This window comes from Oncorhynchus gorbuscha, linkage group LG14 (assembly GCF_021184085.1).
Source record: "Oncorhynchus gorbuscha isolate QuinsamMale2020 ecotype Even-year linkage group LG14, OgorEven_v1.0, whole genome shotgun sequence".
NCBI lineage: Eukaryota > Metazoa > Chordata > Actinopteri > Salmoniformes > Salmonidae > Oncorhynchus > Oncorhynchus gorbuscha.
Window position 1 is genome coordinate 27,807,568 of NC_060186.1, and position 72,089 is coordinate 27,879,656.

A 72,089-nucleotide genomic window follows, 5' to 3' on the forward strand; every position below is an offset into this window, starting at 1 on the left:
GGTATAGGCTTAAAATAAAAGTATCGAAACTACTCTGTTATCGCTGGATTCGAATTTGCAACATTTATAATCAAAGGCAGGTGCAACCTTTGGAATCAGAGCCCCATCCACCTTGCCCACCCACAACGCCCTGGGAAAACTAAAACCAACTTGAAGGTAACAACACTCACTCTTGCCCCTGGTGGCCAGTTATTAAGATCTGCTCATTTCATGAATAAAGTCCTATGAATACATAAGAAGTTACAGGTCTGTGAGAGCCAGAAATCTTGCTTGTTTGTATGTGACCAAATACTTATTTTCCACCATAGTTTGCAAATAAATTCATTAGAAATCCTACAATGTGATTTTCTGGATTTTTTGTTCTCATTTTGTCTGTCATAGTTGAAGTGTACCTATGATGAAAATTACAGGCCTCACTGATCTTGTTAAGTGGGAGAACTCGCACAATTGGTGGCTGACTAAATACTTTTTTGCCCCACTGTATATATTTATATTTACTCCGGACTCCGACATTGCTCGTCCTAATATTTCTTAATTCCATTACTTTACATATACAGTTGAAGTCGGAAGATTACATACACTTAGGTTGGAATCATTAACTCTCCCAAAATTTCTTGTTAACAAACTATAGTTTTTGGCAAGTCGGTTAGTACATTTACATTTTGCATGACACAAGTAATTTTTCCAACAATTGTTTACAGACAGATTATTTCACTTATAATTTATAATTCACTGTATCATAATTTCAGTTGGTCTGAAGTTTACATACACTCAATTGGTATTTGGTAGCATTGCCTTTAAATTGATTAACTTGGGTCAAACGTTTCAGTGGCCTTCCACAAGCTTCCCACAATAAGTTGGGTGAATTTCGGACCATTCCTCCTGACAAAGCTGGTGTAACTTAATCAAGTTTGTAGGCCTCCTTGTTCACACATGATTTTTCAGTTCTGCCCACAACTTTTCTATAGGATTGAGTTCAGGGCTTTGTGATGATCACTCCAATACCTTGATTTTGTTGTCCTTAAGCCATTTTGCCACAACTTTGGTAGTATGCATGGGGCCATTGTCCATTTGCGACCAAGCTTTAACTTTCTGACTGATGTCGTGAGATGTTGCTTCAATAATTTTCCTTTCTCATGATGCCATCTATTTTGTGAAGTGCACCAGTCCCTCCTGCAGCAAAGCACCCCCACAACATGATGCTGCCACCCCTGTGCTTCACGATTGGGAGAGTGTTCTTCGGATTGCAATCCTCACCCTTTATCCTCCAAACATAATGATGGTGGTTACGGCCAAAGCTGAGCTGTAGTCAATGAGGTATTCCTCTTGTCCAGGTGGGATGGGGCAGTTTGCAGTGTGGATCTATTGGGGTGGTATGTGAATTACAGTGGGTCTAATGTATCGGAGAAGATGGAGGTGATATGATAATTAACTAGCCACTGAAAGCACTTCATGATGACAAAAGTGAGTAGTACTGGGCGATAGTCATTTAGTTCAGCTACCTTCACTTTCTTGGGCACAGGAACAATGGTGGGGGCAGCAGACTGAGATAGGTAAAGATTGAATATGTCTGTTAACACTCCAGCCAGCTGGACTCGGCTAGGGATGCTGTCTGAGCCGGCAGCCTTGTGAGGGTTAACACAGTTAAATGTCTTACTCACGTCGGCTATGGAGAATGAGAGCTCACGGTCCTCGGGAGTGACCCGTGTTAGCAGGAATGTGTTATGCTCAAAGCGGGTGAAGAAGGTGTTTAGCTTGTCCGGGAGCAAGTGGCTGTTTTTTACTTTATTATCTGTGATTGTCTGGGATTCTTGCCATATACGTCTCATGTCTGAGCCATTGCATTGTGACTCCACTTTGTCTCTGTACTGACATTTTGCCTGTTTGTAGCCATACAGAGGGAATAACTGGACTGTTTGTATTCAATCAAATTTCCAGTCACCTTGTCATTTCAATGCAATGGTTTACGCTTTCAATTTTGTGCTAATGCCACCATCTATTCATGTATTTTGGTTTGGTTAGGTTTTAATTGTCACAGTGGGAACAACATCCCTATACACTTCCTGATGAAGTCAGTCACTGTGTCAGCATACGGTATACGTCAATGTTATTCTCAGAGGCAACTCAGAACATGTCCCAGTCCTCATGATTTAAACAGTCTTGAATCATGTATTCCTACTGGTCAGACTAGCATTGAATAGACCTTAGCACAAGTACTTCCCATCTGAGTTTCTGCCTATAAGAAGGGAGGAGCAAAAAAGAGTCATGTTTGTCCCCAGCACAAGGTGTACTTGTGTAATGATCGTGCTGTTTAGTCAGCTTCTTGATATGACACACCTGTCAGGTGGATGGATTGTCTTGGCAAAGGAAAAATGCTCACTAACAGGGATGTAAACAAATTTGGGCACAATATTTGAGAGAGGTAAGGTTTTTGTGCATATGGAACATTTCTGGGATATTTTATTTCATGAAACATGGGACCAACACTTTACATGTTACGTTTATATTTTTGTTCAGTGTAAAAAAAGATGTGCTATTACCATCAAGTATCATCAGTATTCTTACGGCCTGCTAGAGGATTGTGAACTGCCATAGTGCAGTGGTGTGAGCAGTGTGTTTTGGCTCTGAGCATCAGGAGTTCACTCCCAGTAGTGGAATTTTGCTTTAATATTTGGGGGTGAGTGCTGAGGAAGCCATACAGTATATTAATGTTCTCAGGACCTTTTCAAACTTCCAAAATCACAGTGTGTTTCTAGTCATCAGTGTGGGTAATTGCTGTTTTTTTATACATTTCTTTAAGCCGATAAATCAAATTGTTGCTGGCCAAATTGACCGGGAAAAAAACTATCCCATTGCAAATGAATGCTTTTTAGTAATTTATGGGAATATCAGTCAATGTAAATAAATTGGGTAGTCATGCGTATTGGTCAATGGGTTAATTTGCTCAATTTGGTGGAATTACATTTGGGTGTGTGTATTATATTTATTACATGTGGTCCTTCTGTAGCTCAGTTGGTAGAGCATGGCGCTAGTAACGCCAGGGTAGTGGGTTTGATTCCCGGGACCACCCATACGTAGAATGTATGCACACATGACTGTTAGTCGCTTTGGATAAAAGCGTCCGCTAAATGGCATATATTATTTTTTATTATTACATGCGCACAACATACATGCATACTATGTTGAGCGGAATATCACTTGTCTGAAAGGCTAGAGCTCTGATGCAGCTCCTCAGCTTGTTGCTTCTGGAGTGAAACGTGCTACTTTGCAACCTAGTCATTGCGCAACACTTCTAAATGCAATCGCGTGTAAAACAAATAGTATATTGGATGGCCGCGATTAAAAGGAGCTATAATTTTTATTTCTCAACTAATAATTGAAGCACGCCTCCCATTTGTCATTCAAATGCATAGGCAATGGTAAGCAGGCTATCAGCGTGTCACCAACTAGTTTGCGACGTGAGCTGGAGGCAGTATGCATTTTGAAAACGTATACTTTTCGTGATGGAAATTGCTTGAAACCTGAATGTTTTTCTTCATATTATGAGGCATGTCGTATCTTGCTTCAAAGTAGCCTAGGCAGAATCCGACCATAGAAACGTGGAGGCAATTATTTTATAAAGACTTCCTAATATGCTATTAAAATCAGCATTTCTCTACAGTTTTATTGGTTTTCATATCAACTTTCTTTCATTTTCCAGAAGCCAAAGGCACAATCCTAGACATAATAGCAACCCATCCTACTTGTTGCATCTTTAGATTCCTCTTCTTTCTCAGTTTCTAACTGAGATTTTCATCTCTGGCACATACAGTACCGCTCGCATCAGGTTTGCTTAGAATAGTCATTTAGAATAGTGGTTTCCCACTAATTGAATTTTGGCAAATGTGTGAAAATGAAGTTTTATTGGGTCCTTCAAAAATCTTCCCGGTCATGTTGTCCTGAGTCAACTTTTCCCAAAGGAAACCCTTTGTGTGTGTGTGTGTGTGTGCGTGCGAGTGTGTGCGTGCGTGCGAGTGTGTGTGTGTGAGTGAGAGCTCATTTTCACCTTCATCCAAAATGTGCACGGGTTACCATATATGTTTTACCCACCGAAGCCAAGCTTGTTCCAACCTCCCATCTTTCCAACCTTCCTGCTGTTACACATAACTGATCGCTCACATTCTCCCAGTTGCTTGGGGGATCTGTTGATTTATCCATTTTAGATACTTAATTAAAAACCCATTGTTTCTGGTTTCTACATATAACCACAGTCTGTTGGTACAAAACGGAGCTAAGCACATGCGACACTCACATGCACTTCTCTATATGTTCAATTGAGACTGATTGAATACCCTACAGGTACTGTTCTGTACAGGTGATATTAGAGCACTGCCAATATTCACATTTTCTCATTTGCACGTGAATATCTTACAGGTAATGACTGTTGTTACTTTGTGCATTTGAACTAATTTGTGGCTGACTGAGTACCTGTTTCACAGACTAGAGTTTGTTTTGATTTATTTTGACATTTTCGCAAGTTAGCACAAATAAATACAAATATAAATATAGGTCAAGACATGCACAGAGTGTATACCAAGGCAGGCCCAGTTCACATAATGCCAGCTTGGTTCATGGTGTTCTGCCCAGAGTTAGAGCTGTAGCAGCCAGTAGTCATCTCTGTAGCACCATGTGTTCCTCCTGTTCTGTTACTGCCCTGGGGTGCACACTACACTGTCACTCATTCATTAATGTGTGTCAGGGGACTCACCTTTGAAGCTACACCCCCCCCCCCCCGCACCCCCTCATGCACCCCACTCTATCTGTAAATCTCACATAGTTTAATATCAGGTGTCTTTTATTTGGCACACTGGTCCCCTAATGTTATTTTTCTCTCTCGCCCCCCCCCCCCTCTCCCCTGATCCCTCACTCCTCGTAAATGAAGACGCATATGTTTCCTCTAATCCTCAGCCGGATCCGTTAGGTCAGATTGTCGAAAGCTGGCTTCAAGAGGCTGTTCCCTGCCAGGAGCTTTTGTAAGACACCTTGGAGTAATGAGAGATACTTGTTCTGTGGTTTCACATGTGAACTCACCAGTGAGAAAGCAGCTCGTCTTTTAGCTTTGTTAGGTTGAATTTGTAAGCTGTGCACCTACCGCTACTGAACAGAACAATATCCTCATTTAGAAAAGATCAACCCCTGTTAAACTTTACAGAGAGGAAGTTGCTAAAAGTTATCTTGTTAGAAGTGTTGCTCTCTCTGGAAAAAGGCTGAGGCCTTATCAGCGATTTTGTTATCGAAACAGCCCAACCCCTGCTCAGGTAATTCTTCCTATTCCCTCTATTTTTGACCAACCGTCTCAATTCGGACTTTTGTAGCAAAATTTGAAATGTTGTTTTTTACGTTGGATAAAAGTAGAGACTCAGAGCTAGAAAATGGTATATCATACACTACAGTAATGGATGTCAAAAGTAGTGCACTATATAGGGGAAAGGGTTCCGTTTGGGATGCAGCCTACCTCTCTCTAAGGGAGAAGCCAGAAGCGTCTAGTTAAGCTCATTGAATCTATCTGCCATACTACTCCTACCTCTCTTAATGATGCATTCCCAGACTACACCCCAAATGGCACCCTATTCCCTACAAAGTGCGCTACTTCTGACCAGAGGTCAAATGTAGTGTACTATATCCGAGATAAGGGGGCGATTTGAAACACATTGTCATAGGCCAACACAATTTAAACTCTACAAACATGCCTTCCCAATTATCTAACTCATTCATTGACTTTAATCAGAAACAGTTAAGATAATCCATAAACAATTTAGATTTATTGCATGTAAGGAATGTCTTCATATCTCCTAAAGATGTTTGGTTTGTAAAGGTTAGCCCTGGACAATTGTCTTGAATAATATACCATGCATTGTTCATACTGTTGAATGATTAAATTAAATGCTTGACTTGAAACAAAATGTGAAAAATAATCATACGAGGCAAACATCTGTCACTTTACGTTTAATCTGAAGTATCTTGGTTGGGCTATCTCTGAAGTATAGTATCTTTAGGCTCTGTGTGAAAGTTTACTTTATGCATACAGTATGCTATAAATAACCTTGAGTTTCACTGTTTTCCTTAAAGCTTCTTGGTTTTAGCTAACGAGTCTATTTGGCTTTACTTATTTTCAAAAGAGTTCAGTCAGCCATGCTTCATGTCTGTAGTTTAAAGGAAAACTCCACCCCAAAACGATGTTTCAGTATTTGTTTCAATAGTCTATTGTTGATAAAGTCCCAAAAAGTCCTCAAATTGCATGTCAGCAATCAAGTTTTCAAGATATGTATCTTTCAAAATACAAAATATCTGGCTCGTATGATGCATTTTGCATCAGATGATGCATATGATCATCTGGGCTACCAAAAGTAAGAACTGGGTTCTCGATCCGTTCCGTGCTTAGTGGACACCCTGTTCACCCACATCTGCGTGGCCACGCACGACTCCAACACCATCATTAAGTGTGCTGATGACACAGTGGTTGGCCTGATCAGTAACAATGATGAGACTATAGGGAGGAGGACCTGGCAGTGTGGTGCTAGGACAACAACCTCTCCCTAAATGTCAGCAAGACAAAGGAGGTGATCATGGCCTACAGAAAACGAAAGGCTGAGCATGCCCCCATCCACATCGACGGGGCTGTAGTGGAGCCGGTCGAGAGCTTCAAGTTCCTAGGTGTCCATATCATTAAGGAACCATATTCCTCATGGTCCACACAATTATGAAGAAGACACGTCAATGCCTCTTCCCCCTCAGGAGACTGAAAAGATTTGGCATGGAGCCCACAGATTCTTAAATAGTTATACAACTGTATCATTGAGAGTATCTTGACTTGACTGACTTGGTATGGAAGCCACTTAGTATGGCAACGACTTGACATGCGACTGCGACTGCAAGGCGCTACAGAGGGAAGCTGGTACGGCTCAGTACATCACTGGGGCCGAGCTCCCTGCCATCCAGGATCTCTATGCCAGGTGGTGTCAGAGAAAGTCCCTAAAAATTGTCAAAGAGTCAAAGGGCTCTATTTTCTGCTTTATGGCGGCGCTAGTGTCAAACGCACGTTAGTTTGCAATTTCGTCATGTAAAGACTGATGTCACTGGCATTTTCCAGCCCTAACGCCAGGTTCGGCAATATACCTCTCTTATGTCAGCTTGCTTGTGGTCAGATGGGCAGGTGGTAAATATTTGAGGTGTGTCCTAAAAATATATATGATCCACAGTGCTAATTTCAGGCAGCGCTGATGGGGATATTTATGACCAACCAAAAGCTGGTTATAGCACAGTTGGTTATGTCATTAATTTTGACAGCAGAAATGTAGCCCATCCAGCCGTGAAGCACACGATGTGCTTTTGCTGCCTGTAGACTTCGTATTTAGAAACATAAAAAACAAAAGTTTTTCCCCAATTTATTTAATTTGATTTAAAACCAAGCACAGCCTCCTCTCTTCTCAATTATAAGGCTTTTTTTAATCTGTCCAATGCAATCGTGAAGTAGTCAAGGCTGTCGATGAAGGGTTTGGCTACTGAGACCAAATAATTGTGTTAATTATTTTATGGCTAATTAATCCTATTAGTTGAATTGAATAAATGCACTGCACGTTTTACAGAGCAATTCTTTGATTGACGATACGTTCACAATTGAGTAGGTATATTGGTAAATGTTATTCACACTACACATAGGAAGCATATGCTTGGGTTCCATCCTGACATCCCTGGTCTACTTAACTCAAGAAATGAATGCTAGAACATTGGTCACCAGGATTAGCTATTTGTATCTAGCCTCCTAATAATTGCATAATGCTGCAAGATAGGCACATGTTCATTATAGTCATACTGAGAGGTGATGCAAGGCTCACTACCTTGACCTAGATCCTCCAGAGGCGCACAGTGCCTGTTGCATTTACTCACATAATAATGGAGTCAGATTGATGAATGTAGTTTATTTTTATATTCAACATAATTCTCATTTAACTACACCATAAAACTGCTAAATAGTTATTCCGGGTAGATATTGGTTAACTATCTGCATTGACCTTTTTTGCACTAACTGTTTTGACTCATCACATACTCTGCTGATACTGTTTATTATCTATCATGTTGCCTAGTCACTTTATCCTTACCTATACGTAAATATCTACTTCAATTACCTCGGACCCCTGCACATCAACTCGGTACTAGTATGTCGTGTACAGTTGAAGTCGGAAGTTTACATGCACCTTATCCGAATACATTTAAACTCAAGTTTTTCACAATTCCTGACATTTAATCAGAGTAAAAATTCCCTGACTTAGGTCAGTTAGAATCACCACTTTATTTTAAGAATGTGAAATGTCAGAATAATAGTAGAGAGAATTATTTATTTCAGCTTTTGATTCTTTCATCACATCCCCAGTGATTCAGAAGTTTACATGCACTCAATGTAACGATTGTCGTCGGGAGAAGAAGAAGGACCAAAGTGCAGCGTGGTACGTATTCATAATTTTAATAAAGAAGAATACTGAACAAAAACAACAAACCGAGAAACGAACAGTTCCGTAAGGTGCAACAAAAACACTGAACAGAAAATAACTACCCACAATACCCATGTGGGCAAGAGCTAGCTAAGTATGGTTCTCAATCAGAGACAACGACAGACAGCTATCCCTGATTGAGAACCATACCCTGCCAAAAACAAAGAAATACAAAAACATAGAAAAAAGAACATAGAACGCCCACCCGAGTCACACCCTGGCCTAACCAAAATAGAGAATAAAAAGTCTCTCAATGACCAGGGCGTGACACTCAATTAGTATTTGATAGCATTGCCTTGAAATGGTTAAACTTGGGTCGAACGTTTTGGGTAGCCTTTCCCACAATAAGTTGGGTGAATTTTGACCCATTTCTCTTGACATAGCTGATGTAACTGAGTCAGGTTTGTAGGCCTCCATTCTTGCACATGCTTTTTCAGTTGTGCCCACACATTTTCTATAGGATTGAGGTCAGGGCTTTGTGATGGCCACTCCAATACCTTGACTTTGTTGTCCTTAAACCATTTTGCCACAACTTTGGAAGTATGCTTAGCGTCATTGTCCATTTGGAAGACCCATTTGGAACCAAGCTTTAATTTCCTGACCGATGACTTGAGATGTTGCTTCAATAAATCCACATAATTGTCCACCCTCACGATGCCATCTATTTTGTGAAGTGCACCAGTCACTCCTGCAGCAAAGCACCCCCATAACATGATGCTGCCACCCCTGTGCTTCACGGTTGGGATGGTGATCTTCAGCTTGCAAGCGTCCCCCTTTTTCCTCCAAACATAACCATGGCCATTATGGCCAAACAGTTCTATTTTTGTTTCATCAGACCAGAGGACTGCAGTTCCAACCCGTAGTCTGGCTTTTTTATTGTGGTTTTGAAGCAGTGGCTTTTTCCTTGCTGAGCGACCTTTCATGTTGTATCGATGTAAGACTCGTTTTACTGTGGATATAGATACATTTGCACCAGTTTCCTCCAGCATCTTCACAAGGTCCTTTGCCATTGTTCTGGGATTGATTTTCACTTTTCACACCAAAGTACGTTCATCTCTAGGAGACAGAACGTGTCTCCATCCTGAGCAATATGATGGCCGCGTGGTCTCATGGTATTTATACTTGCGTACTTGTAACGGCTGTCGTCGGAAGGATGACACCAAGGCGCAGCGTTCCTTGAGTTCCACATAATATTTATTACTGAAGTGAAACTTTAGACAAAACAAAACAATAAAGAAAACAACGACCGAACAGCTTCCTTGTGCAAACTAACTGCACAGAAACGAAGAACAAGATCCCACACAGGGAGGGAAAAAAGTAAAACCGGAAAAAAAGGCAAATAAACTAACTTTATCCACTCTTCCTATTTTCAAGCATGGTGGAGGCTGCATCATGTTATGGGTATGCTTGTCATCGGCATAGACAAAGGTGTTTTTTAAGGAGACCAAAGAAACAGAATAGAGCTTAGTTCGGGTAACATCCTAGAGGAAAACCTGGTTCAGTCTGCTTTCCAACAGACAAATTCACCTTTCAGCAGGACAATATCCAATAAAACACAACACACTGCCAAAGGTGATTCTAACATGTATTGAGTCAGGAGGTTGAATACTTACTGTATGTAATCAAGATATATTAGTGTTATGTTTCTGTATTTAAAAAATATATATTTTTACTTATGGTCAAATTTTTTATCCACTTTGACATTATGGAGTATTTCGTGTCAATCAGTGACAAACAATTACAATGAAATCAATTTTATTCCCAACAACAAAATGTGGAGAAAGTCAAGAAGTGTGAATACTCTCTTCTCTGCAAACATACATTTGGTTCGGGACAGCTTTACATTTAATTTCCACAATGTACTGATTATGCTTTAGGAAAGATGTTGGTGTCATGATGGGAGGAAATAACCAGGGGTATTCTGGGTGTACTTTATGAGGAGGGCATTGCTGTAGGAATGCTCAACCGGTGTCGCTCATTCAGCCGACAGAAACTTTCAACCGGTTTTCCCCATTAAGCAGCGAGTCGGAGTCTGAGGCCGAGCCTTCTCTGGTCTCTACTCATCCCGTTACGGGGTCTGAGATGATGAAGCTTCCCACCATTAGCTTTGACAAATTGAAAACCCTAGTCATTGGCGACTCCATTACTTGCAGTATTAGACTTAAAACGAATCATCCAGCGATCATAAACTGTTTACCAGGGGGCAGGGCTACCAACGTTAAGGCTAATCTGAAGACGGTGCTGGCTAAAGCTAAAACTGGCGAGCGTAGAGAGTATAGAGATATTGTTATCCACGTAGGCACCAACGATGTTAGGATTAAACAGTCAGAGGTCACCAAGCGCAACATAGCTTCAAATCAAATCAAATGTATTGATATAGCCCTTTGTATATCAGCTGATATCTCAAAGTGATGTACAGAAACCCAGCCTAAAACCCCAAACAGCAAGCAATGCAGGTGTTGCAGAATGTTGGCTAGGAAAATCTCCAGAGAAAGGCCAAAACCTAGGAAGAAACCTAGAATGGAACCAGCCTATGAGGGTTGGCCAGTCCTCTTCTGGCTGTGCCGGGTGGAGATTATAACAGAACATGGCCAAGATGTTCAAATGTTCATAAATGACCAGCATGGTCAAATAATACATCAGGGACAGGTAGCACGTCCGGTGAACAGGTCAGGATTCAATAGCCGCAGGCAGAACAGTTGTGTGAATCAGAATGTGAATCAGCTAGAAAGATGTGTTGGCATCGAGTAATTGTCTCTGGCCCCCTCCCAGTTAGCGGGAGTGATGAGCTCTACAGCAGTCTCACAAATCAATCGCTGGTTGAAAACTGTTTTCAGCCCCACCCAAACATAGACAGGGCTCTAACTCCTCTAGCTCCACAATGAAGTAGGGTGCAGGCCAGGCAGCAGGCTGTTAGCCAGCCAGCCAGCTTAATGGAGTCTGCCACTAGCACAGTCAGTGTAGTCAGCTCAGCTATCCCCAGTGAGACCGTGTCTGTGCCTCGACCTAGGTTGGGCAAAACTAAACATGGCGGTGTTCACCTTAGCAATCTCACTAGGATAAAGACCTCCTCCATTCCTGCCATGTAATACCTCACATCTCAAAATAGGGCTACTCAATCATCGACTCAGTGGGTTTTGTCCAACATGTCTCTGGAACTACTCACTGTTACAATTATACTCTTGACCTAGTTTTGTCCCATGGAATAAATTATGTGGTTCTTAATGTTTTTCCTCATAATCCTGGACTATCGGACTACAATTATAGAACAATGGATCGGATCCCAGCCGGCGACCCAAAACAACGATGCCGTAAAATGAGCAAACGAAGCGGTCTTCTGGTCAGGCTCCGGAGACAGGCACATCGCGCACCACTCCCTAGCATACTACTCGCCAATGACCAGTCTCTTGACAACAAGGTTGATGAAATCCGAGCAAGGGTAGCATTCCAGAGACATCAGAGACTGTAACGTTCTTTGCTTCATGGAAACATGGCTCACTATCGGAGTCGGTGCAGAGACGCTATTGGAGTCGGTGCAGCCAGCTGGTTTCTTCACGACAGAAACAAGCATCTTTCTGGTAAGAAGAGGGGCGGTGGGGGGGATGCCTTATGATTAACGAGACGTGGTGTGATCATAACAACATACAGGAAATCAAGTCCTTCTGTTCACGTGACTTAGAATTCCTCACAATCAAATGTCGTCCGCATTATCTACCAGGGGAATTATCTTCGATTATAATCACAGCCGTATATATTCCACCCCAAGCAGACACATCGATGGCCCTGAACGACCTTTATTTAACTCTATGTAAACTGGAAACTACATATCTGCAGGCTGCATTCATTGTAGCTGGGGATTTTAACAAGGCTAATCTGAAAACAAGACTCCCTAAATTCTATCAGCATATCGATTGCGCAACCAGGGCTGGTAAAACCCTGGATCATTGTTATTCTAACTTGTGCGACACATAAAAGCCCCTCCCCCGCCCTCCTTTCGGAAAAGCTGACCACGACTCCATTTTGTTGCTTCCATCCTACAGACAGAGACTAAAACAAGAAGCTCACACCCTCAGTTCTGTTCAACACTGGTCCGACCAATCTGATTCCACACTTCAAGACTGCTTCGATCACGTGGATTGGGATATGTTCCGCATTGCGTCCACTTCTGTCATCATGAAGTGCTTTGAGAGACTAGTCAAGGACCGTATCACCTCCACCCTACCTGATACCCTAGACCCACTCCAATTAGCTTATCGCCCAAATAGGTCCACAGACGACGCAATCGCAACCACATTGCACACTGCCCTAACCCATCTGGACAAGAGGAATACCGATGTGAGAATGCTGTTCATCCACTACAGCTCAGCATTTAACACCATAGTACCCTCCAAACTCGTCATCAAGCTCGAGACCCTGGGTCGACTGGACTTCCTGATGGGCCGCCCCCAGGTGGTGAGGGTAGGTAACAACATCTCCAACCTGCTGATCCTCAACACTGGGGCCCCACATGGGTGCGTTCTGAGCCCTCTCCTGTACTCCCTGTTCACCCAAGACTGTGTGGCCATGCATGCCTCCAACTCAATCATCAAGTTTGCGGTCTGTGGGTTTTTGCTGATCACCATAATGTGACTGTTGATATTCACTTGTCCAGTCCACGAAGGTCGTCACCTTATTGGTATTTTAATTTGAAGTTGTTACATGATGTCATGTTTTGTGAAAAGTTGTAGTTTTGGAAAAAACGGAGGGTTACTAAATGTAATTTTGAGTCCTAAAGACAATGGTGGGAGATTGGGAAGGCCCAAATACGAGTGTTTTGTCAACTGTATACTGATCTGTCTCGTATTGAAGTTAAAGAGACTATCAGGGCCCTTGAACAGGACATCAAATCTATTGAATTGAAGTTGCTCACTCAGAATGACCCCGGACTAGTCATGAACTTACAGGACAAGAGACATGAACTGAGGTCATTTCTACATGAAAGTGTGAAGGGTGCCTTGATTAGGTCTTACTTTGCTACCCTCAAAGTGCTCCTAGCGCTTAAAAAAAACCTAGGACAGTCGACATTGCAACGTAAACAGATGGTCTGCCTTCATCTCCCTGATGGGACGGTGACCATGGATGACAGTGAAATGCCCCAACATGCCCTGGATTTCTACTCTGCCATCTATAAGGCGGAGGATTGTAATTCTCTGTGTGCTGAACAGTTGTTACGTGTTATGTACTTCCTCAATTGGGCCCTGAGCAGAGAGCTGCTTTGGATGCTGACATTACTCTGCAGGAGCTGTCCACAGCAGTTATGCAGCTCTCATCTAGCAGGGCCCCTGCATTCGATGGTTTACCATCTGAATTCTGTACGCAATTTTGGGGGTCTATTGGAGGGGGATTTTAAGTGGTGTGTGAATCTTTTCACGAGGGTTCTCTTCCTGTATCCTGTGCTGTGCTTTCATTGTTGCCAAAAAAGTGGGATTTGGCATTGGTGATCTGTTGCATTGCTGTGTGCAGAATATAAAATTGACAGTTTGAAAGAATATCTGTGTACCTGACCGCTCTATTGTTAATAACTTGTTTGTAATAAGAGATGTTTTAGACATTTGTAAACTGTCTGATGTGAATGTGGGTTTACTTTCTTTGGATCAGGAGAAGGCTTTTTACCATGTGGACCATCAGTACTTGTTTAAAACAATGAAAGCCTTTGGGTTTGGGGATGTTTTTTTGTCTTGGATGATGGTCTTGGATGATATCCCCAGGTGGTGAGGGTGGGTAGCACCACATCTGCAAAGCTAATCCTCATCACTGGAGCTCCACAAGTGTGAGTGCTCAGTCCCCTCCTGTACTCCCTGTTAACCCACGACTGCGTGGCCAGGCACGACTCCAACACCATCATTAAGTTTGCAGACGACACTACAGTGGTATGCCTGATCACAGACAATGATGAGACAGCCTATAGGGAGCAGGTCAGAGACCTGAGGCCAGAATAACAACCTATCCCTCAGCTTAGCCAAGACTAAGGAGATGATTGTGGACTACAGGAAAAGGAGGACCAAGCACACCCCCATTCTCATCGACGGGGCTGTAAACATTATCATATATGCATAGTCACTTTAACTATACATTCATGTACATACTACCTCAATTGGGCTGACCAACCAGTGCTCCAGCACATTGGCTAACTGGGCTATCTGCATTGTGTCCTGCCACCCGCCACCTGCCACCCGCCACCCACCACCCACCAATCCCTCTTTTACCTTACTGCTACTCTCTGTTCATCATATATGCATAGTCACTTTAACCATATCTACATGTACATACTACCTCAATCAGACTGACTAACCCGGTGTTTGTATGTAGCCTCGCTACTTTTATAGCCTCGCTACTGTATATAGCCTGTCTTTTTACTGTTGCTTTATTTCTTTACTTACCTATTGTTCACCTAACTCCTTTTTCACTATTGGTTAGAGCCTGTAAGTAAGCATTTCACTGTTCACCTGTTTGTATTCGGCGCATGTGATAAATAAACTTTGATTTGATCTGTATCACGGAGGCGCTCCGCACCGCTAAAGCTAACTCTCTCTCCTCTGCTCTCATCCTTCTAGACCTATCGGCTGCCTTCGATACTGTGAACCATCAGATCCTCCTCTCCACCCTCTCCGAGTTGGGCATCTCTGGCGTGGCCCACGCTTGGATTGCGTCCTACCTGACAGGTCGCTCCTACCAGGTGGCGTGGCGAGAATCTGTCTCCTCACCACGCGCTCTCACCACTGGTGTCCCCCAGGGCTCTGTTCTAGCACCTCTCCTATTCTCGCTATACACCCAGTCACTTGGCTCTGTCATAACCTCACATGGTCTCTCCTATCATTGCTATGCAGACGACACACAATTAATCTTCTCCTTTCCCCCTTCTGATGACCAGGTGGCGAATCGCATCTCTGCATGTCTAGCAGACATATCAGTGTGGATGACGGATCACCATCTCAAGCTGAACTTCGGCAAGACGGAGCTGCTCTTCCTCCCGGGGAAGGACTGCCCGTTCCATGATCTCGCCATCACGGTTGACAACTCCATTGTGTCCTCCTCCCAGAGCGCTAAGAACCTTGGCGTGATCCTGGACAACACCCTGTCGTTCTCAACTAACATCAAGGCGGTGGCCCGTTCCTGTAGGTTCATGCTCTACAACATCCGCAGAGTACGACCTTGCCTCACACAGGAAGCGGCGCAGGTCCTAATCCAGGCACTTGTCATCTCCCGTCTGGATTACTGCAACTCGCTGTTGGCTGGGCTCCCTGCCTGTGCCATTAAACCCCTACAACTCATCCAGAACGCCGCAGCCCGTCTAGTGTTCAACCTTCCCAAGTTCTCTCACGTCACCCCGCTCCTCCGCTCTCTCCACTGGCTTCCAGTTGAAGCTCGCATCCGCTACAAGACCATGGTGCTTGCCTACGGAGCTGTGCGGGGAACGGCACCTCAGTACCTCCAGGCTCTGATCAGGCCCTACACCCAAATAAGGGCACTGCGTTCATCCACCTCTGGCCTGCTCGTCTCCCTACCACTGAGGAAGTACAGTTCCCGCTCAGCCCAGTCAAAACTGTTCGCTGCTCTGGCCCCCCAATGGTGGAACAAAGTCCCTCACGACGCCAGGACAGCGGAGTCAATCACCACCTTCCGGAGACACCTGAAACCCCACCTCTTTAAGGAATACTTAGGATAGGATAAAGTAATCCTTCTCACCCCCCTCCCCCTTAAAATATTTAAATGCACTATTGTAAAGTGGCTGTTCCACTGGATGTCATAAGGTGAATGCACCAATTTGTAAGTCGCTCTGGATAAGAGCGTCTGCTAAATGACTTAAATGTAAATGTAAATTTGATCCGCCCCTTTTTTTCAATTTTCGCCTAAAACCCAAATCTAACTACCTGAAAGGAATGTAGGATAATATAACACCTTAAATCTGGTAAAAGATAATACAAAGAAAAACAAAGAAAAACTGTTCCAACTGTTCTTTTGAATTTTTTGTACCATCATCTTTGAAATGCAAGAGAAAGGCCATAATGTATTATTCCAGCCCAGATGCAATTTACATGTGCAACGTTTTAGACTGATCCAATGAACCATTGCCTTTCTGTTCAACATGTTGTATCAAGACTGCCCAAATGTGCTTAATGTGTTTATGCATAACTTTTTATGTTCAAAATTGTGCACTCTCCTCAAATAATAGCATGGTATTCTTTCACTGTAATAGCTACTATAAATTGGACAGTGCAGTTAGATTAACAAGAATTGAAGCTTTCTGACAATATCAGATATGTCTATGTCCTAGGAAATGTTTTTGTTACTTACAACCTCATGCTAATCGCATTAGCCTACGTTCGTTCAACCATCCCCGTAGACGGGACACCGATCCCAAATAAGTTTTAAGAGCGAGGCTTACTGTTTTTTCTGTACCAGGGGTAATGAAGGGTCCCACGATAGCACTGTCTGCATATGCAGATGACGTGACAGTTTTTATTACAGGAGATGAGGATGTTAAGGGTCTCTCAAACGCTTTAAAGGTGTATGATGGGGCCTCCTCAGCTAGAGTCAATTGGAAAAAGGGCAAATCGCTGTGGGCAGGTCAGCTTCAGAAGGGGTCTGCTCCACAGTTAACAGGGGGGATTCAGTGGGGCAGAGATGGGATTTCTAGTCTCCGATGTCTTTATAGGGGAAGGGTGCTGGAAGCCAATAATCTAGCTACCTCTACCCTGTGGCACACACTAATGATTTCACAGCCACCTGGGGGTCAGATACAAGAGCTTCAGAGGACCCTTGTCAATTTCTTCTGCTCTGGACAACATTGGATTAAATCTACCTTCCACTACCTTCCACTGCATGAGGGTGGGCAAGGCCTGGTGGACATTTCTTCCAGGATCATGGCTTCAAGCTTCCCAGAGACTTTTGTACAGTGACAGTTCTAGCTGGGTTGACACGGCCTATACATTGGTGAGGAGAGCAAGCTGTTTGGGCTTAGACAAGCATCTTTTCCTCTTAAAGCTAGAGGGGGTGATTTGTCTGACCTGACCTTATTTTATGAGTCTGTTATGCATGCTTGGAGAGTTTTTGTCATGTCCCGTAAGGCCGGCACGCTACCAGGGATGTGGCTTCTTGAAGAACCTCTTTTTTACACTGCCATCCAGTCCCGTGCTACGTTTTCAGCCAGCCTACGTTCATGCCTGTTTGGTGTGGGGTGTAATCATCTGATGCGGAGCAGAAGCAGATCGTTGGAGGAGCTGGGAGAAAAAGCCTACTGAGGAAGGTCGTAGCTGACGTCTGCAATTCCTTTCCAGTACTTCATCTGCAGTAGGTGACAAACGCTTCCAGTTCTGATAGGTGGACGGAGGCGCTGGATTATGTGTTCCCTGCACTGAATGTTAGTGCTGAGGCGGGGTGATACAAGGAGGATGTGGGGATGCTGCTTTCCTTCGATACCTCAGAGCTAGGACAATTCAAGTCAGTGGGATAGGAGGCCATTTTTAAAATCTCTGTAAAAGTGTCCCGTGCTTCTTCCCTGGAAGGGGTCAAGGGGTCAACCTGGAAGGTTGGACGGGATGATTGACCTGATCACTACTTGGTTCTCAGCTCTGGGAGAGGTTCTCTTCACAACAGTTTATATTTTGGCTAAAGTACAGGTTTAGTCGAAGGGGTGTAGTTCTCTTGCTTAACTTCGTGTCAGGGGCATCAAAATTAGCAATATAAGATACAAAAGAACAGTATTTGGGGACAGGGGTCTGTGGATGTGGTGAGAATGATGGAGGGGATGTTGGCAGCGAGACTGAAGGGTGAGTTTGCCTATTACAAAATGGCTAATAACATTGATCTGTTTATGAGTGTATAGGGTATTCAGAGGCTGTTGTGTTTAGTTACTGTGGAGGAAGATTTGTTGTTTTGAATTGATGTGTAACCATGGTTTAGTTCGAGTGTTGATTGTGTTATGGGTTCCCAGACCCAATAAAGGTTATTTAAATCTCTCTCTCTCTCTCTCTCTCTCTCTCTCTCTCTCTCTCTCTCTCTCTCTCTCTCTCTCTCTCTCTCTCTCTCTCTCTCTCTCTCTCTCTCTCTCTCTCTCTCTCTCTCTCTCTCTCTCTCTCTCTCTCTCTCTCTCTCTCTCTCAGACAGTGTTAATTAGTACACATAGTTAAGTGACACACAACAACACCGTATGGATGACTAAACAGACTAAATATGATTAAAAAGTAAAGGAATTCACCATAAATGCAGCCAATGAATCCACACACACATACCCAGGGACATAAGCACACACACACACACAAACACAAACACAACCACACTGCACTAGCTGTGTTAACCATAACCCTGTAATAACAGCTTAAAGTGGAACTCAACTAAACTGTCGTGGAACGCGTTTCAAATGCTTTGAAATCTTTCAAATGGGTCACAATAAATCTAATTTGAGTTTTTGAGTGAGCTATGTAAGGATATTCATTTATATAATGTCTGAGCATTGTTAATTGTTTTATAAAAGCCAATCAGTTTTCTCCAAAAATTCCAGTTGATTAAATTCCAATTTATTACTCGTATTAAAATAATTCCTGAAAAAAGGGGGACATTTGCAAGCTGAAGATCACCATCCCAACCGTGAAGCACAGGGGTGGCAGCATCATGTTGTGGGGGTGCTTTGCTGCAGGAGTGACTGGTGCACTTCACAAAATAGATGGCATCGTGAGGATGGAAAATTATGTGCAATTTGTTGATGCAACATTTCAAGACATCGTTCAGGAAGTTTAAAGCATACTTCCAAAGTTGTGGCAAAATGGCTTAAGGACAACAAAGTCAAGGTATTGGAGAGGCCATCACAAAGCCCTGACCTCAATTCCATATAAACATTGTGGGCAGATCTGAAAAAGCATGTGCAAACAAGGAGGCCTACAAACCTGACTCAGTTACACCAGCTCTGTCATGAGAAATGGGCCAAATTTCACCCAATTTATTGTGGGAAGCTTGTGGAAGGCTAAAAAACATTTGACTAAAGTTAAACAATTTCAAGGCAATGCTACCAAATACTAATTGAGTGTATGTAGACTTCTGACCCACTGGGAATGTAATGAAAGAAATAAAAGCTGAAATAAATAATTCTCTCTGCTATTATTCTGACATTTCACATTCTTAAAATAAAGTGGTGATCCCAACTAACCTAAAACAGGGTATTTTTACTAGGATTAAACGTCAGGAATTGTGAAAAAAATGAGTTTAAATGTATTTGGCTAAGGTGTATGAAAACTTCCGAATTCAACTGTATATCAACTAATGTATATAGCACATTCATTTGAATTTCTATAGCTTTGTTTTTAACTACAGTTTTGTTTATATTTGAGTGGATAAATATGTTTTGCAAAGCAGTTCCAGTTTTAAGGAGACCTCATCAGTGAGGACAATAGGCACACCAGTGAGCAATAATATATAATATAGAGAGAGTTTGGGACTATAAGGTTCCATCTGCAAAAAGAGGATTCTGAGATAATTGACTTCAAAGTTCCGAACCCTCATTGGTTTGAATGGTGTCAGCAATTTCTATCTTTTGAATTAAAGGCCTAGCTGGTATTTAGAGTACTATATAGGTTGAGAACATTGAACAGAACAATATTTTGACAATAATCCACATAGACACTTTTACGTATGTGTGACCCCGGGAATCAAAACCACAATCCTGCTGTTGCAAGCGTTACGCTCTACCAACTGAGCCATACAGTTGCAAGCCCACCCCCCCTCCCACGCATCCCATTGTCTTGTGTCTGAGTAGTTAAGACACAAAAACTTGGCCTCGATGTCCCCCTTGCTCCCGACGCCACTCATCTCTTCTTCTGATTGGCTATTGGAGAGAGAAGTGGAAAGTGACCACATTACTTCCTGCCATGTCAGCACCGGGCATGTCCAATATAGCATGTGTGTGTTAGAACTCACATAGCAGAAGCTCTCCTCAAACACGCACACGCACACACACACACACACACACACAAACACACACACACACACACACACACACACACACACACACACACACACACACACACACACACACACACACACACACACACACACACACACACACACACACACACACACACACACACACACACACACACACACACACACACACACACACACACACACACACACACACAGGAGCCAAGGGAGCAATAAGGCACAATTGAAGGAAAAGCTTGACTATTTATAGCACTGTAGAATATTTATATGGTTATTGTGTTTATTTTTACTATTCTATTATTAGTTGAGTGGATTTAGAAATTCTAGCGCTTTTTTGGTTGATTGTTGTGGGTAGAGCTATTTATGAACAGGACTAACAATTACACAAGGCCTCGTGATTAAGATCACTTTATTGGTGAATTGCACACAAGGTTCAACAGAATCGTTCATTTTACCCCAACCCCTCCGAAGTACACATTTAGAGGTTTTTTGGGAGGTGCTGTGGGCTGCCACACTGGAACCGTTGTTGAAGTGCCTTGCTCAAAGGCACAACAGGAGGCAGTGGCATCTAGGATTTGATGCCAGCAACCCTCTGTCTCACCACTCTAACCGCTAGACTACCTTTTAGAAAGAGATAAGTGGGCTGTAGGCGCTTTGCTTCTCACTTTCTACATGAGACCTACTGTTTATTTTTACCCTAGCCATACTTTTTTTATTTGCTCTCCATTATATAATGTTTAGTTATTGCATTTCAGGGAAGGTATGTTATTTTGTCTGTCTGTCTGTCTGTCTGTCTGTCTGTCTGTCTGTCTGTCTGTCTGTCTGTCTGTCTGTCTGTCTGTCTGTCTGTCTGTCTGTCTGTCTGTCTGTCTGTCTGTCTGTCTGTCTGTCTGTCTGTCTGTCTGTCTGTCTGTCTGTCTGTCTGTCTGTCTGTCTGTCTGTCTTCCCCTCTTTATCTCCCTGACAGTCTCAGTCCCTGTTTTTCTGTCGCTTTCTCTCTCTGTGTCTCCCTCTCTTTCTCTCTCTGTCTCTCTCTCTTTCTTAGATTGTCAACATTATTGTTCCACAGTGATTACATAGACCTTTATTATCTTTTTTCAGATCCCTATATTTTCTGCCCAAAATAGACGACCACACAGTCCAAATGGTGTATTTATGTGCAAATTGTCACTCTGCGTGAGCGGAGAAGTGCTTATTATGGATCTACAATGCTCATTTGAAATGATTGTATATCGCAAATGCAATGTGAATCACTGTCCCCTTGTCTCCGGGTCCATGCAATCCGGGTTCCTTTGGACATCCCCACCTCATTGAGGTTCAATTGTAAAATGGTTAAGGTAAGGGTTAAGGTTGGGGTCAAGGTTAGTTAAGGTGTATGGTTACATTTAAGGTTTGGGTTCGGGTTCGGGTAGGGGTTAACTTTTGGTTTAGGGTTTTAGGTAGGGGCGTCCCAAAGATTCCAGATAGCACTAACCCTTGTCTCCTTCTCTGGGCTCTATTTTAACAAACCTTTCACAATGCTACATCTTACCTCTGGTAGTAGGGCTATAGAGCCGGGAGTGTGTGCAAAATATTTTTGTAATTTCCACTGCGGGAATGGTGTTGCGAATGGGCTGGCTGCCCATCATTATGCACACCTGTCACCTTTGTTACACGCATCAGGGCTTCTTTGGAATAGCCTATACTCCTTCACGTTTTGATTGCCTTCCCTATACCTGTCTGTTCCTCTGTTTCATCCCCGTGTCAGCATTGATGTCATTATGTTTTTCATGTCCAGACGCTGTAAAGTCATGTTTCATGTCTGTTTATGAATTAAATGTTCACTCCCTGTACTATCTTCTCGTCTGTCCTTACATTATATGTGTGAGGAGGGCTTGTCCTTACATTATATGTGTGAGGAGGGCTTGTCGTTACATTATATGTGTGAGGAGGGCTTGTCCTTAGATTATATGTGTGAGGAGGGCTTGTCCTTACATTATATGTGTGAGGAGGGCTTGTCCTTACATTATAGGTGTGAGGAGGGCTTGTCGTTACATTATATGTGTGAGGAGGGCTTGTCGTTACATTATATGTGTGAGGAGGGCTTGTCCTTAGATTATATGTGTGAGGAGGGCTTGTCCTTACATTATATCTGTGAGGAGGGCTTGTCCTTACATTATATGTGTGAGGAGGGCTTGTCGTTACATTATATGTGTGAGGAGGGCTTGTCCTTACATTATATGTGTGAGGAGGGCTTGTCCTTACATTATATGTGTGAGGAGGGCTTGTCCTTACATTATATGTGTGAGGAGGGCTTGTCATTACATTATATGTGTGAGGAGGGCTTGTCGTTACATTATATGTGTGAGGAGGGCTTGTCCTTACATTATATGTGTGAGGAGGGCTTGTCCTTACATTATATGTGTGAGGAGGGCTTGTCCTTACATTATATGTGTGAGGAGGGCTTGTCCTTACATTATATGTGTGAGGAGGGCTTGTCGTTACATTATATGTGTGAGGAGGGCTTGTCCTTAGATTATATGTGTGAGGAGGGCTTGTCCTTACATTATATGTGTGAGGAGGGCTTGTCGTTACATTATATGTGTGAGGAGGGCTTGTCGTTACATTATATGTGTGAGGAGGGCTTGTCCTTACATTATATGTGTGAGGAGGGCTTGTCCTTACATTATATGTGTGAGGAGGGCTTGTCCTTACATTATATGTGTGAGGAGGGCTTGTCCTTACATTATATGTGTGAGGAGGGCTTGTCCTTACATTATATGTGTGAGGAGGGCTTGTCGTTACATTATATGTGTGAGGAGGGCTTGTCGTTACATTATATGTGTGAGGAGGGCTTGTCCTTACATTATATGTGTGAGGAGGGCTTGTCCTTACATTATATGTGTGAGGAGGGCTTGTCCTTACATTATATGTGTGAGGAGGGCTTGTCCTTACATTATAGGTGTGAGGAGGGCTTGGCAAGTCACTTGCCAATCAGCACGTGTCATGGCTTAATACTGCATGCCATTTTCTGAAGTTCTGTAGGTTATTGACTGTCTTTGCATTGTCATCAACTTCAGCGAGAATGCTGTTCATTGACTACAGCTCAGTGTTCAACACCATAGTGCCCACAAAGCTCATCACTAAGCTAAGGACCCTGGGACTAAACACCTCTCTCTGCAACTGGATCCTGGACTTCCTGACAGGCCGCCCCCAGGTGGTAAGGGTAGGTAACAACACAAAGAAGCTGATCGTTAAACAACAGAAAAAGGAGGGCCGAACACGCCCCCATTCACATCAACAGGGCTGTAGTGGAGCGGGTCGAGAGTTTCAAGTTTCTTGGTGTCCAACAAACCACCACGGTCCAAACACACCAAAACAGTTGTGAAGAGGGCACAACGTCACCTTTCCCCCTCGGGAGACTGAAAAGATTTGTCATGGGTCCTCAGTTTCCCAAAGAGTTAGACAGCTGCGCCATCGATAGCATTGTGACTGGTTGCGTCACCGCCTGGTATGGTAACTGCTCGGCATCTGACTGTGAGGCGCTAGAGAGGGTAGTGCGTACTGCCCAGTACATCACTGGGGCCAAGCTTCATGCCATCCAGGACCTACATTCTAGGCAGTCAGAGGAAGGCCCCAAAAAATGGTATCATACTCCAGTCCTTCAATTCATAGACTGTTCTCTCTGCTACCTTACAGCAAGCGGTACCGGGACGCCAAGTCTACGTTCAAAAGGCTCCTTAACAGCTTCTACCCCCAAGCCATAAGACTGCTGAACAATTCATCAACTGGCCACCCGGACTATTTACATTGACACCCGTCCTTTGTTTTTACACTGCTGCTACTCGCTGTTTACTATCTATGCATAGTCACTTTATCCCTACCTACATGTACAAATGACCTTGACCAACCTGTACCCCGCACATTGACTCGGTACCGGTACCCGCTTCATATAGCCTCGTTATTGTTATTTGATTGTGTTACTTAAAAAAAATATTCGATTATTTATTCAATGTTTTCTTAACTCTATTTCCTGAATGGCATTGTTGGTTAAGGGCTTGTAAGTAAGCATTTCATTGTAAGGAGCCTGCCGAGCCAACCTGTTGTATTCGGTGCATGTGACAAATGACATTTGATTTATTTGATTTGATTTGAATTGAATCCGGAATCACAGAATATTCTCTTCCTAGTCCATCTTGGATTGATACAGTTTATTAAATAGCATAGGCTACAGTAATGGGTAATAGCAAGAGTAAAAAAAAAAACATCCAGTGTTTGCTCAATATGTTTGGAGTGTTGACAGTCAACATTGTTGTAATTGGCTTCAACGAGTATAGGCCTTTACGCATCGCACTTCTCTTCAAATAAAGAAAATACTAGGTTCGTGCAAATTGTATTGTGTGTGTGAGGTTCTCAATAAGCATATAGTCTAGGCCTACTGTTGATTTGGCATAGTTCCAACAGTGCGGCAATATCTAACAAGTAATATCTAACAATTTCACAACAAATACCTAATACACACAAATCTAAGTAAAGGAATGGAATTAAGAATATATAACTATATGGACGAGCAATGTCAGAGTGGCATAGACTAAGATACAGTAGATAGTATACAATACAGTATATACATATGAGATGAGTAATGCAAGATATGTAATCATTATGAAAGTGACTAGCGATTCATTTGTTAGATTTCAAGTCTGTATGTAGGCAGCAGCCTCTCTGTGTCAGTGATGGCTATTTAACAGTCTGATGGCTTTGAGAAATAAGCTGTTTTTTCAGTCTCTCGGTCCCTGCTTTGATGCACCTGTACTGAGCTCACCTTCTAAATGATAGCGGAGTGAACAGGCAGTGGCTCGGGTGGTTGTTGTCCTTGCTGTTGAACCAGATGTTTTTATAGTAGGGTAAGAATAGCCTAGTTATAGTTTTTTAAATAAAATGAAACAGAAAGCTAGCAATTGTTACAGGAAGGAAACACATTCATAAACACCATTGTCACTGGATCATCTCATGTCTCATTCCAAGATGGGCATATATTCCACATGGAGAGGTTTTTACTCACATCCATAATAATAACAGGAGTTGGCTAAAATAATGTACAATAGCCTACATATATAAAAAGGGCATGATCCCAAACTTGATCTTTTATTAAATCTTTGGTGATTAAAATGTATTTCAAAGCAGTCTCACGAGCCAAACCCTTTATGATAGTCTCGACTACTTGACTACAAAAACTACCTTCACTGAGAGGAGATGAGGCTATGTTTGGTTTTTAATCAAATGACACAAAATTGTAAAAAACATTTGGTTTGTATGTTTTTAAGTACTAGGTTTATGGACTCAAAAACCACATATTTCTTGTTCCATGTGGCACTGTGCTTCATGACTCCATAGGCTGCACTTCGGCTGTCAAAATACATGCTATCACCAACCGCCCTCTTAGGGCTGAGTGTCTCGGGCTCTGCACACTCTTAGATTGCATCCTACCTGGCAGGTCGCTTTTCCTAGGTGACGTGGAGATGATCTGTGTTTACACCACATACTCTCATGACAGGTATCCCCCAAAGACTCGATGCTAGGCCTTCACTTGACTCCACCATATCCTCACAGGGTCTCTGCTATCATTGCTATGCGGATGACACTCAGCAACTTTTCTCCTTCCACCCTTTTGACACCCAGGTGTCGACACGCATCACTGAGTGTCTGGCAGATATCTCAGTTTGGATGTTGGCCCACCAACTCAAGCTCAACATTGACAGGATGGAGCACCTCTTCCTCACAGGGAAGGCCTGCCCGCTCAAAGACCTCTCCATCACAGTTGACAACTCCACGGTGTCCCCCTCCTAGAGTGCAAAGGACCTTGGCATGACCCTCGTTTTCTTCAAACATCAAAGCAGTGACTCGCTCCTGCAGGTTCATGCTCTGCAACATCGGAAGAGTATGACACTACCTCACACAGGAAGTGGCACAGGTCCTAATCCAGGCACTTGTCATCTCCATTCTGAACTACTGCAACTCGCTGTTGGCTGGGTTCCCCACTTGTGTCATCAAACCCCTGCAACTTATATAGAACACTGCTGCCTGCCTGGTGTTCAACCTTTCCAAGTTCTCCCATGTCACGCCGCTCCTCTGCACACTCCACTGGCTTCCAGTCGAACCTCGCATCTACTGTACTACAAGACCATGGTATTTGTCAACAGAGCAGCAAGATGAACTGCCCCTCCCTACCATCCAGCTATGCTCAAACCTGTCACTCCGTCCTACCACCTCTGGTCTCATGGCCCTCCCACTTAGCTCCCACTCAGTCTAGGCCAAGCTCCTCTCTGTTCTGGCACCCCAATGGTGGAACCAGCTTCCCCCTGAAGATAGGACAGCAGAGTCCCTGCCCATCTTCCAAAAACATCTGAAATCCTACATCTTCAAGGAGTATTTTAAATAATCCCACATAATCCCCCCCACACACACACCACTTTCTCACCTCCGACCCCCCCCTAACTGTGAGTCACTCTGGATAAGAGCGTCTGCTAAATGACAAATGCAAAATGTTTAATGTTACCGCTAAGACCAGCTTTTGATTGGTCTTAAATATCCACACCAGCACTGCCTAAAATTGGTACCTTGGCACACGTTCTTAGGACACACTTCAGATATTGTCACCCCTCCCACCTGAGCGCAAGGTAAAGGAGTGCTGGTTTTAACAGGTCGAAATTGCAAGGCGAGCGTGCATTTGACAATTGCGCTGGCTTAATGTCAGATGAAAACAGAGCCCTCTCTCTCTTTCTCTCTCTCTACTCTGAAAACTTACTACATTCTTAAAGAAAATCATTTACTTTTTACTCCATACATTTTCCCTGACACGCAACAGTTCTCGTTACATTTTGAATGCTTAGCAGGAAAGGGACATGGTCCAATTCACATACTTACTGTGTCAACACCGCTTTTTATCTCTACTGCCCCTCATCTAAACACAAACTGGTCTGGTTTGCTTAATATAAGGAATTTGAAATGATTTATTTCTAACAATTTCGTACCTTTCAGCTCATGCTGTCGGTCACGCTGGTCTAATGTAAATGTTCTTAGGAGTCCTTTACAAGCACTCACCTTGGAAGGCGGTTCAATCCCGTTGCCACAATGTCTGTGCTCACGTGGGCGTGGTTACTGACATGGTAAAACTTTAATATAAAAAAAACAATTCTCATTTAGAAGGCCAAGATCACATCTAATCTTCTCACAAATCGTTTCATATTTAATCATATAACATCCACAACATTTGGATGTAAATCTGACAACTGGGAAATATACAGAGATACAGTTATGTTGTTATACCATCCTTAATGAGACCCAAAATCAAAAACTGTTCTGACATTATTATTCTTTAAGTACCCATGGACCCTTCCAACAGTTTGGATGACATACATATTGTTTCATTATCCAACCTTGGATGTCACAGTACTACAAAATCTCTCTCTGTTGTAACAAAGAGATTTTTAACTTCCATTTATGAAGAGTGGGAGAGAGAGCGTTCCTGCAGGTATTTACGACCGTCATAAAACAGCCAACTTCACCCCTATCCAACTCTGCAGGAGAGAGAGAGAGAGAGAGAGAGAGCGCTGTAGAGCGGGACCACAGTAACCTGATCCTTCAGATCTTCACAGGAGAGTCATGACAGTATCTTTACTTTTACTTAAGTATGATAATTGAGTACATTTCCCACCACTACCCACCACTGATCTCTAGGAATTTAACCCCCCGTTTGGTTTACATTCCTTTCCAGTGAGCCACATACACTGAGTGTACAAAACACCTTCCTAATATTAAGTTGCTCCCACTTTTGCCCTCAGTACAGCCTCAATTTGCTGGTGCATGGACTCTACAAAATATGGAAAGCATTCCACAGGGATGCTTGCACATGCTGACCCCAATGCTTCCCACAGTTGTTTCAAGTTGGCTGGATTTCTTTTGGGTGGTACACACGGGAAACAATTCTTTATACTCACGCCAAACTGTTGAGCGTGAAAAACCCAGCACTATTGCGCTTCTTGACACACTCAAATTGGTATTCTTGGAACCTACTACTATATCCCATTCAAAGGCGCTTAAATTGTTTGTCTTGACCATTCACTCTTTGAATGGCACACACAATCTATATCTCAATTGTCGCAAGGCTTCAAAATCATTCTTTAACCCGCCTCCTCCCCTTCATCTACACTGATTGAAGTGGTGACATCAATAAGGGAAATAGCTTTCACCTGGATTCACCTGGTTAGTCTGTCATGGAAAGAGTTCCTAATGTTTTGTATAGTCAGTGCATATCTCAGGACCAGTCGAGGTTTAAATAAAATGTGTTTTATTTCAAGTACTCTGTAGCTGCTCTTGATAGAGCTTCCCTGGCACAATGGAACCAAAAGTGCAAACTCTATTTCCAAACTGGTCCTCCAGCGAGGCTCAAACAGACTGTCATCAAATATTTGTAAGAATGCAAATGCTATTTGAATCCAGCCCTGCTACATATCTCAGCTCTATGGTTGTGCTACCACTGAGAGGTCTGTGCGATATGTCAGTGATCACATCATTAGTGGTGACTGATGAGGAGTCAAGCTGATTAACAGCAAGAAAATGAATGAGATGTAAAGAGATTATGCAGTCTGGTCTGGAGCTTGGTGTGTTAGAACACTATTCAACGTGTGTTTGGGTTCCAGGGAGAGAGAGAGAGAGAGAGAGAGAGAGAGAGAGAGAGAGAGAGAGAGAGAGAGAGAGAGAGGACTGGTAGGAGATGGTAGACAGATCCCAACACTTTGTCTCAAGACACCGACTTTCACGTGTGACTTCACAAGCCACCGCCATCTGATGTGTGACTCTATAAGGGCAATGCTTACATGATAATCCCAAGTTTGGTCAACATCAACTTGGTTCCTGGATCCTTTCACAGCATCATATGGCTGTGTTGAGACAATGACTTATCAATGACCCAAGACCAGCTAATTTCATCCTTACCACTGTGTCGCTCAGTTGTGATAATGCTTCAGCAAATGTACATTATCCCAGGGGATTTGGAGTAACTTAATTCATGTCCCTCTTACTGCCCTGAATGCCTTTGCTGATCCCACAGCTATTGTAAGTAGTAATCATGTGCTTATGAATAAGAGTGATACTGTTAGCACTAAGGCATTATTTCCTAGCAAGAAGTCCACTGTGTGCAGATCACCATGCACTAACATAAATAACATGAGCATGTCTACCTCTGCTAAGCTTCCCAGTAAAGCAATAAAAACAATCAATTGTCCCAGAAAAGTGCTACAAAATAGCCCACGTTAACATATGTAGCTTATGAAACAAGGTCCATGAAATCAATAATTTTTCAGTAACAGATGACATTCATATTCTAACAATCTCTGAAACTCACTTAGATAATACCTTTGATGATAACTTCAGCATCGTAGTTGGAGTTCAAGACACCTAGAGCACCAGATGTCACAGGAAGGCCAAAATGATTAGCAAGGACATCAACATCCGAGCCACGGCCTGTTCACCCTGATATCGTCCAGAAGGCGAGGTCAGTATAGGTCCATCAAAGCTGGGACCGAGAGACTGTAAAACAGCTTCTATCTTAAGGCCATCAGACTGTTAAATAGCCATCACTAGCCGGCTTCCACCTGGTTACGCAAACATGCACCTTAGAGGCTGCTGCCCTATACACATAGGCTTGGAATCACTGGCCACTTTAATAATGCAACACTAGTCACTTTAATTATGTTTAAATAATGTTTACATACTGCTTTACTCGTCTTATGTATATACTGCATTCCATTCTACTGTATTTTAGTCAATGCCACTCCGACATTGCTCAATCTAATATTTATATGTTTTTTAATTCCATTCTTTTACTTTTAGATTTGTGTTTATTTTTGTGAATACTTTTAAGTACTACTGCACCGTTGGAGCAAGGAACACAAGCATTTCTCTACACCCACAATAAAATCTGCTAAACATTTGATTTGATTTGATTTTGATACAGTGGCAGCAATACATGAAAATACAGAAATGCCAAAGTTGGCGGTGTGGCCGTTTATATTCAAAACCGCATTCCTGTGATAGACTACATCCAAGCCGATACAATATTTAATTTTAGATTGGAGATGCTTAATGTGAGTCTGGAAGGAGAGTTTACAGTCTAACCAGACACCTAGGTATTTGTCGTTGTCCACATATTCTAAGTCAGAACAGAGTAGTGATGCTAGTCGGGCGGGTGGGTGCGGGCAGCGATCGGTTGAAGAGCATGCATTTAGTTTTACTAGCATTAAAAAGCAGTTGGAGGCCAAGGTAGGAGTGTTGTATGGCAGTGAAGCTTGTTTGGAGGTTTGTTAACACAATGTCCAAAGAAGATGTATACAGAACGGTGTTGTCTGCGTAGAGGTGGATCAGAGTGTCACCAGCAGGATGAGTGACATCATTGACATATACAGAGAAAAGAGTCAGCCCGAGAGCCCGAGTGTCAGGCCAGGTCGATGAAGACGGCTGCACAGTATTGTCTTTTATCGATGGCGGTTATGATATCATTTAGGGCCTTGAGCGTGACTGAGGTGCATCCATGACCAGCTCGGAAACCAGATTGCACGGAGAAGGTACGGTGGGATTCTAAATTGTCGGTCATCTGTTTGTTAACTTGGCTTTCGAAGACTTTAGAAAGGCAAGGCAGGATGGATATAGGTCTATATATAGGTCTAGAGTGTCTCCCCCTTTGAAGAGGGGGATGACTGTGGCAGCTTTCCAATCTTTGGGGATCTCAATGATACAAAAGAGAGGTTGAACAGGCTAGTAATAGGGGTTACTTCGGCAGATAATTTTAGAAAGAGAGGGTTCAGATTGTCTAGCCCAGCTGATTTGTAGGAATCCATATTTTGCAGCTCTCTCAGAACCAGGCAACCAGGCAACCAGGCATCCTCTACTGACGGGATGAGGTCAATATCCTTCCAGGATACTCTGGCCAGGTTGATTAGAAAGGCCTGCACGCCGATGTACAAACTCTGAAGATAGATGCGGGCCAATAATTTCACATATGGTGTCCAAGCATTGCTGGGGGCTGAGGGGGTTCTTTAACAAGTGGCAACGGTGAGAGACTTATTTCTGGAAAGGTGTATTTTTAGAAATAGAAGATCAAACTGTTTGGGCATGGACCTGGATAGTAAGATAGAACTCTGCAGGCTATCTCTGCAGTAGATTGCAACTCCGCCCACTTTGGCAGTTCTATCATGTTGGAAAATGTTGTCGTTAAGGTGCATTACCACCACCAACTGGACTGGAGTGTGGACCTCAGTTCATCTATCAATCACCCATGTGAGTATATGCTCCTAAAAACCAAGGAGGAGATGGGAGAGTCTTGTTCCAAGATGCTTCTAAACAGCTTCTACCTCCAGGCAATAAGACTTCTGAACAACTAATCAAATGGCTACCTAGACTATTTGCACCCCAACCCTGATGCTACTCTCTGTTGGCATCTATGCATAGCCACTGTAATAACCCTACCTGCATGTACATAATTACCTCAACCCGCACATTGACACATTGACTCTGTACCAATAGCCCCTGTATATCAAATCAAATGTATTTATAAAGCCCTTCTTACATCAGCTGATATCTCAAAGTGCTGTACAGAAACCCAGCCTAAAACCCCAAACAGCAAGCAATGCAGGTGTAGAAGCACGGTGGCTAGGAAAAACTCCCTAGAAAGGCCAGAACCTAGGAAGACTTTTAGAGAGGAACCAGGCTATGAGGGGTGGTCCTCTTCTGGCTGTGCAAAGTGGAGATTATAACAGAACATGGCCAAGATGTTCAAAATGTTCATAGATGACCAGCAGGGTCAAATAATTATAATCACAGTGGTTGTCGAGAGGGCAACAAGTCAGCACCTCAGGAGTAAATGTCAGTTGGCTTTTCATAGCCGATCATTCAGAGTATCTCTACCGCTCCTGCTGTCTCGAGAGAGAGTTGAAAACAGCAGCTCTGGGATAGGTAGCACGTCCTGTGAACAGGTCAGTGTTCCATAGCCGCAGGCAGAACAGTTGGAATTGGAGCAGCAGCACGGCCTGTATATAGCCCAGCTATTGTTATTTACTGCTGCTCTTTAATTATTTTGTTTTTCTTTCTTCTCTTGCTTTTCATTTTTTTTCTTTTTTTTTCTTAAAACTGCATTGTTGGTTAAAAGGGCTTGGAAGTATTTCACTGTAAGGTCTACATCTGTTGTATTCGGGAGAATATGGCCAATAACATTTGATTATATTTGATTTGAGAGGCGGAACTTGCAGCGCGTCAAGTATCACAGATTATTCCGTCTGAAGATGGCGCCGACAGAGAGCGCTTGCCTGGCTTCTAGTCCTTGGAAACTTTGCAGTATTTTGTTTTTTGATGTATTGCTTCTTTCATTGTTAGCCCAGAAAATCTTAAGTGTAATTACAGACAACTAGGAAGAACCTTTGGATATCAGAGCGATGTCAACTTACTAGCACTACGACCAGGAATACGACTTTCCCGAAGCAGATCCTTTGTCCGTACCACCTAGGGCATTTGAACTGATTCCAGAGGCTGACCCAAAACATCGGTGCCTGAGCGGTCTTCTGGTCAGACTTCGGAGGTGTGCACACCACCCACAGCTTACAAGCATTTCGCTACACACGCAATAACATCTGCTAACCATGTGTGTGTGAACAATAACATTTGATTTGAAATAATAAGTTATATTTTAGCACCTGGCTACGCAGAGACTCGAGATGAGTGTGGGTGCAATGATTGAATAACATGTATGTGTACATTTATGTTGCAACACTTGCTCACGTGACGCAAGCAGTGTGGTCAGAATGTTACTCCTATTGGCTATGCAAATTGTTTCATATTCTTTTCTGTGTATTTGGAGCAGAAAATAAAATATTCCAAATGGGTTGTTTTGTTGCTTACAGTCCCGGCTCACAGTTACACATGTAGCCCTGCTGTGTAGAAGAGGAAAAAAATTCAGAGCTAATAAAGTTGTAACTCGATCAAACATAGAAGTGATTATCCAAATGTTGCAAACAAACATACCGAAACCTCTTTCCAGGAACTCCAGAACCCCGATTTGTTCTATGTTTAATGCTAGGTCATTGGACATCACCTGTGAGGAGTTAACAGCCTGGATGAAAGCGATGAAAGGGAGCGAGGGGGAGAGGGAGCCATGGCAAGGCTAGACTGTAGCGTGTCGGGCCCCCTTCTGCCCCCCCCCCTCTGGGGCCACTCTCTGCTATTGTTTTGACTAAGAGGCTATGGTCACGTGTGCGCCACTGTATTATGTCTGGGTGTCTTGGAATTTAGGTCACTCTAGAGACCTCTCTCTCCTCCCCTCTTCACTCCCTCCCTTCCCCTGTCTGCTCTTTTCTCTCTTTTGAGCCGGCTCTCACTGAGACCTCTCCCTCCTCTCTCTCCTTTCAGCTTCTCTGTGCATTTCTCTCCTCTCTCTCTCTCTCTCTCTCTCCCTTTCTCTACCTTCTCCCACCCCCTTCTTATCTTCTTCTGACAAACTCTGCTCTTTAATCCTGTGTCTTGTGGCACTGTGCTCTTTCATTCCTGAGTTAGCTCGCTGTCTAGATCAATGTGTCCCTGTCTCTGTCTACGTCCCAAATTACAGCCTATTCCATATTGGACCTGATCAAAAGTAGTGCACTATAAATGGAATAGGGTGCCATTTGGGAAGGATCCCTGTCTCTGTCTATTGTCGCTATCCGCTAGCTGCTGCTGCAAATGCCAGGCGTTTATCAGAGCTAAACAGCTGCTGCCTCCCTACTTCTCTGGGCACTGGAAGAGACTCAATGAGCGATACAGACACGATTGTATGAGAGCTGGGAGATACAGGCAAACTCATCTGGCGCAGTTGACTGTTTAGTAAGATTTTTGGGGGGTAGAAATACAGACAGACTCAATTGACTGTCTAGATTCAAAGTCTGACAAGTGAGCAAATTATCTTGATGTTGATCTCAGATATGGGAAGTCAAAGCAAACAATCAAATACTCAACATTATGATGGTATAGCCTTATTATGTCTGGTTACATCAGAAGGATATTAAAATAACTGACAAAGAGGTGAAGGCTAAGATAAACATGTCATAGTTGGAATGTTGTGCATAAACAATGGGATTACTTACAGTACCACTCAACTTCCACTGAGGACTCATAACTCAGTACGCTAGTTATAAACAATATAGTTATAAACAGCGTGAAGCCCCTAACCTGATGGTGTTGTGTTTGTAATTCCCTGATGCAACACAGGCATCTGACAGGGCTGTTCCATCTGTCTTTATCGCTCTGCCTCATATAAGAACTGCCTGCTAATCAACCTTGCAGTCAATTTTATGGTTTTACAGAAACTTAATAACACTCCTTTATCTTCTTAACATAATTACCTATCCTCTAACCTATAGTGGATAGACTATGGAAACATAAACCATCTGACTATTTTGCTAAATATTTTAGTTCTGGGTTAACCAAGATTACCTATCCACTGACACCAGATACTCTCTGTCAGTGTAACGCACTTTAGGTATAGTGGGTGTGGAGTCAGGCGCAGGAAGCAGAAGGTACAGAACAATGTTTTATTCCGGCACAGAGTAAAATGGTCATGCCAATACCGGGTGCACATACAAGACCACCCCTAAACCAGGACTCAACCAGTCCGGAGGAAAAACAAAGGGAAACGCACTACCACAAACATACACAGAGGACAAATAAGCCCGCACAAAGAGCAGGCGGGCCTTACCGGCTTAAATAGCACAACTAAAAACCTAAACAAGAAACAGGTGTAACCAATAAGACAAAACCAACAGAAGAGGGAAAAGGGATCGGTGGCAGCTAGGAGACCGGTGACGACGACCGCCTAGCGCCGCCCGAACAGGAAGAGGAGCCACCTTCGGTGGGAGTCGTGACAGCCAGCCCTCATATAGCATGCCTAGTCAGCTCAACTGTACAGAAGCCTTCACTAATCAGTTGTTATCTCACACACAGGGCAGCATGTAATTTGGCTATAACTGGGGTGTCAAACTAATTTTGCCCAGGGGGCCACGTACGTTCTTTAACGAGGTCTGGAAGGCCACACTGAAAGTTGGTTATATTTCCTCGCTGTCATAATTTTCCAACAATGATCCTTTATCCATCGTTTTTGGAACTTTTGTTGCTCCCGGACTGTTTAGCTAATGACTGCGGACATTTGTTTCTTCTCCGTAATGAGTCTGGATCTGAGTACATCCACAACAATTTCTAGAAAGAAAAAACATTCTTACCGTTCTGATTGGTCCCAGAAACCGATGGGTTGGGCCAGACCCATTCATCAATGGCTTTGCTACTCTGATTGTGTCACGCTCTGGTCTTAGAGAGCCGTTTTATATCTCTATTTGGTGAGGTCAGGGTGTGAGGTGGGGTGGGCATTCTATGTTTTGTATTTCTTTGGTTTTGGCCAAGTGTGGTTCCCAATCAGAGGCAGCTGTCTATCATTGTCTCTGATTGGGAATCATACTTAGGAAGCCTGTTTTCCCACCTATGTTGTGGGCTCTTGTTTTTTGTTCTGTGAAGCCGGCAGAACGTGACGTTCATTATTCCCTTTGTTGTTTTTGTTTGGTGTTCTGAGTATTAAAGATCATGAACACTTACCACGCTGCACCTTGGTCTACTTCTTCAGACGAACTTTACAGATTGGTAAAATATGATCCAATCGCTGGTTAATTGGTTTTGTACAAAACTCCTCATTTTGAGGTCACCACAAACCAGAGGCAGCCCGCCTATTAGGGCTTCAAGGTCACTTGTGATTGGTTGAAAAAGTTCTCATAAAATTGCGGTAAATGAGTACATTTTCATGTTTCAAAAATATATTGTTCAAAATAAGCTGTCCAGTTACTTACTACTCTGCCCATCAATGACTGCCAAAAGCAGCAGCTCCACTTCTGTGGGTGCATAGGCAGGGTGAACATTGCTTGGATTGTTTTGCCAGCTATTTGCTATGAGGGGGAACTGCCCCAATGAAATCGTAGGATTTCATAGCATAAATTGTAACAGCACAAAGTAAATCGACCATCCTTGGGCACTCAAATGTGCATCCATTCAGTCAAAACTTCTGGGTCTGCTCTAGTCTTCCTCCCAATCTAATTATCTCGCAGCCATACAGTTTACTTCTACACGTGAGACTCTATCAGGTGCAGTTGGCGCTAAAGACAAATAAAATTGTAATGAACTTGAAATAATCATAATATTTGTGGGAGCCTGGGACCTGATAAAATGCATCCAACAAGAGTCGAAGGATATAGGGATACATCAACTAGAACCTTCTCTATGCGGATCTGGTAGGACAAAATGTGATTGTTTCCCCCATGTTGTTCATCAGGTTCTACTGTAAGGGGACATGGCGACATGTTGTGTGGACTAAAACAGCATTAAACCGGGTGTATCACAAAGCATGACCAAAAGAATTAGCCAGCTACAGTAATTTTAAGAAACATTGAGAAATAGTTTGGTCAATTTTTTTTATGAAAAAAATAATATATCTATTTTTTTATATATATATATTTTTTTTGTTAGCTTGCTAGCTAGTTAACGCCCCTGCCAATTTCAAGTCTTTCTGAACTAATATCTTACTATCTCGGAAATATGAAGTTATTTCAGAATGAAACTGGCTAGTACATCATGCTTTTTGACATTATGTTAGCTAGTTATCCCCAGTTAGATAATGTGTTTTTCACTTATGCATGCTTGTTGAGTTCTCCCTGGTGCACTCATTTGTTTGTGACATGAGCTGGCTGCTCTTTTTAAATACTATAACCTAATCTGTTTATAACAGTGGCAGCATGTGCAGCAGTGTGCAGCAGTGGTCATTCCGGTTTTGCAAAATTTAAATAAGTGTATTTATGCTGTTGTTCAAATGCACAGTTCGCTTTATATATATTCTAAAAGAAACTATTGGAAGTTAAAAAGTTGGCACAAAATTTCTGTCACGCTGCTTTGTTGACAACTCCAACCACCTCGGGCCCTGGACATTCAGTCAGTCAGTGGCCGCCACAAACGACTTCAACGAAGACTGAAGTATGTAGTGAACGATAGAGCAGCGGAATAATTCATTTTTGAGTCGTCAAGCAAAGTCCACCCCCCCCCCGAAAAAACAAAAACATAATATACATTCATTATTAAAAAGAAAATGTCAGAGTAAAACCACTGTTGGGCTGTTTGTTTGATACCCCTGGGTTAAAATGAGACGCATATATCATGGAGACTAGTGTAGCCAAAACACTGCACTGTTGCTGCAGGGCTGGACACACCGCACACACGCACACACGCACACACACACACACACACGCACGCACGCACGCACACACACACACACACACACACACACACACACACACACACACACACACACACACACACACACACACACACACACACACACACACACACACACACACACACACACACACACACACACACACACACACACACACACACACACACACACACACACACAGAGGCACCCAGCTGAGAGTAACATTCCAGAGAGCACCCAGATAGACACCCATGACACATAGTTACAGTTCTTCTCACAGCTCAAACATATCTCCATCCCACAGCTACAGCACATCAAGGTGCATTCACAATCACTACTCCTCTCCTAAGGACTGGAGCCTCTCATATGTCAGTCTTGTCTGTACTGGTGGCCAGCACTGATGTGCTTGTGTGTGCGCTTGTGCGTGTTCGTCTGTCTGTGTGCATGTGTGCGTGCGTAGAGGAGTGAAGGGTAAATGAAAGAAGTGGGCTGTGACTGTCACAATGCGTCTCCCTTCCCAGGGGACCGTTACAGAGATCACAGCTGGGGGGGACGCATGGATGTTCTGTCCCTGTCCTGTAGGACATATACACACACACACACATACAGAGATGTGCAATTACTCCTCTCCACAGTTTAACAGCACACAGGCAGGATGTCACCGTGATCTGGATTTGAAGGAATCAGAAGAGGACTGTGTACATTGTCAACATTCTGTTAGGGATCGGGTTGAATTGCTCACATGAACAGGTTACGAAATAGAGTGTTGGGTAGAATAGCCTAGGGTGGGGTCATTAGGTTTGCTTGTCCCAGTCATATGGCTGTGGTATGTTGAATCACTCTGGTAGATTTATTCAGAATGATTTGGCTACACCAAACCTGATGTCGAATTCCTTATTGTTTGGAAAGGATAAAAATATGTATTGCGCACTGATCGTGATTGTAATCCGGGACATTCATTGTATTGTAAACATAATGGATTGGTATACAACGACTGAGGTCAATTAGTTAATGACGATTACAAAGGAGAGTGTTGGGGTTGGAATGGGAGGTGGAATGGGGATGATTGACAGAACAGTGTCAGATGGGAGGCTGACGAGCGGGAGGGGCTGGGGAAGTGGGTTGTGGTACCTCAGAGGTTTGGGGGTAGGGTGGAAAGATGGGGCGGGGCATGAGATAGGAGGGTGCCAAGGGAATAGGGGGTGGGGGTTAAGATAGGAGGGGCACCGAATTCAGTCAGTGCACTATCAAGATCTGGCAGCTTTGGCAGCTTGTCAAGAAGACTTCACACATTTGTCAATCAAACTGTCCTTCAGTGAATAAGCAATTCATCATTTGCATCCACAAGCAATCAACAACAGAGGAGGACTGTGTGTGTGTGCACGTGCGTGTGCGTACATGTGCGTGTGTGTGTGTGTGTGTGTGTGTGTGTGTGTGTGTGTGTGTGTGTGTGTGTGTGTGTGTGTGTGTGTGTGTGTGTGTGTGTGTGTGTGTGTGTGTGTGTGTGTGTGTGTGTGTGTGTGTGTGTGTGTGTGTGTGTGTGTGTGTGTGTGTGTGTGTGTGTGTGTGTGTGTGTGTGTGTGTGTGTGTGATAACAATGACCTCTATTCCCGGTAGAGTTCCTAGCTATAGAGGTAGCTATAACCACAGGATTATCTCCTAATAAGTCATGGAGTATTGGAAATGACCGTTAGCTAATCACAACAGAGCTGAAGAGCATCTGTGAACCAACTCCTTTGTTTTCTCTTCTTCTTGGGGTACTTCCATTCTCCTTCCATTATTCACTAAGAGAGGCTGTATATCTTCTAGATCTGGGTCCTTTTGGGTACATCGACTGGATGGATATCTAGCCTCTCGATTTGGAGCTGGGATCATTGTCTTCACTTGATGGCTATCTAATGATGTTTGGGGATTTCTTTTTCTTGCAAAAGAAGTGTGTATCTGCTTGTAGATCCAGTGTGTTTGGTAATTTCATGCATGTCATGTTGGTTGGAATGTGAGATTGTGATAGTGAACGTTCCTCTTTGGGCATTTGTTTCCCAGAGACTGGAGGGAACATTGTCCTCAAGTATCAGCTGATGATCATCCTTATTGGTCAGGTTGGTGACCTATAGCACAATACATGTGGGGCGGCAAGTAGCCTAGTGGTTACAGTATTGGTCCAGTAACCAAAAGGTTGCTGGATCAAATCCCTGAGCTGAGAAGGTCAAAATCTGTCATTCTGCCCATGAACAAGGTGGTAGGCCATCATTGTAAATAAGAATTTGTTCTTAACTGACTTTCCTAGTTAAATAAAATGTCATGCCCACTTCCATCATTGGATTCAAATATTATTATTTTAAATAACATTTCATGTTTCAACCAGTTTCAAGTTTTATTTGTCACATGTACAAATACAGTGACATGCAAGCTCTTACCAACAAATACAAAAACCAAGAGAAATAAGAACTATGAAAGGAGATGGAAGCTCAGGGTCAGTGCCAGTACCAAATGTACAATGTGCAGGGATACTGGAGAAGTTGAGGTAGATGAAGTAGATAAAGTATCTTCAGAAAGTATTCACACCCATTACTTTTTCTGCATTTGTTGTGTTACAGCCTGAATTTAAAATAGATTAAAATGAGATTTTATGTCTCTGGCCTACACACAATACCCCATGACGTCAAAGTGGAATAATTTTTTCAGAATATTTTACAAATTAATTTCTACTGAAAAGCTCAATGTCTTGAGTCAATAAGAATTCAACCCCTTTATTATGGCAAGCATAAATATATTAAGGAGTAATTATTTGCTTAACAAGTCACATAATACATTAATTGGCATGGACTTATGTACAGATGAAAATGTATTCACAAACTACTGTAAGTCGCTTTTAAATTACTAAAATGTAAATGACGTTGTATGCAATAGTGTTTAACATGATTTTTGAATGACTACCTCATCTCTGTACCTCACACATACAGATAATTGTAAGGTCCTTCAGTCGAGCCGTGGACTCAACCACAAACACCAGGGAGGTTTTCGAATGCCTCGCAAAGAAGGGCACCTTTCCCTTTGAGCATGGTGAAGTTATTAACTAGACTTTGGATGGTGTCACAGCTATCAATGTGGAATCGGTCCAGAAGCGGCCCTCTTCCAGAGGGCCAGAACTGATTGAATCGGCCCGGAATCAGGTGTCGGATTCGGCCCCGGAATCAAAATGAAAGACTGCCCAAGTAGATCGGACCATTTCCGTCTACCGGAATCCCCCCAGAAGCGGCTCGATGCAAATTTAAATAAATGTATACAAAATTACCCAATTTAGTCATTTTAAATATTACTATTATTCATTTTATCCATACAAATTATACCCATCCACAAAAAACCATTTTGCTTCAGAGGAAACACCATACACCTGGTGACCGTGTCAGTGCCTGGCCAGTCACAGGAATCGCTACAGTGCGATGGGACAAGGACATCCCAGCCGGCCAAACCCTCCCCTAACGCAGACGACGCTGGGCCAATTGTGCATCGTCTCCCGGGCACAGCCGGCACAGGTCTCGAACAGTTATCTGTAGCAACGCTGTTTGCACTGCAATTGCAGTGTCTAAGAACGCTGAGCCACTCGGTGTCAAGATCGTTGGTTGAATTAATGGACCAAGGCGCAGCGTTCATAGAGGTCCACATGTTTATTGGATGAAACGAAACGTGAAACTAACGTAGTGCTCGCAGGCAACTAGACATAGACAAGATCCCACAACATCCCAGTGGGAAAAGGCTGCCTAAATATGATCCCCAATCAGAGACAACGATAGACAGCTGCCTCTGATTGGGAACCATACCAGGCCAACATAGAAATGAAAAAACTAGACTAGCCACCCTAGACACACCCTGACCTAACCAAAATATAGAATAAAAAGGATCCAACGTCAGGGCGTGACAGTACTCCCCCCCCAAAGGTGCGGACGCAAAGACTGACTCTATAGGGGAGGGTCCGGGTGGGCATCTATCCTCGGTGGCGGATCCGGTGTGCGTTGCGTTATGCTAATTAGTTTCAGGCGATGATTACGCTCCCGCATGCGGGTTTGGGAGTCACAAGAAGTGTTTATCAATTGCCTTGCACCAAGTATCAAAATACTAAAATACTACACAGGGCTCTTAAAGAATTTCATTTAAATGTTAATTGTATTTTTTGATCATAGAAACAATGAGAAAATATGGAAGAAAAAAACAAAGCACGTAATCATCTGCCAGAAAGTTGCCCCAATCGGAACGAGCCTCAAATTATACATTTGGGTCGGATAACTATCACCGGAATTGGCCTGAGCCCCAAGTGATACGTTTGCGCTAGATAACACACACCGGAATCGGCCTGAGCTCAATCCCCATTTCCTGGCCATAAGCAATACCAGACTTGGGCCATATGACATCGGCCGAGTCTGACTCTCAGCCGAGTGCCCTGACTCTCAGCCGGAATTGGCCCAGATCCACTGTGCTAGCTGGTGTGTCAATACACCCAGTCAATACAAACATCCTTCATAACTCAGTTACCAGAGATCAAGGACACCGCTCAGGGATTTCCCCATGAGGCCAATGGTGACTTTAAAACAATACAGAGTTTAATGGCTGTGATAGGAGAAAACTGCGGATGGATCAACAACATTGTAGTTATTCCACAAAACGAACCTAAATTATAGAGTGAAAAGAAGGAAGCTAGTAGAGAACAAACCTTTTCCAAAACATGCATCCCGTCTGCAATAAGGCAATAAAGTAAAACTGCAAAAAATGTGTCAAAGAAATTAACTTAACAACATATCACTGAGCACTCTTCATAATTTCAAGCATGGTGGTGGCTGCATCATGTTGTGAGTATGTCAGGACAAGGGAGTTTTTTAGGATAAAAATTAATGGAATATAGCAAACCACAGGCAAAATCCTAGAGGAAAACCAGTCTTAGTCTGCTTTCCAACAGACACTGGGAGACAAATTCACCTTTCTGCAGGATGCTTACCAAGACGACATTGAATGTTCCGGAGTGGCATAGTAACAGTATTGACTTAAATCTGCTTCAAAATCTATGGCATGACTTGAAAATGTCTGTCTAGCAATGATCAAATTGAAGAATAAAAATAAGAATATTTAGCAAATATATTTTAAACAAACATTCTATAATCATCACCACAACTAGACTAACTTTCACAGAACCAATTTTGGTTTGCTGGGTAGTCGACTCTCAGATGGAAAAAAATCCCAGATATCTTTAGTGCCTGATGTAAAATTGAAAGATTACTGTGTTGATATATGCACATGATAGCATACTATATTGTATTAGCATTAATGACTATTTCTTGCCAATTGAAAATATGGGTTTTCATGCAGTCGTACCACATGTCACAGTCAATAGAGTAGAAACACAACTTGGTGAACCAAAACAATATAATGCATTTATTTTGGATCAGCGTCATACCCAAGAAGACTCGATGCTGTACTGAGTAAAGGGTCTGGATACCGTTTTTATTTTTAATGAATTAGCAAACATTTCCGAAAACCTGTTTTTGATTGATCATTATGGAATATTGTGTGTAGATTGATGAGGGGGGAAAAAACACTTTCATTCTTTTTAGAATAACTTAACAAAATGTGGAAAAAGTCAAGGGGTCAGAATTCTTCCCGAGGGCAAGTATTGAATTGCATTTGCCTTTTATCTTTGGTGGGCTTAAAGCAGTGATATTCAAAGTCGGGAATTGGAGTGACGCCGCCAAAATATACAAGAACAATTCAAGGCTTCCATATTAATATACAAATGTTTTTGAGAAAGATCATTTGAAAAATAAAATTGAGTAATTGAGTGATTGAGTAAATGCATTTATTGGATTATTTTCATTGTGATAACAGAAGTAAATGTAACGAATTGAAGGTCATTTTTTGATGTAAAAATTTACACATTTTAAGGTTGCATCATTAAATTTGGTGTGGCTTTGGGTAACCCAAAATTCAGCTGAAAAAGTTTGAATTCCATAAATAGGTATTGTTCATTAGGATCAACACTAATTTAACATATATTGTAGTCTATAGTGTATATTTATATGATTGGTTTCCAAATATTTTATAAATAAACTTTGGTATTCTGTATTTCTTTCTTTTTTTCTACCATAAATCATTGTTGTTCCATCTAGGCCCATCATCAAATCAAATTTTATTGGTCACATACAGATATTAGGCAGACGTTATTGCTGTGTAGCGAAATGCTTGTGTTCCTAGCTCCAACAGTGCAGTAGTACAGTGGCCTGCGAAAGTATTCACCCCCCTTCACATTTTTTCTATTTTGTTGCCTGGAATTAAAATCAATATTTTTTGGGAGGTTGTATCATATGCCTTGTGTACATTTGTTTAGGGTAGTTTTCTTATTTTACTACAGAGCCCCTAGCCCCACTCAACATTCCTCAGATCCCTCGTTTGTCCCACCTCCCACACATGGGGTGACATCACCTTGCATAACTAGTGCCTCCAGAGATGCAACCTCTCTTGTTGTCACTCAATGCCTAGGTTAACCTCCACTTTACCCGCACCCTACCATACCCCTGTCTGTACATTACGCCCTGAATCTATTCTACCACACCCAGAAATCTGCTCCTTTTATTCTCTGTCCCCAATGCACTAGACGACTAGTTTTGAAAGCCTTTAGCCGCACCCTCATCATACTCCTCCTCTGTTCCTCGGGTGATGTAGAGGTTAACACAGGCCCTGTGTGTCCCTGGGCGCTCTCATTTGCTGACTTTAACCGTAAAAGCCTTGGTTTCATGCATGTTAACATCAAAAGCCTTTGTTTTAAAACACCTTTGTTTTACTTACTGCTTTAGCACACCCCGCCAACCCTGATGTCCTTGCCGTGTCTGAATCCTGGCTTAGGAAGGCCACCAAAAATTTCCATCCACATCCCCAACATCCCCAACATTTTCCATCAAGATAGAACTGCCAATACTTTGTAGAGTCACCTTTTGCACCTTTTGCAGCAATTACAGCTGCAAGTCTCTTGGGTATGTCTCTTGGCACATCTTGCCACTGGGATTTTTTCCCATTCAAGGCCAAACTGATCCAGCTCCTTCAAGATGGATGGGTTACGCTGGTGTACAGCAATGTTTAAGTCATACCACAGATTCTCAATTGGACTGACGTCTGGGCTTTGAGTAGGCCATTCCAATACATTTACATGTTTCCCCTTAAACCACTTGTGTTGCTTTACCAGTATGCTTAGGGTCATAATCCTGCTGGAAGGTGTACCTCCGTCCCAGTATCAAATCCCTCATTCCTTCAATTCTGACCAGTTTCCCAGTCTCTGCCGATGAAAAACATCCCCACAAAATGATGCTGCCACCACCATGCTTCACTGTGGAGATGGTGTTCTCAGGGTGATGAGAAGTTTTGAGTTTGTGCCTGACATAGCTTTTTCCTTGATGGCCAGAAAGCTAAAAAATAATTATCGTCTGACCAGAGTCCCTTCTTCCATAAGTTTGGGGAGTCTCCCCCTGTCTTTTGGTGAACACCAAACGTGGTTGCTTATTTTTTCTTCAAGCAATGGCTTTTTTCTAGCCACTCTTCCATAATGCCCAGCTCTGTGGAGTGTACAGCTTAGTGGTCCTATGGACAGATACTCCAATCTCTGCTGTGGAGCTTTGCAGCTCCTTGAGGGTTAACTTTGGTCTCTTTGTTGCTTCTCTGATTAATGCCCTCCTTGCCCTGGTTTGTGAGTTTTGGTGGGCAGCCCTCTCTTGGCAGGTTTCTTATTACCAATCCCTGATCTGTACTTCTCCACAACTTTGTCCCTGACCTGTTTGGAGAGCTCCTTGGTCTTCATGGTGCCGCTTGCTTGGTGGTGCCCTTTGCTTAGTCGTGTTTCAGACTCTGGGGCCCTTCAGAACAGGTGTATACATACTGACATCATTTGACAGATCATGTGACACTTAAATAAAGTCCACCTGTGTGCAATCTAACTAATCATGTGACTTCTGAAGGTAATAGGTTGCACAAAATCGTATTTACGGGCTTCATAGCAAAGGGGGTGAATACATAGGCACGTACCACCTTTCCTTTTTTTATTTTAACGACATTTTTTGCACAAGAGTTTTTTCACTTCACCAATTTGGACTATTTTGTGTATGCCCATTACATGAATTCCAAATAAAATCCATTTATATTACAGGTTGTAATGCAAAAAATAGGAAAAACGCAAAGGGGGATGAATACTTTTGCAAGGCACCGTATCTAACATTTCACAACAATAAACAAAAAGTGTAAAAGAAAGGAATTAAGAAACATATTATGACAAGCAATGTGCCATTGACTAAAATACAGTAGAATAGAATACAGTATACACATATGAGATGAATAAGCAGTATGTAAACATTATTAAAAGTGATTAGAATTCCAATATTAAAGTGGCCAATGATTCTCTGTCTATGTAAATAGGGCAGCAGCCTCTAAGGTGCAGGTTTGAGTAACTGGGTGGTAGCCGGCTAGTGATTGGTATTTAACCTTTCTGCGCAGGCGTTCCGCTAGCGACCCACCTCGACAACATCCGGTGAAATTGCAGAGCGCGAAATTCAAATTACAGAAATAAATATTTAACATTCATGTAATCACAAGTGTCATACATCAAAATAATGCTTAACTTCTTGTTAATCTAGCCGCTGTGTCAGATTTAAAAAAAGGCTTTACGGCAAAAGCACACCATGCGATTATCTGAGGACAGCGCCCCGCATACAAAAGCATGAAAAACATTTTTCAATCAAGCAGGTGCTCCACAAAAGTCAGAAATAGTGATATAATAAATCCCTTACCTTTGAATATCTTCTTCTGCTGGCACTCCAAAAGGTTCCAGCAACATCACAAATGGTCCTTTTGTTCGATAATGTCCTTCTTTATATCCCAAACACTCAGTTTAGCTGGTGCGCTTCATTCAATAAACCACCGGTTTCCCTCCTTCAAAATGCATACAAAATGAATCCCAAACATTACCAATAAAGCAATAAAGTCAAACAATGTTTATAATCAAACCTCAGGGTTCCCTAATACATAAATAAATTACAAAATTTAAGACAGAAAATCGCTATTGTCTTTACCGGAATTTAACAACAAAGAACGCGCTCTCATGAAATCACTACAGCCAAAAAGGGAGCCACTTAAAACCCAAATTCTAGCTCATTTTTCCAAAAACAATTCTGAAACTCTTTCTAAAGACTGTTGACATCGAGTGGAAGCCCTAGGACCTGCAATCTGGGAGGTTTTAATAAACATGACAGCCATTGGAAACAGTAGTTGGCTGAATTTTTCTTTTTTGGAAGGTTTGTCCACGGGTTTTCGCCTACCAAATCAGTTCTGCTATACTCACTAACATTATTTTAACAGTTTTAGAAACTTTAGAGTGTCCAAATCTACCAATTATATGCATATCCTAGCTTCTGGGTGTGAGTAACAGGCAGTTTACTTTGGGCAAGCTTTTCATCCAGACGTCAAAATACTGCCCCCTAGCCAAAAGAGGTTATAACAGTCTGACGGCCTTGAGATAGAAGCTGTTTTTCCGTCTCTCTGTCCCAGCTTGAATGCATCTGTACTGACCTCGCCTTTTGGATGAGTGTGGGGTGAACAAGCCGTGGCTCGGGTGGTTGTTGTCCTTGATGATACTTTTGGCTTCCTGTGACATCGGGTGGTGTAGTTGTCCTAGCGGGCAGGAAGTCTGCCCCCGGTGATGTGTTGTGCAGACCTCACTACCCTCCGGAGAGCCTTACGGTTATGGGCATAGCAGTTGCCGTACCAGGCGGTGATACAGCCCGTCAGGATGCTCTCGATTGTGCATCTGTAAAAGTTTGAGTGTTTCTGGTGACAAGCCGAATTTCTTCAGCCTCCAGATGTTGAATAGGCGCTGCTGCGCCTTGACCGTGATGTGTACACTGAGGAACTTAAAACTTGCCACTCTCTCCAATACTGTCCCGTTGATGTGGATAGGGGGCTGCTCCTTCTGCTATTTCCTGAAGTGCACAATCATTTCCTTTGTTTTGTTGACATTGAGTGTGAGGTTATTTTCCTGACACCACACTCCGAGGGCCATCACCTCATCGCTGTTGGTAATTAAGCCTACCACTGTAGTGTCGTCTGCAAACTTGATGATTGAGTTAGAGGTGTGCATGGCCACGCAGTCATGGGTGAACAGGGAGTACAGGAGAGGGCTCAGAATGCACCCTTGTGGGGCCCCAGTATTGAGGATCAGCGGGGTGGAGATGTTGATACCTACCCTCACCACCTGGGGACGGCCCGTCAGGAAGTCCAGGACCCAGTTGCAGAGGGCGGGGTCGAGACCCAGGGTCTTAGCTTAATGACGGGTTTGGAGGGTACTATGGTGTTAAATGCTGAGCTGTAGTCGATGAACAGCATTCTTACATAGGTATTCCCCTTGTCCAGATGGGTTAGGGCAGTGTGCAGTGTGATTGTGATTACTTAATCTGTGGACCTATTGGGGCGGTAAGCAAATTGGAGTGGGTCTAGGGTGTTAGGTAGGGTGGAGGTGATATGTTCCTTGACTAGTCTCTCAAAGCACTTCATGATGACAGAAGTGAGTGCTATGGGGCGAAAGTCATTTAGCTCAGTTACCTTAGCTTTCTTGGGAACAGTAACAATGGTGGCCCTCTTGAAGCATGTGGGAACAGCAAACTAAAATAAGGTTGATTGAATATGCTCTGAGGACGCGGCTGGGGGTGCCGTCTGGGCCTGCAGCCTTGCGAGGGTTAACATGTTTAAACCTTGCCCTGAATAAAAGAAGTGATTCGTGCATTCATTTTTGCGCGAATGCTGCCATCAATTCATGGTTTCTGGTTGGGGAATGTTTTAATAGATGCTGTAGGTACAACATCACTGATGCACTTGCTAATAAACTCTCTCACTGAATCAGCGTGTTCATCAATGTTGTTGTTCGACGCTGTGCGGAACCTATCCCAGTCCACGTGATCGAAGCAATCTTGAAGATTGGAATCCGATTGGTCGGACCAGTGTTGAACAGAACTGAACGCGGGTGCTTCCTGTTTAAGTTTCTGTCTATAGCCTGGGCGCAACAAAATGGAGCCGTGGTCAGCTATTCCGAAAGGGGGGCGAGGGAGGGCCTTATATGCGTTGCGGAAGTTAGAAATACAATGATCTAGGGTTTTGCCAGCCCAGGTCGTGCAATCGATATGCTGATAGAATTTAAGGAGCCTTGTCTTCAGATTAGCCTTGTTAAAATCCCCATCTACAATAAATGCAGCCTCAGGATATGTGGTTTCCAGTTTACATTGAGTCAAATTAAGTTCTTTCAGGGTCTGTCGATATGTCTGCTTGGGGGGGAATGTACACGACTGTGATTATGATCAAAGAGGATTCTCTTGTTAGATAATGTTGTTATGATCACACCACGTCTCGTTAATCACAAGGCATACACCCCCGCCCTTCTTCTTTCCAGAGAAATGCTTGTTTCTGTCGGCGCGATGCGTGAAGAAACTGGCTGTACCGACTCCGATAGTGTGTCTTGAGTGAGCCATGTTTCCGTTAAATAAAGAACGCTACAGTCTCTGATGTCTCTCTGGAAGGCAACTCTCTTGCTCGGATTTCGTCTACCTTGTTGTCAAGAGACTGGACATGCTCGGAAGCGGTGCGCGATGTGCCCGTCTACGAAGCCTGACCAGAAGACCGCTCCGACTGCCCCTTCTGCAGCGCCGTTGTTTTGGGTCGCCGGCTGGGATCCGATCCATTGTCCTGGGTGGTGGGCCAAACGGAGGATCCACTTCGGGAAAGTCGTATTCCTGGTCGTAATGTTGGTGATTTGACGTTGCTCTTACATCCAATAGTTCCTCTCGACTGTATGTAATAAAACCTAAGATTTCCTGGGGTAACAATGTAAGAAATAACACATAAAAAAACAAAATACTGCATGGTTTCCTAGGAACGGCATGCGAGGCGGCCATCTCTGTCGGTGCCGGAAGTCAATTACGGTCTTTGTGCATTGCGTCTTATCCACAGAGGGCCGGTGCGGGTGCAGGTTTTTGTTCTAACCAAGCAGTAACACACCTGAATCAACTATTCATGTCTTGATTGAATGATTAGTTGATTGGTGGAATCAAGTGTGTACTGGTTGGCAAGAACAAAAGTCTGGGCCCATATAGATCTCTCTGGATACGATTGGACACCCCCTGTTATGAGTGCTCCTTCCATGATAAATATTAATGATCAATTATAAGTATTATGAATTAAGCGTCCATACAAAAACATCTGTTTGTAATTTTTGGAAATGTATTCTAATTGATCATTTAAGTGGTGGTCTTACTTGGAATACCCATTATCTATCTCATTATCTTCCTATTTATATGGCAGTGTTCTGATTTGTTATGGGGGTGCCCCATTGCACACATAGTCTTACCCTTAATTCTGGCTTGTATTGACTGTCATACACACCTAAGTGGAGCAGTGCACAATAAGCTACTGAAGCAACCAACGCCCCAATATCTATATTCACTTATCTCAGTTCCCAGTACTGTGTGTGTGTGTGTGTGTGTGTGTGTGTGTGTGTGTGTGTGTGTGTGTGTGTGTGTGTGTGTGTGTGTGTGTGTGTGTGTGTGTGTGTGTGTGTGTGTGTGTGTGTGTGTGTGTGTGTGTGTGTGTGTGTGTGTGTGTGTGTGTGTGTGTGTGTGTGTGTGTGTTTCTTATTATATAGTTCAGTCTTGTTTTTTAAATTGTATTCTATTTTCTGTTATCACTGCATTGTTGGGAAAGAGCTCTCAAAAAATAATTTCACTGCATTGTTTTACACCTTCTACTATATATTCTGTAAACTTTGAAACTTGAACACAAACTTGAAGTATACTGATGGTCACACACACAGTTAGCAGCTAGTAAATAGTACATTTTTAGTTGCAGAAATGTAACTCTAAAAAGGTTTCTGGGTGTTGTTTTAACGCTGTAGGTTGTAAACACATATTTGCATATTTCCCAGGGTGCCTGTCAAGTGAATTATTTGAGTTATCAGGATCACCCATGACTGTGTTAGCTAGTTACAGAGAGATTGGTGCATTCAATGATATTCCCTCTTGTAGCCTTCACCAACAAAGTTCCAGGTACATGCCAAATACCAGTAGGTCACCTCTAAATATATGCCTTTGTCAAAGAAGATGATTTACTTTTCTGTCTCCCTAGTTTCTCACCCCCATGCTGGGTCTATATTAGGCCCACACAAGATCTCCGATTGAGTCCCACATGGCAGCCTATTCCCTATGTACTACACTACCTTTGACAAGGACCCATAGGACTGCCATTTGGGAAATACTGTCAGTCTGTCTCTTCTATTCCAATACACTGTGGTCAGAGAACTGCCATGCAGGATCCTGAGGGGGACAGTTTTACAGTGGAGATGTTATTAGGTCAAGTTGGTTATGTAAAGGGTTTAGCATTACCCTGCAATAGATAGCATTCAAGCAGAGACAGAGGAGGGAAGGAGGGAAGGAAATGTAGCAGGGTAGCGTGAGAGAGAGAGGGAGGGAGCCAGAAAAGAGGTTAGTAAACCAGTTGGAAATTGAATAACACTGCCGCTCCAATCCAATGACAATCTGAGCTTTCAGTTAGTCAGGGCTTTAGTGAATTAAATAGGAGATTTGGCTACAGCGATATAAGCCAAACGAACAGATCTCAATTATTTTATGTTCAGTCTGTTAGTCTGCGTGGTTGCATCTGAAATGGCACACTATTACCTATCTAGTGCACTACTTTTGAACAGAGCCCATATGACGAGAGCTGTATGGGCCCCAGTCAAAAGTAGTACACTATATTGCCATTTCACACATGCCCTTAATTTGTTAGTCTGATCCAAATCATGGTTTAGATTAGTGTTTCCCAACTCTTCGAGTACTCCCAACAGCACACATTTTTTTTGTAGCCCCGGGTAAACTCACCATATTCAATTCATTGAGGTGTTGATGATTAGTTGACAAGTTGAATTGTCCAATGTTTTACTGTTGGTGTACTCGAGGACTGGAGTTGGGTAACATTGTTTAAGATGGCTGAGTACTGCTGTCATTGATAAGGTGTCTCTTCTCTCTATCTCACCTGCAGTGGATTGGTCATTGATAAGGTGTCTCTTCTCTCTATCTCACCTGCAGTGGATTGGTCTGTAAAGTCTTAATAGCATCGATCACGTCAGAGGGAAATCACAGAGAACCTTTTGTACCATTCTTCTCCTTTGAAGCGACGTGTGCTTATTTGAACACTGCATGTGAATTGTACATTCATATGTGGGTGTATGTCTGCTTGCCCTGTGTGTGTGTGTGTCTGTGTGTGTGTATAAGCCTGTGTGTGTTATGTGTTGTGCTGTCTCTTAGTGTGATGAGCCTGCTTGCCGCAACGTTCTCCCCAGGCCCTCGCCGCCTTCCTCTGTTCTGTGATTTCTACTAGAACACTCTGTCCCTGACAGCTCTCCTCTCTCCCCCTCCTCTACTTCTCTCCCTCTTCTCCCCCTCCTCTCCTCCTATCTGCTGTGTTCTTTCTCTCCTTCCCCTCTCCATCTTCTCCTGACTTTCAATCCTCTACCCTCCCAACCCCAGCAATCAGATCTCTGCTCTCATTCTCCCTTTTCTTCTTCCTCATCTTCTTTCTCCTCTTCCTTCTCTTCCTCTTCTCCCTCTTATTTTATGCTCTGCCCTATGTACCCTCCAACCCAGAACAATCAGTTATCTCATCTCCTCATATTTATCTTCTTTCTCCTCTTATTCTCTCCTGATTCTCCATCCTCTTCTTCCTCCTTTCTCTCTCTTCTCCTCTACCACATGTTTGCAGGTTTATCTGTTCTTGGCCTTTGTGAAAATAAGATTAATAATAATTATAATAATAATAAGAAGAAGAAGAATGAATTTGTACAGTGCATATCCGGCACTCAACGTACAGAAGAAAGAAAACAAAACAAAAAACAACAAACAGCAAAAATACATCAAAAGGTAGAAAAAACAATCACAATATATCAAAACATGACGCAAAAGATGGACTTTCAGTAGATACAGTTTATAAGTGCTTACATTTGGAACCTTTGCTCCACTGTTTAGAGTGAGCAGCAGGTCAGTGTGTGTGTAACCTTGTCCCCAGGCTTTTGTGCACAGAGCGTATAAGCCTGGAATATCAAAAACTCAAAGTTGGCCTTAGTGGGAGTGACCACAGGCCAGATTTGGATGGAAGTGTCTGGGAATGAGATTAGTCTGTGGTGACTCGCCTCACCTATCCTGCCTTGTCCTTCCCCTCCGTCCTCCACTTTACCGATGAGCTTTGGATGATACACACTTGATCTCTTTAAGGTGTGTGTGTGTGTGTGTGTGTGTGTGTGTGTGTGTGTGTGTGTGTGTGTGTGTGTGTGTGTGTGTGTGTGTGTGTGTGTGTGTGTGTGTGTGTGTGTGTGTGTGTGTGTGTGTGTGTGTGTGTGTGTGTGTGTGTGTGTGTGTGTGCGCGTGTGTGCGTAACATATCTCCAATGGAGGAAAAAGTACTGTCATACTTGAGTAAAAGTAAAGATACCTTAATAGAAAATTACTCAGGTAAAAGTAAAAGTCATCCAGTAAAATTCTACTTGAGTAAAAGTCTGAAAGTATTTGGTTGAAAATATACTTAAGAATCAAAGTAAATGTAATTGCTAAAGTATACTTAAGTATCGAGAATAAACTTGAAGTATGAATCAGTTCAAATTCCTTATATTTAGCAAACCAGATGGCACCATTTTCTTTTTTGTATTACAGCCAGGGGCACACTTGAACATTCAGACATCATTTACAAACAAAGCATGTGTCTTTAGTGAGTCCGCAAGATCAGAGGCAGTAGGGATGACCAGGGATGGGAAGTGTGTGAATATAACTATTTTCCTGCATTCAAAATGTTTTGGGTGCCAAGGACAATGTATCAAGTAAAAAGTACAATAAGTAAACTGCCTGTTACTCAGGCCCAGAAGCCAGGATATGCATACAATTTGTTCCATTGAATAGAAAACACTTTGAAGTTTGTAGAAATGTTAAACTAATATATGAGACTATAACACAATTGTTATGGTGGGAGAAAATCCAAAGAAAAACCAACCAGAATTTGTTTTCTTTTTGAGAGCCCATGCTCTTCCAATGGAACGTATAGGGTCATACCCAAATCCAGCTCCCAGATTTCAATTCCTGTGGCTTCCACTAGATGGCAACTGTCTTTGTTCAAGGTTTCAGGCTTGTTTCTTCCCAAACGAGGAAGAATTTTGAGTTTCACTACTGGGAGTGAGAGTTGGAAATCAGTCTGTGCGCTCGCAACGAAGAGGACGCACACCTGATAATGTTGTTTTCCAATTGAACATAAGAAATATTCTGTATGAAATATTATAGTTTAACCTGTTGCGACGAGCAATCCCGTATCCGGGAGCGTAATTATAGCCTCAAGCTCATTACCATAACGCAACGTTAACTATTCATGAAAATCGTAAATGAAATGAAAGAAATATATTGGCTCACAAGCTTAGACTTTTGTTAACTTCTTCGAGATAGGGGGCGCTCTTTTCATTTTTGGATAAAAAACATTCCCGTTTTAAATTTTGTCACGAAAAGATGCTCGACTATGCATGTAATTGGAACACAGCGCATTCAAAATCTGGCTCACTTCCTGTATGAAATTTCAGCATTAGTAGCATTAGTTCTGTGGCACTCACAGACAATATCTTTGCAGTTTTGGAAAACGAGTGTTTTCTTTCCAAAGTTGTCTGTAAGTCGCTTTGGATAAAAGCGTCTGCTAAATGGCATATATTATTATTATTATTGTCAATTATATGCATAGTCGGGCATCTTTTCATGACAAAATATATTGTTTAAAACGGGAATTTTTTTCATCCATAAATGAAATACTGCCCCCAGAGGTTCAAGAGGTTAATTACATTTAGGGTACCTGAGGATTAAATAGAAATATATTTGTACTTGTTTTAACAAAGTTTAGCATTAGCTCTTTGGATTCCTTCCTCTGCAGGTTGGATGAGTGGCTTACTCAAATCGATGGCGCCAACTAAACAGACTCTTTGGGATATAAAGAAGGATTGTATATGCAAATCAGAGGCAGATTTTCAAAAAGTAGGTGAATATTTCATCGCTATTTGTCATTTTATGAAGCCTGTGCTGGTTGAAAAATATTTTGATGTGGGGCGTCGTCCTCAAACAATCACATGGCATGCTTTCGCTGTAAAGCCTATTGTAATCGGACAATGCAGTTAGATGAACAATACTTTAAGCTTTTAACCGATATAAGACACTTGTATGTACCTAAATGTTTAAAATCCATAATTTTTATGATTATTTATTTGAATTGCACGCCCTCCAATTTCACCAGAAGTTGTCGACAGGTTTTTGACTATTTTACTTAAGTACTTTAAACCACTGTATATCAGAAATCATATCTCTGTCTGCCCCTCCCCTCTTCCTCTTTATTTCTTTCTCTCTTTCTTCACTCTGTCACTCTCTTTCTTGTTATCTTCTGTCAATTTATATCCTTCATTCCCATGTTTAACATGTCAGTCTATTTGTCTGACTGTCCTACCCCCGTGTATCCTTCCCTTCTTCCCTCTCTCTTACGGCATCCGTCTTTCGACATTACATAGCCATGCAGTCCTGCTGTAGTAGACATCAAAGGCTTGCTCTCCTCCCTCTCACGTTTACAGTATAGTTTTAAACATCCAAAGTTCAGACCCAATCCTAGCTTTTCCCCTTCCACCTGCCCCCTCTCCACTCCCCTCTTTCCCTTCTCCCCCCACCTGTTTGCCCCCTCTTTTACCCCACTTACACCTGTCCCCATTCTCTCCCTTACCCTCTTCCTCTTCTCTCCCCTCTTTCCCCCCTCTTCCACCTGTCCCCCTTCCTCCTGTCATCCCTCTCTCACGTAATCCTGTCATTTCTGCTGCTGGGCCTCATGACTGCTGAGTGCGTCAGTAGCTTACACAATATCCTCACACACGAATGCACACACACCCCGAGCCCCCAATGCTAACAACTTACTGGAATAGAAAACACTGGTCATGCTTGAAAGCGGGCATGTGCATACAGACTCATATCTCCCTCACTAACTTTAAGCATCAGCTGTTAGAGCAGCTCACACATCACTGCACCTGTACATAGCCCATCTGTAAATAGCCTATCCAACTACCTCATCCCCATATTGTTATTTTTTTATATTTTTTTCGCTCCTTTGCACCCCAGTATCTCTACTTGCATATTCATCTTCTGCACATCTATCACTGCAGTGTTTAAGTGCTAAATTGTAATTACTTCGCCACTACGGCCTATTTATTGCCTTACCTCCCTAATTTTACCTCATTTGCACACACTGTATATATTTTGTCTATTGTGTTATTGACTGTGTTTGTTTATTCCATGTGCAACTCTGTGTTGTTGTTTGTGTCACACTGCTTTGCTTTATCTTAGCCAGATCGCAATTGTAAATGAGAACTTGTTCTCAACTGGCCTACCTGGTTTAATAAAGGTGAAGAAGAAAAAAAACACTCCCTCCACTGTAAGACCATTCTGCCCTTTCTCATCTGGACAAGAGGAATACCTATTTAAGGATGCTGTTCATTGACTACAACACCATAGTGCCCTCCAAGCTCATCACTTAGCTCGGGGCCCTAAGTCTGAACCCCACCCTGTGCGACTGGGTCTTGGACTTCCTGACGGGCTGACACCAGGTGGCGAAGGTAGGAAACAACACCTCCACTACACTGATCCTCAACATGGGGGCCCCAAAAGGGTGTGTGCTCTGCCCCCTCCTGTACTCCTGTTCACCAATGGTTGCATGGCCACGCACGTCTCCAAGTCAATCATCAAGTTTGCAGATTACATAATAGAGGTAGTCCTGGTAACCAAAAAGGACAAGACAGCCTACAGGGATGAGGTGAGGGCCCTGGTGGAGTGGTGCCAGGAATGCACATGGCGGACAACCTGAAATGGTCCATCCACACTGCAACAGCACCTCTTCAACCTCATGAGGATGAATAATTTTGGCTTGGCCCCTAAGACCCTTACAAACCTCTACAGATGCACCATTGAGCACATCCTGTTGGTCTGTATCACCACCTAGTAGGGAAGGGTGTAATTGCAGACCGCAATTAGATGTGTTTCTTGATATCAAGTAACACCCATTGATGCTCTCCATTGATCCGTGACTGATTATTTAGTGTCGTGGACAACAGTTCTTGACAACTGTAGCATTGTAGCTAAGCCTAACCCTAACCCTTTTCTTAATTTTATTCTCAGTCTCCTAACCTGCCATGCTAATTTACCTACCCTGCCATGCTAGATCACCTAACATGTCATGTTAATTATGCTAACCTTCCACGTTAGTTATCCAAAACTGTTATGTAAACAAAACATCTGTGTCGAGAAACCACCAGTCTCATAACAGTGGAACTGACCAACGGCAGGTATAAATGGGTGTTTCCTGATATCAGGGAACACCCACATCAAGAAATCATCGAAATGCAGTCTACAATTACAATATATTTGCCTGGTACAGCAATTGCACTGTCTGCAACCGCATGGGTCTCCAGAGGGTATTGCGGTCAGCCAAACGCATCACTGGGGGCACACTGCCTGCCTTCCTGCACATCTACAGCACCCAGTGTCAAAGGAAGATCAAAGACCTCAGCCATCTGAGCCACGGCCATCTAGAAGGGGGAGACGGTACAGGTACATCAAAGCTGGGGCTGAGAGACTGAAAAATAGCTTTATTTCCAGGCCAGCAGACTTAAATATTCAAAGCTAGCCAGCCAATACCCTGCCCAGCTGAACTTAGTCACTGTTACTAGCTGGCCCTCTACCCTGCACCTTAGAAACTGCTGCCATATGTACATAGTCATTGAACACTGGTCACTTTCAAATCTAGACATGCTATATAACTACTGCACACACCATCATAAAGTCTATACACACCATCATATACATATTTCAGTTTTTAGTCATTTAGAAAATGCTTTTATCTAGAGAAACTTACAGTAGTAAGTGGATTCATTTTTGTACTTCTCCCCCGTGGGAATCAAACCCAAAGTTGTTGTAAGCGCCATTCTCTACTACCTGAGCAACACTACAACTACCTTTTTATTGATTCTGACATTGCTCGTTCTGATATCATTTTTGGGATTTGTGTGTATTGTTCTGTATTGTTAGGTATTACTGCACTGAAGCTAGAAACATAAGCATTTTGCTGCACCTGTGATATCATCTGCAAAATGTGTGCAAGCGACCAATACGATTTGATTTGGGACACATCATCTTTTTAAAGTAGACAATGCTTATAGGGATGACCGAAATTGTGTGTGTGTGTGTGTGTGTATGTGCGTGTGCGACGTTACGTGTCTCAGTCATTAAATGGGAAATCAGCAGCTGAAGGGAATACTACTGACTGACAGACATCCAAACAAAAGGGTACCAAATATAGATCCATTACACTCCCTATACATTCATATTCCAATAGCACTTATGGCTGAAATCCTAGATATTGATATAGTCACTATTTATTTCGGTAGTGAGTCAGCAAAAAATGAAAAAATGACTTTTTCTGTTGCCATCTCTGTATAATGGATTAATAATTATCTATTTCAACAGTAACACTTAAGTAGCTACAGACGTTTGTATGAGAAGACCAATTTTCCGGATGTCTCATGTGACAATCACCTCTCTAGCTCTGCCATCTTTCACCGCAGATGGGGGAGATTGATATATGTAATGATTGAGATGCATCCCATTACCTTAAAATGACAGATTATTTTATTATGTTACTTAGATTGTCTCACCGGTGCATCAATTGAGTCTATGGGGTTAAAGAATTCTTGCATATTTGTTAACATCATTAAACCTACAGTCGTGGCCAAAAGTTTTGAGAATGACACAAATAATCATTTACACAAAGTTTGCTACTTCAGTGTCTTTATGTATTTTTGTCAGATGTTACTATGGAATACTGAAGTATAATTACAAGCATTTCATAAGTGTCAAAGGTTTTAATTTACAATTACATGAAGTTGATGCAAAGATTCAATGTTTGCAGTGTTGACCCTTCTTTTTCAAGAGCTCTGTAATCCGCCCTGGCATGCTGTCAATTAACTTCTGGGCCACATCCTGACTGATGGCAGCCCATTCTTGCATAATCAATGCTTGGAGTTTGTCAGAATTTGTGGGTTTTTGTTTGTCCACCCGCCTCTTGAGGATTGACCACAAGTTCTCAATGGGATTAAGGTCTGGGGAGTTTCCTGGCCATGGACCCAAAATATCAATGTTTTGTTCCCTGAGCAACTTAGTTATTTACATTTTACATTTAAGTCATTTAGCAGACGCTCTTATCCAGAGCAACTTACAAATTGGTGCATTCACCTTATGACATCCAGTGGAACAACCACTTTACAATAGTGCATCTAAATATTTTAAGGGGGGAGGGGGTGAGAAGGATTACTTTATCCTATCCTAGGTATTCCTTAAAGAGGTGGGGTTTCAGGTGTCTCCGGAAGGTGGTGATTGACTCCGCTGTCCTGGCGTCGTGAGGGAGTTTGTTCCACCATTGGGGAGCCAGAGCAGCGAACAGTTTTGACTGAGCTGAGCGGGAACTGTACTTCCTCAGTGGTAGGGAGGCGAGCAGGCCAGAGGTGGATGAACGCAGTGCCCTTATTTGGGTGTAGGGCCTGATCAGAGCCTGGAGGTACTGAGGTGCCGTTCCCCTCACAGCTCCGTAGGCAAGCACCATGGTCTTGTAGCGGATGCGAGCTTCAACTGGAAGCCAGTGGAGAGAGCGGAGGAGCGGGGTGACGTGAGAGAACTTGGGAAGGTTGAACACTAGACGGGCTGCGGCGTTCTGGATGAGTTGTAGGGGTTTAATGGCACAGGCAGGGAGCCCAGCCAACAGCGAGTTGCAGTAATCCAGACGGGAGATGACAAGTGCCTGGATTAGGACCTGCGCCGCTTCCTGTGTGAGGCAGGGTCGTACTCTGCGGATGTTGTAGAGCATGAACCTACAGGAACGGGCCACCGCCTTGATGTTAGTTGAGAACGACAGTTTGTTGTCCAGGACCACGCCAAGGTTCTTAGCGCTCTGGGAGGAGGACACAATGGAGTTGTCAACCGTGATGGCGAGATCATGAAACGGGCAGTCCTTCCCCGGGAGGAAGAGCAGCTCCGTCTTGCCGAAGTTCAGCTTGAGGTGGTGATCCGTCATCCACACTGATATGTCTGCCAGACATGCAGAGATGCGATTCGCCACCTGGTCATCAGAAGGGGGAAAGGAGAAGATTAATTGTGTGTCGTCTGCATAGCAATGATAGGAGAGACCATGTGAGGTTATGACAGAGCCAAGTGACTTGGTGTATAGCGAGAATAGGAGAGGGCCTAGAACAGAGCCCTGGGGGACACCAGTGGTGAGAGCGCGTGGTGAGGAGACAGATTCTCGCCACGCCACCTGGTAGGAGCGACCTGTCAGGTAGGACGCAATCCAAGCGTGGGCCGCGCCGGAGATGCCCAACTCGGAGAGGGTGGAGAGGAGGATCTGATGGTTCACAGTATGGAAGGCAGCCGATAGGTCTAGAAGGATGAGAGCAGAGGAGAGAGAGTTAGCTTTAGCGGTGCGGAGCGCCTCCGTGATACAGAGAAGAGCAGTCTCAGTTGAATGACTAGTCTTGAAACCTGACTGATTTGGATCAAGAAGGTCATTCTGAGAGAGATAGCGGGAGAGCTGACCAAGGACGGCACGTTCAAGAGTTTTGGAGAGAAAAGAAAGAAGGGATACTGGTCTGTAGTTGTTGACATCGGAGGGATCGAGTGTAGGTTTTTTCAGAAGGGGTGCAACTCTCGCTCTCTTGAAGACGGAAGGGACGTAGCCAGCGGTCAGGGATAAGTTGATGAGCGAGGTGAGGTAAGGGAGAAGGTCTCCGGAAATGGTCTGGAGAAGAGAGGAGGGGATAGGGTCGAGCGGGCAGGTTGTTGGGCGGCCGGCCGTCACAAGACGCGAGATTTCATCTGGAGAGAGAGGGGAGAAAGAGGTCAGAGCACAGGGTAGGGCAGTGTGAGCAGAACCAGCGGTGTTGTTTGACTTAGCAAACGAGGATCGGATGTCGTCGATCTTCTTTTCAAAATGGTTGACGAAGTCATCTGCAGAGAGGGAGGAGGGGGGGGAGGAGGATTCAGGAGGGAGGAGAATGTGGCAAAGAGCTTCCTAGGGTTAGAGGCAGATGCTTGGAATTTAGAGTGGTAGAAAGTGGCTTTAGCAGCAGAGACAGAGGAGGAAAATGTAGAGAGGAGGGAGTGAAAGGATGCCAGGTCCGCAGGGAGGCGAGTTTTCCTCCATTTCCGCTCGGCCTTCCGGAGCCCTGTTCTGTGAGCTCGCATTGAGTCGTCAAGCCACGGAGCGGGAGGGGAGGACCGAGCCGGCCTGGAAGATAGGGGACATAGAGAGTCAAAGGATGCAGAAAGGGAGGAGAGGAGGGTTGAGGAGGCAGAATCAGGAGATAGGTTGGAGAAGGTTTGAGCAGAGGGAAGAGATGATAGGATGGAAGAGGAGAGAGTAGCGGGGGAGAGAGAGCGAAGGTTGGGACGGCGCGATACCATCCGAGTAGGGGCAGTGTGGGAAGTGTTGGATGAGAGCGAGAGGGAAAAGGATACAAGGTAGTGGTCGGAGACTTGGAGGGGAGTTGCAATGAGGTTAGTGGAAGAACAGCATCTAGTAAAGATGAGGTCGAGCGTATTGCCTGCCTTGTGAGTAGGGGGGAAGGTGAGAGGGTGAGGTCAAAAGAGGAGAGGAGTGGAAAGAAGGAGGCAGAGAGGAATGAGTCAAAGGTAGACGTGGGGAGGTTAAAGTCGCCCAGAACTGTGAGAGGTGAGCCGTCCTCAGGAAAGGAGCTTATCAAGGCATCAAGCTCATTGATGAACTCTCCGAGGGGACCTGGAGGGCGATAAATCATAAGGATGTTAAGCTTGAAAGGGCTGGTAACTGTGACAGCATGAAATTCAAAGGAGGCGATAGACAGATGGGTAAGGGGAGAAAGAGAGAATGACCACATGGGAGAGATAAGGATCCCTATGCCACCACCCCGCTGACCAGAAGCTCTCGGGGTGTGCGAGAACACGTGGGCGGACGAAGAGAGAGCAGTAGGAGTAGCAGTGTTATCTGTGGTGATCCATGTTTCTGTCAGTGCCAAGAAGTCGAGGGACTGGAGGGAGGCATAGGCTGAGATGAACTCTGCCTTGTTGGCTGCAGATCGGCAGTTCCAGAGGCTACCGGAGACCTGGAACTCCACGTGGGTCGTGCGCGCTGGGACCACCAGATTAGGGTGGCAGCGGCCACGCGGTGTGGAGCGTTTGTATGGTCTGTGCAGAGAGGAGAGAACAGGGATAGACAGACACATAGTTGACAGGCTACAGAAGAGGCTACGCTAATGCAAGGAGATTGGAATGACAAGTGGACTACACGTCTCGAATGTTCAGAAAGTTAAGCTTACGTAGCAAGAATCTTATTGACTAAAATTATTAAAAATGATACAGTACTGCTGAAGTAGGCTAGCTGGCAGTGGCTGCGTTGTTGACTTTGTAGGCTAGCTGACAGTGGCTGCGTTGTTGACACTACACTAATCAAGTCGTTCCGTTGAGTGTAGTAGTTTCTACAGTGCTGCTATTCGGGGCTAGCTGGCTAGCTAGCAGTGTTGATTACGTTACGTTGCGTTAAAAGAACGACAATAGCTGGCTAGCTAACCTAGAAAATCGCTCTAGACTACACAATTATCTTTGATACACAGACGGCTATGTAGCTAGCTATGTAGCTAGCTACGATCAAACAAATCAAACCGTTGTGCTGTAATGAAATGAAATGAAAAATGTGATACTACCTGTGGAGCGAAGCGGAATGCGACCGGGTTGTTGAGTGCGGAAGTTCTATTCAGTAGACGTTGGCTAGCTGTTGGCTAGCTAGCAGTGTCTCCTACGTTAAGGACGACAAATAGCTGGCTAGCTAACCTCGGTAAATTAAGATAATCACTCTAAGACTACACGCTCTAAACTACACAATTATCTTGGATACGAAGACAGCAAAGACAACTATGTAGCTAGCTAACACTACACTAATCAAGTCGTTCAGTTGAGTGTAATAGTTTCTACAGTGCTGCTATTCGGTAGACGGTGGACGTTTGCTAGCTGGCTAGCTGCTGGGCAGATAGCAGTGTAGACAGTTATCTCGTTTGCCTTATGGCAAGGTGCTCCATCATGCTGGAAAAGGCATTGTTCGTCACTAAACTGTTCCTGGATGGTTGGGAGAAGTTGCTCTCGGAGGATGTGTTGGTACCAATCTTTATTCATGACTGTGTTCTTAGGCAAAATTGTGAGTGAGCCCACTCCCTTGACTGAGAAGCAATCCCACACATGAAAGGTCTCAGGATGCTTTACTGTTGGCATGGTTCTGGCGCTTGCTGGACTTTCTTGGGCGCCCTGAAGCCTTCTTTACAACAATTGAACCGCTCTCCTTGAAGTTCTTGATAATCCGATAAATGGTTGATTTAGGTTCAATCTTACTGTGAAGCCCTTTTTATGTGTCAGAGGAAACACTGTCCAATCAGCTTGCCTGCCTACCCCAAGTAGTGTGATGGGACAAAGACATCCCAGCCTGACAAATTCTCCTCTAACCCAGACAACGCTGGGCCAATTGTGCACCGCCTCATGGGTCTCCTGGTCACAGCCTAGGATAAAACCTGGGTCTGTAGTGACACCTCAAGCACTGCAGTGCAGTGCCTTAGACCGATGCGCCAGTCGGGAGGTCCTTTGTGGTATATTCTGAACAGCTTCTCACTTCTTTGTTTCTCCAGATGTCAGTTCGACCACACGCCGTTTACAAACTCATTTGTGCCTCCCCAATTTTAAAAATGATAGTTGGAACTCCACAGCAGAAAAGATGTGATTCTTGTTACTCGGCTACCAGTTACAGTGCTTTTAGTTTGTGGTTTGTGCATGCCTTTACGCAGATGGGATACAAAAAGTTAGTGTCTGAAATAATGATTGATTTAATATTTTTCAAATGATTAAACGTCCTGAAAACTCAAATAAGCACCAGAAATTGTCCTCATTTACCATATCAAAAAAGCATATCAAGATCCTGATATTGACTGTCAAGAGCATATGTATTGTATGTGCAGAGAAAATATACTAGGTATGCCTACTGTCAGTATTTGTCATCATATAGATAAAATAAGATGTCCACATAGGCCTACCTCAGGTTATCTAATCAGTCAATATCTGGCCTTACCATGTATGATATCCGGAGGAAATCCAAAAATGATTTGTGCATGACAGAGAAATATACTTGACAAATGATTGAGCATGTGCTGAAAACGTATTATATCCTTATTTCAGCATATCAAAAATCATATCAAGATCCGGATATGGACCTCAGCCAAGAGAAGTATATCTGGAATCAATATAGTGTATTATCTTGAATGTGCTGAGAAAGCACAGATATGTGATGTATACAGTCCGTATTTGTCAACATGAAGAGAGAAGATAGGATGTCACATATCTCAGGAAATGTCCATGTGTGATATTTGGAGTAATCCCAATATCATATATGTTTTAAAGACACAACGGGATTCAGAATTTGCCAGGATAAGGTGCAAATCCACAAAACTAAAAAATATGATTTGGAAATTGTTTATGATATTCTCTAGAATATCAAAGAGATTTCATGCAAAGATATCCTCTGATATCCCCTTTCGCCCAGTGTGATGTCACCCTATCCCCTTAATAATCCCACCTCTGGAAAAAGGTGTTTTTCATGAGGGAGGGAACTAGCAACCTTATGATCAAACTTGATCAGTGTGGAAGCAAAAATAATTTTTCATATTGCCACCATCATATTTTGATCTGGTTTCATTCCAATATCATCCAATTTCATGTAAAACATGACTTTGACAGATTAACCGGAATGACATTTACTTTCATGGGTGGCCAAAAAAAGAACTCTGAATGCCACGCCCCTACTAAATCATGCCTCCAGTCTTCTGAGCTGACCCGCTGGGTCATATCACAAGAACCCAGCATCAATAATCCAGCCTCAACAACCCAAAATGTATTTTTTTAACAAAGAAACAACCCAACTAAGTGACCCAATACCTGCAACCCAGAAGTTGAGTCATCAAAACAACTCATTTTCTTGAGTGTGTATTATAGCAACACAATGCTGTGCTTTTATCACGCCTCCATCACATGCAACATAGCCGGTGTCCCAAGACACCCTATTCCCTACATATTACCATTTTGGACACACAGACAGTCATCATTTTATGACAGCTCCACCATGTGCAGGAGATTAGACTATAATAGACATAGATTATAGATTAGCCATTGTTGACCAGAACAGTCCTGCGCCTTAACATGGAAATATCAACGCTATTTGTGTGACGGTTGTCTCAGTGCAAAACCACACTGTTTTGTATCTCCCTTGGCAGTGTGTGGGGGGAGATCAGTGTGTGTGTGTGTGTCACAAATTGACATTGGGACGGGATTAGTCGTAATGAAAGGAAACGACTACGTATATCCAATTGTTGATAGATACATTGGATCTCTGCCAACTCCAGCAGCATGTGATCACAACACAAAGGTCACATGTCTTACCTGTTACTCAGCATTTCCTCTGCTCTCATAAGGGTCTTTATAGAATGGGCTTTTATGAGGTGTGTAGCAAGTGTGTGCGTGCATGCGTGCGTGTGAGACAGAGATTGAGTGATTGAGTTTACAAATTTCAATGTGACTGTGCTCAGAAATAGGAGAGGTTTGCACTTGGACATTTGGCACACCATACCTTTACCCACGTATGGGTACAAGTGTCCCATCTATACAGATCCAAAAATAAGTTTACTCTCCCACATTCCTAACAACAACCAATTAATGCAAAACTGCAACAACTGACCTTAGATCGGCGTCTCTGACCAATGACCTCCAAGATGCCTTTTAGTCCATCTGTCCAACAGTGGAGCCTCCTCAGAGGAGGAAGGGGAGGACCATCCTCCTCAGTGAATTTCATAAAAATTAAAATAGTGAAACAAAAAAAACGTCACCAAATAACTGATTAAAGCACACTGTTTTGCAATGAAGGTATAAAGTAGCATCAACAGAACTCTCTGGGGTAGCACCATGGTGTAGCCGGAGGACAGCTAGTTTCCATCCTCCTCTGGGTACATTGACTTCAATACAAAAACCTCATACACAACCTCTTCCATAGACTTACACAGTAATTATGACAACATCTGGAGGACATTCTCCAACCTATTAGAGCTTTTGCAACATGTTTCCGACCCAATCAAAGAATTAGAGAATTAATCTAGTACTGAAAGCACAAGCTACATATGGCTAGCAATGCACTGTATAACATGTGATGAGTAGTGGACTCAGAGATAGAATAGAATAATAGTTCAACAGTTTTGAAATAAATAATTTCTTCAGATGCCTGGCTGCTGTTTGAAAAATACAAATAATATCACTCTTATCCATAATAATCTTAGAATGTAAGCAGCACTGTATCTGCGAGCTGTTGGCTAGAGCGCACGTGCCAAAACTAGAGTTGGCACATTTACTCTATAACAGTGTTTGTGACAAATCCATCAGTAGAGTTGAAAAGGCATTTGAAAACCCATTTTACATTAGGTACATGGGAAATTAACAAAAGTTATTTTATGTGCACTACACCATTTGTCCACAAAAAGTCAGTTTGATGGAAACACATTTGGATATTGTTTTATGTCGTTTTTTTAATATTCACATTTAAATATGTTATATATTGAATGGAAACTTCAATTCTGTCACTAACAAATACAGTCATGGGTGGTATCACTATAATTCACTCAAAGGCAAGTCACACTGGGAAATTATATTGGAGGCGTGGTATAGTGGGGAGTTACTCAAAATGTTCAAGCTCATACAACTAAAATCTGAACCACCTACAGAGTCCCTGTAGTGTAGTTATTCCCTCCACAAGGCAATCAAACAAGTAAAATGTCTGTACAGGGACCAAGTGGAGTCGCAATTCAACGGCTCAGACACGAGACATATGTGGCAGGACCTACAGGCAATTACGAACTACAAAAAGAAAACCAGCCACGTCACGGACACTGACGTCTTGCTTCCAGACAAACTTAACACCTTCTTTGCCCATTTTGAGGATAACACAGTGCCACCGACGCAACCCGCTACCAAGGACTGCGGCCCCCCCTAATTCTCCGTGGACGACGTGAGTAAGACATTTAAACATGTTAACACTCGCAAGGCTGACGGCCCAGACAGCATCCCTAGCCGTATCCTCAGAGCATGCGCAGACCAGTTGGCTGGTGTGTTTCAGAGGGGTGGTGCGGTCTGCACAACGCATCACCATGGGAAAACTACCTGCCCTCCAGGACACCTACAGCACCCAATGTCACAGGAAGGCCAAAAAGATCATCAAGGACAACAATCAGCTGAGCCACTGCCTGTTCACTCCGTAACCATCCAAAAGGCGTGGTCAGTACATGTGCATCAAAGCTGGGAGCGAGAGACTGAAAATCGGAAACTGAAAAATCCGACTGTTAAACAGCCATCACTGACACAGAGAGGCTGCTGCTTACATACAGACTCAAAATCATTGGCCACTTTATAAATGGATCACTAGTCACTTTAATAAGTCCTCTTTAATAATGTTTACATACAGTATCTTGCATTACTCAACTCATATGTATATACTGTTTTCTATACCATCTATTGCATCTTGCCTATGCTGCTCGGTCATCACTCATCCATATTATTATTCCGTCCCTTATCTTAGAGTTGTGTGTATTTGGTAGTTGTGGAATTGTTAGAATACTTGTTAGATATTACTGCACTGTCAGAACTAGAAGCACAAGCATTTCGCTACACTCGCAATAACATCTGCTAACCATGTGTATGTGACCAATAACACTTGATTTGACTCTTATCGATTTGAGTAATGACTACAAAATCACTTTAAGTATCTGTACTCAGATATATTAAGTGCAATGAGTGGCCTCAAAAGTTTTGAGTAATGACAGCACATTGGGCTTTACAGTGTGGGGTCGTGATATATCAGACCATTTCTGAAGGTCACTGTCTCTCATATCCATCTGTACACTGGAAGGAAACCTTGGGTCCGTCCCAAATGGCACCCTATAGTGCACTACTTTTGATAAGAGCGTTATGGCTCCCTATACAAGGAATAGGGTGCCATTTGGGACACAAGAACCAGTCAGATGGATGGATAGTCTCTTTAGGTATGGGTTGCCATGGAAACACCTGCTTTGCAGTGGCTAAAGCGACAGAGACATAGTGTCTGGACAAGTGAGACATTAATTATTATTAAAATGTTTACAAGCTATATGGGGGCAATACCAGAATAAAGGATCGAATGATTCTGTCTCTTCGCAGCATAATCTGCAGAGCTGAGATTGTTGTATGTCCTATTTATACACTGAGTATACAAGAATTAGGAACACCTGCTCTTTCCATGACACAGACTGACCAGGTAAATCCAGGTGAAAGCTACCTGGGGGTGGCCCATCAGAAAGTCCAGGTCCCAATTGAACAGGCCGGGGTTGAGACCCTGGGCCTCAAGCTTAATGATGAGCTTGGAGGGTACTATGATCCCCACTTGTTAATTCCACTGTAGATGAAGAAGGGCAGACAGATTAAAGAGGTATTCTTAAGCTTTGAGGCAATTGAGACATGGATTGTGTATGTGTGCCATTCAGAGGGTGAATGGGCAAGACAAAATATTTAAGTTCCTTTGAACAGGGTATGGTAGTAGGTGCCAAGCGCACAGTTTTGAGTGTTTCAAGAACTGCACTGCTGCTGTGTTTTTCACGCTCAACAGTTTCCTGTGTGTACCAAGAACAGTACACCACCCAAAGGACATCCAGCCAACTTGACACAACTGTGGGAATCATTGAAGTCAACATGGCCAGCATCCCTGTGGAATTGAGGCTGTTCTGGGGGGAAAAGGGAGTACAACTCAATATTAGGAAGGTGTTCCTAATGTTTGTACACTCAGTGTATAACATTCTGTTGATTGCAAGAACTTCCTATAGCAATATAAATTGAACAACTCGAAGTGATGTTTTGTGAGACTAATTCATTTTAGTAATTGTGTATCATTTCCAACTGACGACCAAAGGGTTCGTGGCTACTGTATCACAGGGTAAAGAAGGAGGAATCTGTGAAGGAGACATTTGGCTCTCACACCCGCTGAAACTGTACTGCTACTGCCTCTTACCGTAGCTAACCAATGATAGAGGTCACCTTTGGATACAACATTCTCCTAATATCACCTCTTTGATAACCAAACAAAGATATTATCTTCAAATATATAATTTTATTGGAAGGAGGGGGTGTTTGGATAATTTAAACAAACATTTCTGCCACAGAAGAGGAGGCTGGAGAGAGAAGCTATAGGAGGACAGGCTCATTGTAATGGCTGGAATGGAATACATGGAATGGTATCAAACACAAACGTATGGAAACCACGTTTGACTCCATTCCATTTATTCCATTCTAGCCATTATAATGAGCCTATCCTCCCACCAGACGCCACTGTGTCACAGAGCCTACAGTAGCCTATATTTAAGTTTCTATAAACCCTGACACATGAATCTCAGCTTCACTCATCTTTTCTTAGCGCTGAATCTCCAATGAAAACATTGTCAATCACGACCCTGTAATAGGACGTGTACTGTGGCTGTAGGCCTGGAAACAGGGAAAGTGAACCATGATGAGAACCCTAATGACTCAGTCATTCCAATGACTGCAAGGCTGGGTGAGTCTACTGATTGTTACCCTACCGCTGCTTGCTTCTGGGGAATGGAATTGTGTGTGTGTGTGTGTGTGTGTGTGTGTGTGTGTGTGTGTGTGTGTGTGTGTGTGTGTGTGTGTGTGTGTGTGTGTGTGTGTGTGTGTGTGTGTGTGTGTGTGTGTGTGTGTGTGTGTGTGTGTGTGTGTGTGTGTGTGTGTGTGTGTGTGTGTGTGTGTATATATAGACACTGTCATTATAAGGGAACAAGGTGAGACTCAGATGCAGACACAGGAGGCAGATGGTTAGAGTCCAAGATGTTGATTCACAACCCAAAAGGGGTAGGCAAAAGGTCAAAACCAGGTCAGAGTTCCAGAGGTACAGAATGGCAGGCAGGTTTGAGGTCAGGGCAGGCAGACTGGTCAGGCAGGCGGGATTGGAGTCCAGAAAACAGGCAAAGGTCAAACCCAGGAGGACGATTAGAAAAGAAAAGGAAAGCAGGATTACGGGGAAAACCACACTGATTGACATGAACATACAAGACAAACTGGCACAGAGAGACAGGAAACACAGGGATAAATACACCAGGGAAAATAAGTGACACCTGGAGGGGATGGAGACAATCACAAGGACAGGTGAAACAGATCAGGGTGCGACAGTCATTAGCAGTGATAATACCCATAAGCATACCGTTCCAGGAAAGCTAGCTACCAATAGCAAACATTGCCATGAAAATGAATGCAACGGCACGGCTCATTTCATCTTCAATGTATGTTTGTGTTTTTAAAGAAGGAATTTATGGGAGTGTGTTGGCAGGTGATGGCAGCACAACAAGTTTATAGAAGCAGTTCTGGAAATATGAAATGTATCCTAGTCAATCTGTCAGTGGGTGAAGTGATGGAAATGGTTTGTATTTTTATGATGTGTTTCAAATAGAGTGTTGGAGTCTGTACACTGTAAGCCATGAAGCCCAAATGATGACGTCTGCTCAGTGCTTTGTAACACAATAATGGAGTAATAGGGCCTCCCGGGTGGCGCAGTGGTTAAGGGCGCCAGCTGCGCCAGCTGTGCCACCAGAAACTCTGGGTTCACGCCCAGGCTCGGTCGTAAGCCGGTAGGGATATCCTTGTCTCATTGCGCACCAGCGACTGCTGTGGCGGGCCGGGCGCAGTGCACACTAACCAAGGTTGCCAGTTGCACGGTGTTTCCTCCGACACATTGGTGCGGCTGGGTTGGATCCGCTCTGTGTTAAGAAGCAGTGCTGCTTGGTTGGGTTGTGCATCGGAGGATGCATGACTTTCAGCCTTTGTCTCTCCCGAGCCCAAATGGGAGTTGTAGCGATGAGACAAGATAGTAGCTACTAACAATTGGATACCACAAAATTGGGGAGAAAAAATATATATACCAGAAAAATTATAATAATGGAGGAATATTTAATATCTCTTCATCAGGAGTGTTGGTTTACACTAGCGACGTCATGGGGCCCTCATCACTCACAGTGAGAGTGAGTTGTGGAAAGGAGTGGCAGGCGTAAAAGACTCATGTGACCTAACACAAATTGGCATCTCCCCTCACCCCACAAACACCCTTCTGTGCCAATATATCCCCTGCAGTAAAGACACATACCTGTCCAGAGCAGAGCGCTGGTCGTCACGGCATTATTTACAGCATTCCAGAGGGTTTCTGTAATCTTTTTGAGCCAGGCAGGTCTCCTCCTCACACACAAACACGCACACACATGCACACACACATACTTGGGAGTACGCACACACAGTCGTGCACACAAACACTCCTTACCTCTCCCCACCCTCCGTCCTGACTCCTTTACCCCCCTCCTTCCCCCAGGACCTTGTGGACGGTTGGGCTGCAATCCCCAGTCCAGATGCCATCTATAGACAGCCCTATTTTATATTGCCATCAAAGAAATGGATTGCCCTTTCCGTGTGACTGACTGCTCCAAGATGGAATACCGGAATGGAACGCTCCATTGTTCTTCTTGCTGTCGTCATTCTGATTCTGCTGTTTCTAAAGTGCTCAGAATTTCCGTACTATTTGAGTTATATCCGTCATTGACAGCACAATCATCTTATGGTGTTGTGTTGGTACAAAAACAGAATCTGCTACAGCCCTGGATTGACATGTGGTATATTTATGTCTTCTGCTTTTAGTTGAAATGGAGGAATGTGTTCACTCTACTGAGCAAAGCAAGCTCAGAGGTGAAGGTTGTTTTAAGGTTAGCTTAAGGTCATTCATCGTTTTCTTATGCGATTCATCACACTGACGGTTTGATCTCTGTGAATGGCCAGCCACCCACTTACAAAACCAGTTCATCAATTGCTAAGGGGAATACAAAACTAATGATATGTTCGTATCATAGTTTACTCCAATTGTATATTTTCTTTGCAAGAATGTTAATTAAAAAAAAAACGTAACCCCAAAAGAACATCCCAGCCATATTTACTCATAATT